General features: G+C 40.2%; 1 long non-coding RNA gene across 3 annotated transcripts; it reads right to left on the bottom strand.

Annotated features, from left to right (window-relative positions):
* Positions 1 to 21449: 21449 nt before the first annotated feature.
* Positions 21450 to 53799, bottom strand: Gm39498. Of its 3 annotated transcripts, none has more exons than XR_878074.2 (3): positions 53672 to 53799; positions 34604 to 34777; positions 21450 to 21858 (listed from the first exon to the last, which is right to left on the bottom strand). It is a non-coding gene; the product is annotated as a predicted gene, 39498 (long non-coding RNA). The 3 variants fall into 3 exon arrangements; XR_878075.1 differs by lacking the exon at positions 53672 to 53799 and adding an exon at positions 50986 to 51110; XR_878073.1 differs by lacking the exon at positions 53672 to 53799 and adding an exon at positions 34888 to 34924.
* Between the last annotated feature and the right edge of the window lie 18290 nt (positions 53800 to 72089).

Below are 72089 nucleotides of genomic sequence, written 5' to 3' on the forward strand. Positions count from 1 at the left end.
GGAGACAGGAGACTGTCCAGGAGCTCTTAGGCCAGCTAGCCTAGTGTATGCAGCAGATAAAAAACCAAGCATCCCTGTATCAAATATGGTAGAAGGCAAGGACCCACACACACCTAAGCTTGTCCTCTGCCCTCCACACATTTCCATATTCATACACATGGGTACACCCACGTGAGCACCCACAACGAAAGACATGCACGTTAAAATAGTACCTTTTACCTAGAAGACTGGCAAAAATCTAGAAATGTAGTGACATGCTTTATTTTTGGTGATGTGGGGAACCATTCTCATGTGTAAGTGGGAACACAAGTGAGCACTCAAACTCATTGGAAGATAATTTAGCAATAGCTGTCAAAATGACAAATTCACTGTGTTGTAGGAAGAGTTAGAAGTCAGGGAGGACCAGAGAAAAACAGTGTCTTCTGAATATGACAGAACCACTGTGCTCATGAACTCGTGGCAGCTATAGTTGCCTACACAAGATAAAACAAGGCAACCTTCTAACATGGAATGAAAGAGGGGTTTGTGAGTTCCTACCTCCTTACTGGGGAGTTATAGAGTTGATGGCTTCTAGAGAAGGGAATTATATTTTCTTTAAAAGTATGGCACCTGGTAGATCAACCATACTCCAGTGGATGGCCCCACCAATAAGATTATGAACAGAAGAAATTGCAGTTGATGCATTACTAATTTTTTCTTTTAAAAAAGGACAAAAAATTGGGAAGGCAGGGATATAGTTTATTCTGGGAGAAGTTAAGGGGAGGAACTGGGGGTGAATATGATCAAAATACATTATATAAAATTCTCAAAGAATTGGTAAACATATTAATTTTTAAAATTATAAATATTCCCTCATAAACAAGCAATTAAATATTAAACAATTTCTTCAATAGATACACTTGCTGCTATGCTTTGTATATGTGGTGTGTGTGCATGTGTGATTTAAGGCCTCATGTTACCAAATACAATTCCTCATGTGAGATAGTAAAATAGGAGAAACTTATTCTAAATGTTGTTTAGAGTGGAACCTTTAGGAATGGATTAGGCATAGATAAGGTCCTTTTGGTGGTGGCTTCATGACTGAGCCCCTGGTGGCTTTGATAAGGAGATGGAGAGAGACCATAAGGCATATACACAGACACAGACTTATACACATGGGGAGGGGAAGAGGGAAGAGGGAGAGGAAAGGAGAGGTAGAAGAGAGGGAGAAGGAGAGGGAAAGAGAACTCGTCTTTTTCTATGTAACACTGCCCTACCTCAGGACTCTTGTCAATAAAAAGACAAGCCATCACCAAATGCAGCATCATAACCTTGGGCCTCCAGAACCATGAATCTAAATAAACCTCTTTCTTGGTAGCTCACTCAGACTGTGGGACTGTGTTTCTGGCAACAGAAAACAGTCTAATCTCTTTCACATGAGGAAAATGACATAAATACAAGATTACTCAATGCAGCACTGCTTGGAACCACAAAAGATGGAGATCAATGTAAATGGTCATGCTGAGGGGACTAGTGACATATTTAGAAATCTTTTTGAAGTGCCATACAGATGTTAAACAAAATAAGGAGCATTCTCCGTGCTGATTGAAATACTCTATGATATAGTCAGTGAAAATATGACAGTTTTTATGTGCAGGACAATTTTTATATTTTGTCTTTGGTATAAAGGGGATAGGTCTGTACTTCCCATTTTCTTTTCTTATCTTCCCCCCTCTTTAGGATGCCTGATGGTCAGATCCAAGGCTTCCTACAAGTGCTCTGCCACTAAGCTACAGCTCCATACTTATCTTTCTAGCTGAGTTTTCTGTTCATGTCATAAACACCATGGGCCAAAAGAAACTTGGTGAAGAAAGAGTTTATTTCAGCTTCCAGGAAACACTCCATCACTGAGGGAAGTCAGGACAGAAACCTGGACACAGGAACTGATGCAGAGAAGGGCTGCTTACTAGATTTCTCCCCATGGCTTATTCAGCCCGCTTTCTTATGCACCTCAGGACCACTTACACAGGGTGCCACCTCTCACAGTGAACTGGGCCTTCCCACATCAATCATCAGCCAAAAAAAAAATGTCCAACAGACATGCTCAAAGGCCAATCTGAACTGGATAATTCTTTAATTGAGGTTCTATCTTCTCAGGTAATTCTAGGTTGTGTCAAATTGACAGGTGAAAATAAATGCAACACTATATGCACACCTTTTTGTTTTTTTTTTTTTCCTTGTTTTTGAGAATGAGTCAGTGTATTACCCTCTGACCTCAGCTTCCAGCCCACTGGGACCATATGTGCACTGCATCTGACCTCCCATTTTCTTGTTCATTTAAAACATTTACTGTAAACCTGGCAGGGGTGGCACATGCCTTTAATTCCAGCACTTGGGAAGCAGAGGCAGGCAGATTTCTGAGTTCGAGGTCAGCTTGGTCTACAGAGTGAGTTCCAGGACAGCCAGGGCTACCCAGAGAAACCCTGTCTCAAAAAAATCCAAAAAAAAAATTTATTGTATGTTAACTGTATTTATAAATCCCTTTTTAAAAGCAACAGGTTGCTGGGCAGTGGTAGTGCATTTCTTTAATCCCAGCACTCCTAAGGCACAATCAGGCAGATCTCGGAGTTTGAGGACAATGTGATCTAGAGAGTGAGCTTCAGGATAATCAGTGCTACAGCTCCCTGTCCTGAAAAAGAAAAGAAAAGGAAGGAAGGAAGGGAGGAAGGGAGGGAGGGAGGGAGGGAGGGAGGGAGGGAGGGAGGGAGGGAGAGAGAGAGAGAGAGAGAGAGAGAGAGAGAGAGAGAGAGAGGATCTATACTCTGTAACCAAGGCTACCCTGGAATTCTCTGGCTCACTCTTTTATGTCCACATACATGCTAAGAAAAATAGTAAGGCCAATGTCTTGGCAGATGGGGCACACAAAAATATTTTTTGTTTGTTTAACTCTAATATTATCTACTGAAAAAAGAACAAAATTAAAAATAAATGCTCTGTTCTAGTAACTGGTTCACAAAAACGTAATCAATATACTAAGTGAACAGAAAATTATAAGACAAGTCTGCACTAAAAGGAGTCTGTTGTTGTGTCTACTTACAATTATGAATACACAGGCAATTCTAGCATCATGATAATTTCTCTTTTAAATATGCTTACATGAGCAACAGGTATCAATAGACAGTCTCATTTTTTTTCAGGAATGAAGGAAGAAAGGAAGGAAAGAAGAAAAAAGACAGAGACAGAGATAAATAGGCTACTTGTATCTTCTAGAAAGCCAAGTGTCCATGCATTTCTATTGATAAGGTGTGGGTGACCTGTCTGATACACTGAAAATCCACCCCCTTGGTTCCTTTTCACATTCCCCATGATTCTGTATATTCCAACCTCTGTGTGCTTCATAGAGAGTGGCTCATACCCACATCATTCCTTGGGGCCCATGGACTGTTAGAGGTACTTTGCTGACTTGGACAGGGCAGCTTGCCCTGGAAGCAGCTCCAACCAGTCACTGACTAGTATGGGAGCCTAGCATCATAACAACTTGCTTTGTTCTTAGTAACTATGGAGGAATCGTTAGCTTCCACAGCTTTCCACAGCATCAGCTGAGCCTAGAACCTTATACTCTTGCTTTGCTTCCTCTTGTTCCATGCTCTTTCTGTACCGTTCCCACTCTCTTATCTTAGTGGCAGCTCCTAAGAGTACTTCCTTAATAAATCCCTCGTATGTGGATGTAGGTCACAGGATCCCAAACAAAGATGTAGTTTGTCAGGTGTAGAATGGCTGGAACATGAAATCAAAATTTTGTATTTTTCCTCTAGAGACAGGTTTGGGAAATTAGAACTATGTCATTGTAAGCTCTAATTTTACTTACTTTGCAATGAAAATCCTCCACATTAGACTTCATGTGAAATTATTTCATAATAATTTTAATACTCTGTGTCTATGAGCAAGAAGCAATTTGGTTAGCGATCTTAGCACAAGGATGTGTGTGTGTGTGTGTATGTATGTGTGTACATCCTTTACTTTCTTTTAAATCAGTGTATGTTTCTGTGGTTTTGCACATGAATACATTGCCCACACAGTCCAGAAAAAGATATCAAACAGTCTGGAGCTGGAGTTACAATGAGTTTTGAGCTACTCTACATGGATGCTAGGAACCTAATTCAGGTCTTCTGGAACAGCAACAGTGCTCTTAAACTGCTGATATCTCTCTTCATCCCTGGATATTCTATTTTTAGAGTATATTTTCTGGTTAGTTTTTGTCAAAGTGACACAAACCTAACATGTTTTGAGGGAAAATATCAATTGAGGAATTTTCTCCATCAGACTGGCCTGTAGGTAAGTCTGTGATATTTCCTTGATCGATGATTATTGTCAAGAGAGGGCCCAACCCACTCTGGGTGATGATGGCCCTAAGATATATAAATGAGAAAGCTGACTGATTTTAAGGAGAAACACACCAGTAAGCAGTGTTCTTTTATGCCTTGGGCTTCAGTTCCTGACTCTAGGTTTCTGCTTCAGTTATTCTACAACGTCCTCCAGTGAAGGACTGTGAACAGAGCATGTCAGCTAAATAAGCTCTTTCCTCCCCAAATGGCTTTTTTATTGTGATGCTTTATCTCTGCAATAGAAAGCAAACTCAGAGTATAAATATAACTTCTAATATTTGGGATATACCAATGCAGAGGTAAGAAAAAAATGAACCTCAATATCAGAGCAGGTTGTATAGTAACTAACTAGAACATAAGACCAGGTTGTTTCAACTATTTTTGCTTGCCTACATAAAAATGTTATAAAGCTCCAAGTTAGGCTAAAACCGATTATTTACATTTCTCTCCTGTAAGGACTCAATTCCTCAAATATAATTAATCTTTGATCTTATAAATAAATGACTGTATTTTTGAGAATTTTTTTCTACTTTCTACCTTTCTCATAGCATCTTACTATCTAAGTTCTTACTTTTGTCATGTAAGAAGCATCCAGAATGTAGGGAAAGTGGGAGAGAATATTAATGCCTTTTTGTTTTTCTTTTTGGTTTTGGTTTTTCGAGACAGGGTTTCTCTGTATAGCCCTGGATGTCCTGGAACTCACTTTGTAGACCAGGCTGGCCTCAGACTCAAAAATCTGCCTGCCTCTGCCCCCTGAGTGCTGGGATTAAAGGCGTGCACCACCATGCCCGGCCTTGGTTTTTTGTTTTTGTTTTTGTTTTTGGGATGCTTAATGCCTCTTTCAGGTTTCTAGTGTGAAATAAGAACTCAGAGCTTAGATCATACACTATGCATATTTGTATGCAGTAGCCTAGTGGGAAAATCTAGGCCACTGTTTATTGTTGTATTATCTTGGGAATTTAGAGAAATTTTTTCATTTCTAATTTTTTAAATTTTGTGTACATGTGTATGGGGGTAGGAGCTCATGCTATGGCACATATATAGAGATTAGAGGACAACTTGCAGGAGTTGTTCCTCTCCTTCTACATTATGGATCTACAGAATGAGATCTTCAGGCTTGGCAGAAGATGCCCATACCTACTGAGCCATCTAATCAAACCTATAGTATCTTTTTGAATGAAAAGAATATTATTTGGTAACATGTAAAAAGTAGGTGAAATTCAAAGTTCAATGCCTATAAATAAGGCTTTGTTGAAATACAGTTTCACTTAACTAAGTTGCTCAGTCTTTTCTAAGTACTACTTTCACATACAAGGGTCCCAACTGAATAGGTACAAAAGAACCTATATGGTTCTGAAATTTAATATGGCTTTCTGTCACTGTGACAAAGTGCCTGGCATAAAGAACTTAAGAGAAGAATAGAGGTTTCAGTCCATCATGGCAAGGACGCCATGCTGAGACAGAACAGTTCATTTCCTAGTAGCAGGAAATAGAAACAGAAAATGTTTATGCCTCTGGATTTCTCTTTCTCCCCTCCTGTTCCAACAGAACCCCAAGCCTATGAGGTGGTGCTGCCCATAACTCATACACACCTTCCTCTCTTAGCTAATCCTCCCTGAAAACACCTTCTCAGATACACCAAGTGCTGTGCCTTACTGTCTGCTAGGTGAATCTCAATTTCATGAGGTTGACAATCAAGATTCATCATTTGTGTGAGGTAAAATAACGGTCTAATCACTAGCACTGGTGATAGTTTGCCTTACACGGCAAAAGTGTCTTTACAGAGTTAAGTTTACAGACTTTGAGTTGGAGAAAGTACCCTAGATCATCAAGGGAGACCACATCTAACTATCTGAGCTCTTCTAAACAGAGAACCTTTTCTCATTGAGTCAAAGTGATCCACAGGAAAGATCTGAAGCACAAGAAAGGTACAATATGGAGAGAACAATTTTACAAGGCACAGGCTACATTATGGAGCTGAAAGAAATAGTGCTAAAAAAACAAAAAACAAAAAAAAAAAAAACAAAAAACCTCGGAGCCTCCTGCCACATTTAATTGAGTTCTACTAGCATCCTGGAAGATCTTGAAAGCATATTCTCCCCAAAACCTTAGATATAAAACCCTGCCAGTACTCTGGCTTTTATCTGTCTTCTATTGTCTGTCTGTTCATCTAAAAGAATGCTCTATTTATTAATACATTTATTTATAGGCACCACTTTACAAGCAAGATGTCTAAGTTATTCACTTAAACTATTTGTCATTTGGACACATAAATGTAACTCCTGTGGTCACAGTAGTCAGGCAGAGCAGGAAAATGTCTACTCATTTATGCCTTGCCAGTCAAGTAAGCCAATTACTAGGTAAGATCTAGTTAAAATAAAACCTCACTGTTTGTGATAGTGGAGTTTTTGAATGAATGAATGAAAGAAAGAAAGAAAGAAAGAAAGAAAGAAAGAAAGAAAGAAAGAAAGAGAGAAAGAAAGAGAGAGAGGGAGGGAGGGAGGAAGGAAGGAAGGAAGAAAGAAAGAAAGAAAGAAAGAAAGAAAGAAAGAAAGAAAGAGAGAAAGAGAGAGAGGGAGGGAGGAAGGAAGGAAGGAAGGAAGAAAGAAAGAAAGAAAGAAAGAAAGAAAGAAAGAAAGAAGTAAAAGTAAAAAAGAAAAGATGATAGTTTGAAATAAAAATATCTCATTTAGGTCCTACCCTGCTCTTAGAAGATTTAAGGTAGGATATAATGGCCTCTACACTGCAGGGTAAACATAAATCTCCAAACTCAAATCACCAAATTAAAAACAAATTCTATTTTCCATAACAAAAAATGGAAGCAAGGTTATATGAACATGTTAGAAGCAGTCAGTAGATGCCAACATAGAGAAAATTACTGTAATGATTGATTTTAATTTAGTCTGAGTCTATCATTGATAAGTGAAATTTTCTCTTTCTTAAATCTAAAATATCTTGGAGAAGTTGTCAAGAGATGAAAGAGCTAAGCTTAGCAGGGGGAAAAAGATGGAATGCTGTTCATAATGGGAATTCTGAACGGTATTAAAATTGACTAATTCATTATAAGAGCCTTTTGTGAGTTTATTACAAGTTCTTCATTATTGCAGGGCTTCTGAAAGAGCTTAAAGGGCTTTTCCATGTGAAATGAACAGTATGTCTTGCTTTGATGCTCCTCAACCACCTGACTTTTTAAAAATAGGATAGATTGTTTTCAGCAATGATTTTTAAATGTTATTCTGCACGATTCAGATAGTTCAGCAACTCATTTATTGCTATTTCATTTTGTTCTGTAAAGTCATTATCTCAAACAAAATATTTTTTGGTGAGTGAAAACATGCTTTATTAACTTCCATTATACTACAACTTTGCAACACAATTATAGCCCTCTGTTATATTAGTTCTTGTGGTAATGCTCTCATTCTCTGAGAGAATATTTGAGTGTCAAACTACATAAAAACTAAGAAAAGATCTTTTCTCTTCATTAAGTAACCACTACTGGATCAAGTGCCCAGGTATCTAACATGCTGAAGGAAATTTTCAAAACCAGTCTTAAGTGTAAATCTTGCATCTTCTTTTTTGATGTCTCTGTTTATAGTCCCTCAGCATGAAAAACTTTAGCCAGTCAGTGTTAAGGGGATAGATACAGCTACATGGTGGAGTAATTGTCTGGCATACATGAGGCCTTAGGTTCAATGCCTAGCACCACGCAAGAAAAAGAAAGGAAGAAAATATTAGAAGAAGGGAGGGAGGGAAAGTTGTGTAAAACGTAAGAGATACAACAAAGAAAAGACTTTCAATTGTATATGGAAAAAAGGACTCACTCAAGGATTGTCTAAGGCAAAGTCCCTTGTTAGCTCACTTCACCACAGGCTAATAATGGTCAGAAAGCACTTAGAACACTTAGAAGATGTTGTCTAGTAAGAGAGAAAATAATTTACGCTAGTAGAAAAGATTGCCTTAAACACTCTAGATATGGTATACTGTTGTGTTGGGAATATTAGTCCCTATAAGTAACTTACGCATCGAAGCTAGTTATTTTCTCTTAATATCCATGTATAAAAAAGTACTTGTCCAGATCTTGCTTTTCACAGGTTCTTCAAATTTATCTCACTATCCTCTGGATCCCACATTAGTTGATGACTTGCAAAAAAACTCTTTGCCATGTGTTCATGTCACATATACCATAAGACTCATGATCTTAGCCTTTTTCTTTATTATAGCTTAGGGCCCCTTTATTCATTGCATTCCCACTAGCAGATAAGCATTTTGGATAAGCTCTGTGAGAAAGTAAGCAGAGATGAAAGAAATACAATATGAAAACACAAAAGGAAAAATCGCCCAAGGTAAGGAAAACAATACCTTCAATCTGTGCAAAGAAAAACCTAATAATTGCTATAGAAACCAGTACAGAAAAAAGGACTATGACTGTGTTTCTTCTGTGGTTGCTATAAAGAGAGAAGACATTGAGTTGAATCAACTAAAGTGAATTCAGGGATGTGCTATTTGTGAACAAGTGGTATCAGATTACAGTTTTTTTTTCTCCTCTCATTGAACCCCATTTGTTGCAGGAAATATCTAGAGCTAGCCCCTGAACCAGGTGATCTCATTCGCTTGGTCTCTAGGCCGGTCAACTTGCCAGCCCTGCTAGGTCACATGGCTCCCACCAGGCCTTCTCTCGGATGCCCCCCCCCCCCAGTTCCTCTCTCATTTTCACACAATGCCCAGGCACCCCTGGTTAGCCATCTCTACACCTATTTACCTGGTAAAATCAAGACTCTTAATACTAATCTAATAGCTAATCTGATTTATGTATCGATATCACAATTTACAAGATCCTAATACAATAATTTCAGAGCGAAATGATAATGATAAAGCTTTAACACAATTATTCTAACCTTTTGATAACATCACGTCAGCCTCCATTCTCATTCTCCCTCTCCTCCTCAGACCTCTCTCTGTCTCCTCAACTTCTTGCTCTGCCTCCTTTCTCCTGTCCAATCAAAAGCCTCCCACAGCCCTAGTGTGATTGGACAGGGAAAATCCTGCAACACCCTGTGGATCCTGCTGACAAGATCAAGAGCACTTCATTTCCTTTGTGCTTGTTTAAAAAGGAAGGAAGGAAAGAGGGAGGGAGGGAGAGAGGGAGGGAGGGAGGGAGGGAGGGAGGGAGGGAGGGAGGGAGGGAGGGAGGGAGGGAGGGAGGGAGGGAGAGAAAAAGGTGTCATAACTTAATTTCATTATTGAAACTCTTAACTCTTTGCCTCATCTGGTTTTCCAAGGCCACTGAAGTCATACTCTAGGCTTAACCAAGCCACCTGGTTACTAACATCAGAGAGGTGAGGTAGGGAAAAAGGCATGTGCCTTCCTAATGAGACATGAGTAAGCATTTGTTTATCCCAGTAGGGTAACAAGGACAGATCAAAGAAATCATCATCAGAGGTTTGCTTCATGAAACAGTAGGGCTACTTACAGGAGCACGGGCAGCTTGTGGGTGGCTACATTACCAAAGAAGTGCTGTGTACTTGATCACACCCACCACCCTACGCAATCATTAACTGCTTATATATCCTCCAGGAGCTGCAGGACACAGTACAGGGGTCTACTGGGACATCATGCCTGGAGTCTGTGAGCCCTCCCTCTCCCACCAAGAGAGATCAGTGGACTCAATCTTGTGAGGGTCATGTTTGAATAATCACAGCTGTTTTGCTGTGATTTCAAGAAGAAAATAGCCTTGTCATGCAGGATAGATTCCCCTATCCCCTTCAAAGAAATCACAGTCTCAGAAAAGGTAAATGCCAAGTAGACACAGGCTAGTGCAGGATAAAAGGATTATGTGAAAGAATCTGTTAGGATCTACCTAAGAATTAGTTCCTACGGTTACAAGAAAAAGAAACAGGAGAAACTAGAAGATTTTACCCTGAAGAATAAAAATGATAGGGTACATTTTGGATTATCAGTTATTTTTCTAAAATATGAGTGAAGAACCTATGAATCGGGCACTCATTATATAACATAATACCACAGGCTAGGCAATTTATTTAAAGAATAACCAATTTATTGGCTTACAATTTTGTAGACTAGAAAGTGGCCAGAATCTGTCAAGAGCTTTCTTGTGTTATCCCATGGTGTGACAGCAAACAGAAATCAACTTGATAAACTCAGGAAAAACCATCTCCAAATAAAGTAGCATTTGGTAGTAGGATACAAAGGGTTTTCACATTGATTTTGGTGTGAGACACAATATATAAAACATACCTATTCTATAGGCTGAGCCGATTGTGTTTTGCTTGCTTCTCATTTTGTACTTCCCATCCCTGTTCTGTGCCCAGAGAGACAGTTCTTTATGGGTAACAGCAGTGGTTTCTCTTCCTCTAGATCCAGTTGGGGTGAAGCATTAGCAAAAGGTTAGGGGTAAACAGGGAGGTGATTTAGCATTTACTTATTATTTTTCTGACCTCCCTGTCACTTCAGACCTGAGGGCTCTCTTATGTCATCAGTCCCACATCTTTTTCGGGTCTCTCTAACCCTATTCACAACTGAGAAGGAATCTGCTTATAAATGCTCCTCACTTACCATCCCTGGCCTAACATTTACCTTCCAGTAGGACACTGACCAATACTTTGATATCCAGTGTATTTTATATCATTGGCAACTACTTGTTAAGAAAAAGTATCTAAAAAATAAATAAGGCAAAAAGAAGGAGGCATGCTCATTTAAAGTTATACTAAGAGCATTGTACTGAAAGACTCCAAAAGGAGCCCCTTGCTCAGGCCTCAGGACAATAGCGGACACCCAAGAACTCACGACAGACTGAGCTTGTTGCAAACCACATGAGGCTTTATTCGGGGAAAGCCAGAGCTCTGGGGATGACTCATATCTCACGCAGGGGTAGAGGAGTCGACCTCGAGGGGAAAGAGTTCCCAGTTTTTATAGGCCCTCAGGGGGGGAAAGGAGAAGGGGGAGATAGGGGATTTCCAGATCTAAACAATGTCTATTCTCAAGAAATGGGTATGGGAGGGGTACAAGGAAAGAGTCTAATGAAGGTACAGCAATTGGCACACACCTGGTCAGAACATTGGCAGATACACAGGTTTAAGGAGTGGCCAGAGCATTGTGCACCTCTATTTTTCTAAATCAGTGAAGCTAGTTCTGCTAACACTGACGTCTATCTTGCCAATTTCAGGGCTTCTGTGTCCTTTTACATTCTGTCAGGATCTTTCAGTACCATCAAATTATTGAATCCTCTGGGAGAATGTTTCTGTATTTGACTTGACTATTTGCTGCCTGATTAGAGCTCAGGCACTGTGAAGTTTTATATTAACTTGTAGATTATTTCTCTCTGATAGAAAAGATAACTTCAAAGGTTATGGTTTCATTGTTCTATGAGTCATTAGTCAGTATTTTATTTTACATAGACCTGATTATAACATTTTTATTAAGGCTTTAAAACACTCAGTTCATTAAGTGTTCTTCCAACCATCTCAGTGATGTCCTTACTAAAAATTGATAAATATTTGATATGTTATTGTTTTATAAGTTTTTAATCTCAATTTTTGAAAATTATGCTTTGCCATACTTAATACAATTTTATATTTAATATAAAGGAATTATAAATATCTATGCATTATTTTTTTATTTTCATCTGTCTTTGAGTCATTTTGGCTCCTATGACTTTTTACCCATGAGAACTTCTCACCAAACACATAGTAATCCCAATAAAACTCATCTACTGGGGGCTGGAGAGATGGCTCAGTGGTTAAGAGCACCGACTGCTCTTCCAAAGGTCCTGAGTTCAAATCCCAGCAACCACATGGTGGCTCGCAACCATCCGTAACAAAATATCTGATGTCCTCTTCTGGAGTGTCTGAAAACAGCTACAGTGTGCTTACATATAATAAATAAATAAATAAAAAAAAAAAAAAAAAAAAACTCATCGACTTACCTGTTTGGCTTTTGGCATCCATACTTTAATCTGTCATAACCTCCTTGTCTGGGGTGAGTACATATGTGTGTTGTGTTTTCCCCAGAAAAGTCTTCTCACATAACATTCACCCAGTAACCTGTATAGCACCTCTGGCACTATAAAAGCTAGCCAGTAGGAAAGAAGTTTCTAAGTCAGTTTGGGATTGAGTTCTATGTCTTGCAGCCAAAGTATGTAATGTCTTCTGCAATGGCAGCCAAAGTACATAGTATCTTCAGCAATGGGATCTTACCATGTAGTCATGGTGGGTCACCAAGAGCAGTGGCAGTAGCTTTACATTATATTCTTCTGCATTCTGTATCAACTAATTCCACTTAGCCAATACATTTTTAATTTGAGTTGTTTTATTTTTAAGCTCTAAAATTAATATTTTCTTTTTTATTTAAGTAGTTATCAGCTCTATATCAAAATTCTTATTTGAGGCTTTTTTTGGTGGAGATGGTTGGTTAGTTTTGGTTTTGCCTTTCTGTTGCCACTGGTGTTTGTTTGTTTGTTTGTTTTTGAGATAAGGTTTCTCTGTGTAGCCCTGGCTATCCTGGAACTCACTCTGTAGACCAGGCCAGCCCTGAACTCAGAAATCCTCCTGCCTCTGTCTCCCAAGTGCTGGGATTAAAGGTGTGCTCCATCACAGCCCAGTGCCACTGTTTTGATATAGGGTTTCATGTAGTCCTGGCTGGCCTCAAACTCACTACATATCCAAGGATGACCTTGAACTCCTCCCCTTCTCGCCTCTGGGTCATTTCCTGCCACATTTCTGGGATTATAACTGTGTATCATACTCAGCACTGTCAAAATTCTTAATTCAATTTTTAATCTCTGTAGATAAAAGAGATGATGATTGTGATATTTTAAAATCTGCATCTCATAATTCTGATGATTGTGATATTTTAAAATCTGCATCTCATAATTCTGATGTTTGTATCCAGTATGTGTCTGTTTCTATTTTTTATAATTTCTGCTGTTTTAATTTATGGTGTCTTTCATTTTCATGTGTCTCATTATTTCTCATTGAATGTTAAACATTGTGCTTCCAGGTTTGTCTGTAGAAATAATTTGATGCATATGTGTTGCCTTCTTCCAAATGTGAGTTTTGTTTGTTTAAGGATGGTGTCTGGGAACATAGAAATACTAGCACTCACTTACTTGACCAAGTTCTGTAATTGCCATGATCCCAGGATTATCTATTGTAGCTTGAGTGTCAATTTCCAACTGTAGGATGTAGTCCTTTAGGGAAATGTTCTAAAGTCTCCCTCATTTCTTGACAGGTTCCTTAGTTTGGCCTCTCAGTTTCCCCTCTGGAATTAGTTTAATTGGCCAGGGGAAAAATAGCTTCCTGGCAGTGTGTCCATATTTCTAGATCCTGGACAGACCTAATTAGTGTTATAGCACTCTTACAAAGATTTGTTTCTTTGTGAGACAGCTTCCACAATTCTAGAAGTTGGAATACAGAGGTTATCTTTCTATGTAAAGGACAGTGGGCCTTATCACTGAAGGAAATATTTGAAAAGCGACTTACATTGACCTGCAAAAACTCCATAGCAGATGGATCAAGCAAATAGGCAGCAAACCCATGAACACTTGACTACCAACTTTGTTTAAATATACTACCATAGCATATTTCATTATGAAAGACCCACAATGTGAGGACTCCCCCATGTTCTGACTCAGGAGAGGCGACACCCCAAATCACTTAGGAGAAACAGTCTTGATGCAAACCGCAAGAGAACTTTTATTCCAGGCGCGTTTTGGGGCCCACAGTGTAAACCACGCAGGGTTAGAGGACCATGGGTACAGAGTAGCTGGGTAAGTGGGTATTTAAAGGAAGAAACCACAACTCAAGAGGGTGGGGAGGGCATTGTTGGAAAACACCAAAAATACCAGTTAAGAGTCACAAGGAAGTGGAAAGACAAGACAGTTTCTATGAGCCTCTAACAATAGCACATTTGCATAGCGGGTTCCAGGAGTGGTCACGGTGGGTCAGGGTGACTTTCTTTGAATGAACACTCCCTGATCCCAGGAAGCGTGTGGGTAGAGGAATGTAGCTGTTTTATGATTAGCATGCCTTGAAACATTGAGCCACAAAGGTCATATTCTCAAGTCTGGGCCTAAAGGCCTAGAATTTTTTGTTTTTTATGTTATACTTTTTCAGTTATACAGTAATTACTGAAATATTTAAAAATAACAATATTTGTAGGCTACTGTTAATTATCTATGTTGTAACACATTCTACAGTCAACAGATTGACAGCACATTTTCAGACCCTTGTTTTTAAAAAACTAATGCTAAAAAAAATAAATAAATAAAAATACTTTCCTTTGTGAAACATAGTCTCAAACTGGTTTTAACAGATCCTTGAATTTTTAAATTTTAAGATTTCTTGATTTAAAAAAAAAACTAGAGAACATTTTCCATTACTTTGCTAAATGAGGTGCAGTCATATAGTCTTCAAACATGTTATGAAACTGAGAAGGCTTTTCTTCATAAAATTCTGTTAACATCTTGCTCTTTCTGTGCACAAGTATACTGGGTAATTCTAACACCACAACACATTTAAAATGTTGTACTCTGGGGCTTGGAGGACTCGTCAGTCTCTGAAGTGCTTAGCAGATAAACACAAAGATCTAAGCTTTTTTTCTCAGAATCAATGTGAAAAGCTGTTGGGAACTAAAAAGGGAGGCCCTGGGGAAGGGGGGGGGGGTGGAGAAAAGACACAAAAGCCCTGCTAGAGAGAGTTTTACCTATTCTCTGGTCTGTCAGGCATGGAAGAGCTGCCATACACTTTCCACTCATCCCTGGGTGGGCATTCGAGCCTCTGACCCACTCTTCAGGGGGTGGCCAAGGGGCAACCCTACCTGGGAACCCCAGAGCTACTTTGCTAAAGCCATTGGGGTTATGGGAGAGAGGGATGAAGGAAGAGGTTCCCAACACTGATGAGAGTGAGTACAGCGGATCTTGACTAGAGCACAGTAAGGCCTTCTAATGGCAGAATAGAAGCAGCTCATTAGGAGAAAGTCTGTCCCATTTTCCAAGCGCAGTGGGCCTTGATGAGCAGAGGCATTCTATGGTTTTAGAGCTTTATTATAGAGAGGCAGGGGGAAAGAGAGAAGGGAGAGAGAGAGAGTAGAAAAAAGGAGAAAGAGGGAGAGAGAAGAGGAGAGTAGGGGAGGAGAAGACAAAGAGAGAGGGGTTGAGAGTGAGGGGTAAGAGGGAGACAAGTAAGAGAGTAAGAAGAGAGCAAGCAGGGGCTGAACAGCCCTTTTATGGTCTTTACTGTTGCTAGGTAACTGGGGAGGAGTTTAGCTGGAAGGGCAGAAGCTTGGGCCATTGTCTATGTGACTTCTAGCCATGCTTCTATTGTGGGGGCTGTGGGGGGCGGGGCGGTAACTTAGGCAGGAGCCAAAGTTCCTGGAGCATGAGGAAACACCTACCATGTCATGAAGGTGATATCACCACCAGGGTTCAGACCTCAGCTCAACTGGAGACCAGCCTGTCTGTGCAGAGCCCAATGCCCCACAAAAAGCCAAGAGCAATGCCACATACTCATAATCCTATCACTCAGAAATGGAGACAGGAGGTCTTTAAGGTATGCTGGCTTGCCAATCTAGTTGAATTGGTGAGTTTCAGGGTCAGAGAGAGATCCTGTCTAAAATCAATCAATAAACAAAAAAAAACAAAAACAAATAAATGGAGAAAAGCTGAAGAGGACACATGACATTAACTCCAGACCTCCAACCATATGTGCACAATGTCACCACATGAACATGCACACACAGATATACATTCAAAAGAATTATAATGCGACTATCTCTAATATTGCTGGAACACAAACAAGAAATACTTAAGTGTGCTCCTAAGTCACAGCAAGGCCCATGTGAATCTCCAGCACTCTTCAGCTTGAAGAAAAAAGTATCCCAGAGGACATGGAAGGAATTGACACGATATTGACTCAGCAGTTGCAGCTATGCTTATCATCCTTAACTGGAAGAAACTGTGTTTATAAAAACAAATGACCAAAACAAACAAACAACTTATTTCTTAGATCTGACTTCTTTCTACTGGCTTACCATAGTGATTGGAGGGAGGAGTGGCCAAGCCATTCTTTTCAGGAACAATACCTAATCTAGTGACCATGATCCGTCTGTCCCTCTTTTTTACTAGCTATTGCCTCTGAATCTGATACACCTTGGGCAAGCCAGGTGAGTATGAGTCTTGACAGGTGACTGATTTGCTGAGCTTTGCTTGTCAAGCTAAATCTACTTCCTCATTGTTTGTTTGTGTTTTTAGCACTACTGGTGTGGTATTTCCTCATTTTTTTTTTCCTCTGCTAGACATTTCTTCTCCTAGCTTACATTTGCCTGGCTGTCTTAAGATATGCAGCAAGCCTAAGATAGGCAGATGCTTTCAAAAAAATATTGTTGAGGGATCTACTTTTGATTTTTTTGGTTCTCTCTATATTTTTCTCTTTTCTATTGTATTCTTTTTAGCAGTATAGTGCCAATTATACTTCACCATGTATTTTAATGCTCTGTTGTTAGGATGATACATACTTGTAATTGTTACATATTCTCCATGGATTTATTTACATTGAAAAACAGCTCATTTGTTACTTGTATGAATGTTTTCTTCTTGTAAGGCTCCAGAGGTCAAGAAGTACCTACATGAAACAATGTCTTGTGGACACGACAGGATCTCTGCGTGTATGAAGTCACAGCAGCTCTGGTTTACTGCACAAAATAAAGTCAGCCATTATTCTAGCATGGATGGAAGAAGCTCCCTACTCCTAGCTGAGGAGCTACTAACACTTTGTGACTGCAACAGGAGGGAGAGTCAGTTTTCTTTAAGGGAAAGACCCCTGATTGATTGATCATGCCATTTTGCATGGTCCCATACCCATGCATATTTTGGGAGCACAAAGTAGATTCAATGTGATATTTAAAAAAATAGGATATAAACTTGGGTGGGATAGATTGAAGAGAAATTGGGGAAAGGATGGGGAGTAACTATGACCAAAATACATTGTATGCATATATGAAATCCAAGATAATTTATTTTAAAATATTGAATTTTTGAAGAATGGAGCTAGAGAAATGCATTAGCAGTTAAGAGTGCTAACAGTGCTTGTAAAGGCCCAGGTTCCATTTCTAGCACTCACCCACCATCACACAGCTCACAAACACCTATATCTATGCTTCTGGGGATTCCAACACCTCTTCTGGCCTCCAAGTGCATCTACATGTACATTATACACATAAATTCATACAAGTGCACAAGCAGGCATTTTGAAGCAGAACATTTGCCTTTAAGTCAATTATATCCCCTAAAAGTACACACAATATAACCATTATATCACTTTTGCTTGGTATTTATATGATATATGTTGTCCTTACTTTGTTCCCCAACTCATGTATATATTTGAAACTAATGTATTATTTCTGTAGCCATGAATCATGGATTGTTTATTCTGCTGGTCTATTTTTTTGGATTAGTATGTATCTCAGTCATTATTCTATTTCTACAAAAAGATACCATGACAACTCTTATAAAAGAAAGTAGTTGGGGCTGGCTTGTAGTTTCAGAGGTTTAGTCCACTATCCTCATGGTGGGGAGCATGGCAGCATGTAGGTAGACATGGTGCTGGAGAAGGAGCTGAGAATTCTACATCTAGATTGGCAGGCAGCAGAAAGAGAGACACTGGGGGTGACTTAAATGTTTGAAACCCCAAGCCCCACCCCCAGTAATGCACTTCCTCCAACAGGGCCACAGCTATTCCAACAAGCCCACACCTCCTAATAGTGTCACTCCCTGGTGACTAAGCATTCAAATATATGAACCCATGGGGGCCATTCCTACCACCACATTATGTTTCTAGAAAATTGCCAGATGTGACCCAACAATGACTTCTCTTGAGATGATACTTTGTGGGACTTTGTAATACTTTTGTATCCCCAGTGGGTGTTGTGTTGTTAGTTTTCAAAACACTCTTAGTATGTGATTGTTGTGTTTTAAGATTTCCATGGATCTAGGGAGATTAAGGTGTTATGTGGCAAGTTAAAGTGCTGTATGTCTCTGTTCTTATTGATATGCAGATGCTTATCTTAAATGATATTGCTTAGATTTTTGCAAGCCTTTGGTTGCTTTTCAGAATTCTGAAAATTTTATTTTTAATAAATTCCTTTGGAAGGAACAGACTTTTTGTGGTTCCTTACCTCACCATCCCTCCTAAGTGATAGTTCAAATCTGCTTTCATGTTGAACTGTCTATAAGTGTAACCTGCCAAATGTTTGATTTTTATGGTTATAAAATATATTTGAACTCATATATGTATTTCTGTACCAAAGAAATAAGATGAAAATAATTTTAACATGTATATTTAGGAGATCCAGAAGTGGAGGGGAGATAAGTTTATATACATTTTATATTCATTTATGTACATTTATGTAATTCAGAAATATGAGTTATAGTTTTCAGCAATAGAGAAAAGCAACCCAGATTTACTTCTATACTTTACAAAACTTAACAATAGACCCAAACTCCAAAGTTCATGAACATTTTCCTAGAGATAGATCTAATTTACTATATTAGATTTCTATTATTGACATAACAAATTACCACAAATCCACTGGCTTAAATAACTCCATGTATTCTCTTACAGTTCTACACATCCAAAATCTAAGTAGTCTCCAGAGTATTTTCTGCTCTGGGCCTCATGAAGTTGTATACCAAGCTGCATTACTCTGGAGATTCTGGGAGAGATCTCTCTTTCAGCTGAAATTATGGCTCAGCTGTAGAGTGCTTGCAAAGTCTGTGTGAGGGCTTGGCTGTATTCCATTCCAGCTGTACAAATAATGAAGTAGTAGTAGTATTAATTCTTTTTCAAGCAGATGGAGAATTATCATAGTAAAGTACTGAATCAGATCCTACGGTCAGGCATGGTTCCATGAATTGCAATCCTAGCACTGGGAAGGCAGAAACAGGTGTATCCGTGGGGCTGGCTAATCAGGTAGGCTAGCCTAATTTGTAGGCCCCAGGTACCAATGAAAGAGCCTGTCTAACAAACCAAAAGTAGAAAATTACTGAAGGAGAAATTACACCTCAAGCTGTCTACTGACTTCCACACATATGTATAGTCAAACACACATACAAACAGGGTAAACCCCCCACCCTCCCACACACAAACACTACCACCCTGTACACACACACTTGCACACACACACACACACACACACACACAGACAGAGTGAGTGAGTGAGTGAGTTAGAGACCCACTGAGTTTAATCAGGATTACTTATATAAACATGGATGCAAGATTTTTAACCATTTCATTTTTATTAAGAATAAACATTTTATTGCATTTCCATCACTTATTTTGTGTGCTTGCGTGTGTGTGTGTTGTATGCATGCAGAGGTCAAATGAGTCAATTTTTCCATTCTACCATGTGAATCCTAGGGATCAAAGTTAGGTCATCAGGCCAGACAATATGTGCCTATGCACTGTGCCATCTCACCAGCCTGGGTATAGTGTTATCTTACACGTGTTCGCGACCGGCCAGGAAAGACGCAACAAACCGGAATCTTCTGCGGCAAAAGCTTTATTGCTTACATCTTCCGGAGCCAGAGAGCAAGAAAGCAAGAGAGCAAGAGAGCAAGAGAGAGAAAAAGAACAAGAACAAGAAAGCAAGAGAGAGCAAGAAAGCAAGAAAAAGAACAAGAACAAGAAAGCAAGAGTGCAAGAGTGCAAGAGCCAGAGCAAGAGCAAGAGCAAGAGAGAGAAAAAGAACAAGAACAAGAAAGCAAGAGCGCAAGAGAAAGAATGGCAAAACCCCGTCCCTTTTAAGGAGAATTATCCTCCGCCTAGGACGTATTACTCCCTGATTGGCTGCAGCCCATCGGCTCAGTTGTCATCACGAGAAAGGCAGAACACATGGCGGGAAAACTGCCCCTGCACGTGTGCAGATTATGTTTACCACTTAGAACACAGCTGTCAGCGCCATCTTGTAATGGCAAATGTGAGGGCGGCTTCCTACAACGATGGGCAACTTTCTAGTGATCAGACTCTAAAGAAAAAGATTCCCTCTCTCCCAAACTTTATTAACTGCCAATAGTTCCTTGGGGGAAGGATGGAGCCTTATGAGCCCCTCTTTCATACAAACAGCTAATAGGTCCTTAGAAAGAGGTAGGGTCTCATAAGTTCCTCCCTATTCATGATAAACTGTTGCTAAACTCCATCCTGTGCATGCTTTTTGCTAGTAGTCACAGCTGCTTTCAGTTCATGAGTGTAATGGCTACATCATGTCCAGAAGACATGTCACAGCTCTTCTCCTTATTCTCTGGCTTTATTTCAGTCCCTTTTCTAAGACATTCCCTGAGCCTTGGACCAGACAATGTAGATGACTCATTTAAAGATGAGTATTTAACTGTCACTTACTCTGAACCTTTTAACTATATGTGAGTCACTGTTATAACAGCTGTCCACCGCAACCTGAAACTACTCAAACCAAAGCTAAAAGTAGCACTAATCTATGAATATAAACATAAATATTTAGAAGGCAGTTTCACATCACATTCTTCTAGCAAAACCTGTAAGTCTCCCTTCAAGGCCTATGGGTTTTTGACAAGGTTTATAAGACTTATTACTGTGGAGTGGACCCAAATCCAATCAGTAAGTGTTGCAAGCCGTCCAGAGGCTCACATGGATGGGCTACACCTGAGTGGCAGGCTGGTGCTGGAAGAAAGGGAAATTAGGTGAATGAGAGAGAAATGTTGCCAAGACAATATTCTGATCAAGGCTCAAATGTTTAATGGCGACTGCACTTATAAAAAGGGGGGAGGCCCATTCCCGCCAATTCATCCTTGGAGCCTGGAACAAGCTGCAGGTGATGATGTGCAGGATAGGGCATAGTCTCTGGAATAGCTCCGGGGCCTCTCAGCAGGTAGCAGTATCTTGAAGAGGAACAGCAACAGTGGCTGAACAATAGAGTGATCTAGGGAGGAAGGCTCCACCCTAGGTAATCTCCTTAGTGGCACCAAGGTCAAGTTCTGGCTCAGCCAGCTTCAGGCTGAGGGAAGGTTACAATTTCCTCCCTGTTATTAATATTAAAAAAAACTGGAATGAGGCACAAAATTTATTTATGCTCCATAGTCCTGCCTGAGAATTATGGTGGCTGGCAGCCGCAGCTGTCTTAGGAGATCTTAGATCTTTCCGAACCATCCAATTCCATCTTGGAGGCTACATGCAGCTAGTTTGTGTTATATTTCACACAAACATGGCTCTGTGGTGTGTTATCAACAGCCATGGCCTTTTGGCATGTACCTCTGTCTTAGATTGTTATGGTTCCGAGATCTGGGTGCCCATCATTGACTGTCCTGCCCTCATTAGCACACCTTATTCCCAATTCAGACCAAAGCCACAATATGTACTTAGAATGCTTCTTGATGAAGATTAATAACTGCCACCTGCACTGTTGGAGGCGAGACTGTACACCTGCTGCAGTCAGGCTGGATGGTGTGGCTGACCTGCATGAGAAACAAGGATGGGACAGTGAAAAACAACAGTATAAATGCTTCTTTGGAGAAGTCCAGGTACTCCATTCAGTTGCAAATTAGCAACGATCAAGCTTAGACTTAGAACTCCCGGTGTGGGGGAGGTGGCATTGAGAATTGCAGAAAGGCTGCAGCTTCCCTGGGAGCAGAGGCTGTGCTCCAATTTAACTTTTCAGCTAAAGAGGATTTTTAACCATAATCAAGGTTAGAGTCATACTTATTAGAAGATTCAGGATCTGTGTCCAGTTGATGAACTAATCTCTCAGGCAGCCATTGCGCTCCATCTTCTTTTTGTGAAAAAACACAGAGCCCCTTCCCCAGATTAGGACAGGGTCTGGACCCTTCCATTCATTAGTTAATGGGTCCCACCACTTTACGATGGCACAAGAACTAGAAGTAACTAGATGCCAGTGGTGATCTGATCCGCTGCAGATTGACCTTTAACATCAGTTTGCAAAAAAAAAAAAAATTTAGAACAAATAAAGCAAAAGCAAGATGTGCCTTGGGTGACCTTGGGGGATATAACTGCCCTTGTTTTGTTTTTAAAAGCCAATTTTTAAAAGTGTGATGAGCATGTTCAACTATTCCTTGTCCCATAGGGTTATAAGGAATTCCAGTTTTATGTTTGATGCCAAATTCTTTACAAAATGAAGTAAATTTTTTGCTAGAATAGGATGGCCTGTTATCTGTCTTAATAAGTTGAGGCAATCCCATGGCATTAAAGGCTTGTAGGCAATGATCAATTACATTTTTGGAGGCTTCTCCAGTATGCAGAGAAGCAAAAAGAAATCCTGAACAAGTATCAATACAAACATGTATATATTTTAATTTTCCAAATTCTGCATAATGAGTTCCACCCATTTGCTAAATATGATTAGGCATAAGACCTTAAGATTAACTCCTAAATATGGCACTAGAGATAATGTAATAAATTTAGGACATTGTTTTACAATCATTCTTGCCTGCTCCTTAGTGATCTTATGTCGGAGCCTTAAGGTATGGCTAGAGAGATGAAATTTTTCATGATCACATTTGGCCAAAGCAACAGGATCTGAAATTAAGCTTCTCCTATTAGAGCTCTGTCGATGCAATCAGTGCCTTCAGCTAAAGGTCCAGGAAGACCAGAATGAGATCATATGTGGCCAATATAGAACGGGTGTTTTCGGCCAAGAATGATATTTTGCAATTGTGAAAACAGGGATCCTGCTGGTGTATTAAAGTTAAACGGGCCACAGGTCTCCAATAAGGGTAGCAATTGTGCAACATATAAACTATCAGTAAAAATATTAAAAGCCTCATGCACAGACTGAAAGACATTCAGTACTGCTGTTAATTCTGCTAATTCAGCTGAGAGGCCAGGAGTCTTTATGATTACCTGTTGATTATTTATAAGAAATCCAGCTCCCCTTTAGAGGAGCCATCAGTAAACACCAGAAATGCATTGTATAAGGGTTGTAAAGAGGTCATATTAGGAAATATCACCTCAGGCACATTCAAAAATTTTATCAACTTATCTGGAGGGTAGTGGCTGTCTATAGTTCCGTTAAGCCCTATTTAAACAAGCAACCAATCTGTACTGTGCTGTTTCAGCCAAGTGTCTTGACTTACACTGTAAGGCTGAACAATAATATCTGGCTCTTTGCCAAAATAAGTTAGTGCCTGCTTCCTCCAAAGGATAATCATCTGAGCTACTGCTTTTTAATATGGCAAGATATTATGTTTAGGAGAAATTCTTGAATGTATCTACATTAGAGGAGACTTTTGCCATAACAATCCTGTAGGTACATGAATCATATTAAAAATTAACAGATGTAAAGGCAAAGAGTAAACTATATAAGTGACAAATTGCTCTTCAATAGCTTTTTCTACTTGTTGTAAGGCCAGCAATCCTTCTGATGTTAAGAATCTAGGGGATGTTGGATCAGAACTCCCTTTAAAAATATCAAATAAAGGTTTCAACTCCCCTGTAGTAAGCTTTAAATAGGGGCGAAGCCAATTAATATCAGCTAACAATTTTTGAAAATCATTCAAAGTCCTTAAGTTGTCTCTGCGAATAACTATCTTCTGGGGAAAAACAGCTTGATTAGTAAGTCTAAATCCCAAATAATTATAAGGATCCTGAGCTTGTATCTTTTCAGGAGCTATCTGTAATCCTTTCTCACCTAAAGCTTTTTGTAAATCTCTATAACACAAAAGGAAATCCTGGCGGTCTTTTCCTGTCATCAAAACATCATTTGTGAAATGAATGATGTAAATCATAGGCCATTGTTTCACAGGCTGAATGGCTTGTGCCACAAACTTTTGGCATAAGGTAGGACTATTAGCCATGCCCTGTGGAAGAATGGTCCATTGATATCTCTTCATAGGTTCCTTAAAATTTATAGAAGGAACACTAAGAGCAAATCTTTCACAATCCTTTGGATGCAAAGGAATAGTAAAGAAACAATCCTTCAGATCTACCACAATTTTATAATATCCTTTAGGAATGGCTACTGGGGACGGAAGCCCAGGTTGTAAAGGTCCCATAGATACCATGGTCTCATTAACTTTTCTTAAATCTTGTAACAATCTCCATTTACCAGATTTTTTTCTTGATAATGAAAATTGGTGTATTCCAAGGGGACTGAGATTCTACTAAATGTCCTGCCTCTAGTGGCTCCTGCACTAGCGAAGAAGCAGCTTCTATTTTTTCTTTAGGTAAAGACCACTGATCCACCCATACCAGAATATCATTAAGCCATTGAATTTTATTGGCGTGGGATGCAGGCAAGATAGTGGCCATTACCGAAAATACTCCAAACCTCTTGTGTTAGAATGAGGTTTAGGATCTTCAAAAGTCTTAATTCCTTGTCCCTTCTTTTTTAGTCCATTAACAGGCAAAAGTCCCTCTCTGAGCATCTGCTTAGTCACCATCTCATTAGGACTGTACCTTATAACGCCCATCTGTGATAAGAGATCTCTTCCCCATAGAGTTACAGGCAAATTTGACATAACATATGGCTGAATTTGTCCTGATTTGCCTTTCCCATCTCTCCAGGTTAGCAATTTGGAGCTTCGTTTTGGGTTACCAGCATAACCAATTCCTTGAAAGTGAGTAAGCATATCAGTCAAAGGCCAAGTTGAGGGCCAATCCTGTCCTCTAATAATTGTTACATCAGCTCCAGTATCTATCAATCCTTCAAAGCTTTTCCCATCAAATGCCAATTTAAGGTTAGGTCTCTGATTAGTAATAGATTGAACCCAATTCACACCAGAGGAGTCAAAACCACCTTGTCCTCTCATTCTTAACAAATCTGGATGGTGGTGGATGTAGAGGAATTAAAACAAGTTGAGCAATTCTTTGATTAGCGGGTACAGTTATAACACCATGAGGGGAAGCAGCTATGATTTTAATTTCTCCCTCATTGTCATTATTTATAACACCTGGATACATCTGAAGGCCTTTTACAATAGAACTGCTTGGTCCTAAAAGAAATCCACAAGTTTCTACCGGTAGGTCCTCCAGTAGGCAGAGTTTGGACTCCCATTTCTGGGGTTAATACTGTATGGGTGGTGGAACAGAGGTCCAATTCTGCACCTTCTGATTTTGCCCTGACAAGTTCAAAAACTGATCTCTTTGGCTGGGCAGCAGGTTTATAGCCCCATAACCTGTTTTCTGTGAGTAAGTTGGGGCCTGGGGCTGGCTCCTCCTCTCGTTTCCCGGCAATGGACGGCCCAGTGTGCCTGGCTTGGATTTGCACACCTTAGCCCAATGGTTGCCCTTTCTGCACCGAGGACAAATTCCTGGGGCACAGCCTGCTTACCCACTCAGCACCTTTGTTCTTAGGACACTTTTAAAATGACCCAAACTTCCACACTTAAAACATGCATTATTCCCTCATTTCCGAGAGAACATTGCTTGTATGGCGGTTCCTTGAAAAGTGGTGCCGAAAGCCAAACCCTGATTATACGCTGGCCCATTTTCTGCACAAAGACGGACATATCCCGCTAAATCTGTTTGTCCTTTGTGCGGCTGGATAGCGGCGTGACACATTGCATTAGCGTTCTCATAAACCAATTGCATAACAAAAGTGTAGTCTCCCCTCCCCCAGCCTGAAACCTGCTTGCTCGGGGTGGAGCTTCCTGCTCATTCGTTCTGCCACGCCCACTGCTGGAACCTGAGGAGCCACACACGTGCACCTTTCTACTGGACCCGAGATTATTCGGCGGGAATCGGGTCCCCTCCCCCTTCCTTCATAACTAGTGTCGCAACAATAAAATTTGAGCTTTGATCAGTATGAATTTGTCTTAGCTCCGTTTCTTCTTTTGCCCCGTCTAGATTCCTCTCTTACAGCTCGAGCGGCCTTCTCAGTCGAACCGTTCACATTGCGAGCTGCTGGCGGCCGCAACATTTTGGCGCCAGAACTGGGACCTGAAGAATGGCAGAGAGATGCTAAGAGGAACGCTGCATTGGAGCTCCACAGGAAAGGATCTTCGTATCGGACATCGGAGCAACGGACAGGTACACATGCTAGCGCTAGCTTAAAATTTCAGTTTTGTAAAGTGTTGCTGAGGATGCGGTAGGATACGAATTAAGCTTGAATCAGTGCTAACCCAACGCTGGTTCTGCTTGGGTCAGCAGCGTGTTAATCGGAACTAGAAACGGAAACAGGCAGGTTAGCCGCAGCTTTTTAGGAAGCTGCTTAGGTGGAAGAAGAAAGGGTTTAAAGTCATGGATCAGGCGGTTGCCCATAGTTTTCAGGAGTTGTTTCAGGCCAGAGGAGTAAGGCTTGAAGTACAATTAGTAAAAAAATTTTTAAGTAAGATAGATAGCTGTTGCCCATGGTTCAAGGAAGAAGAAACACTAGATTGTGGAACCTGGGAGAAAGTTGGTGAGGCCTTAAAAATCACTCAGGCAGATAATTTTACCCTAGGCCTCTGGGCGCTCGTAAATGATGCAATAAAAGATGCCACTTCCCCAGGGCTAAGTTGCCCCCAGGCGGAGCTTGTGGTATCTCAGGAGGAGTGCCTGTCAGAGAGGGCCTCCTCAGAAAAAGATCTTCTTAACTCAAAAATTGATAAATGTGGAAACTCGGATGAAAAACTGATTTTTAACAAAAATCACTCAGATAGAGGAGCTGCCCATTACCTTAATGAGAATTGGTCCTCTTGTGAATCTCCCGCTCCACCTGTAGTCCCCACTTCGGGAGGTGCCACTCATAGGGACACACGACTAAGCGAGTTAGAGTTTGAGATTAAGCTTCAGAGGCTGACTAATGAGCTTCGGGAACTAAAAAAGATGTCAGAAGCGGAGAAGAGTAACTCTTCTGTAGTTCACCAGGTGCCGCTAGAAAAGGTTGTGAGTCAGGCTCGTGGGAAAGGACAGAATATGTCTAATACGCTAGCCTTTCCTGTGGTCGAGGTAGTTGATCAGCAAGATACTAGGGGCAGACATTACCAGACCTTAGATTTCAAGTTGATAAAAGAGTTAAAGGCGGCTGTTGTGCAATATGGCCCTTCAGCCCCATTCACTCAAGCATTACTGGACACAGTTGTGGAGTCACACTTAACCCCTTTAGATTGGAGGACTCTTTCTAAGGCTACCCTGTCAGGAGGAGATTTTTTGCTTTGGGATTCTGAATGGCGAGACGCCAGTAAGAAAACTGCTGCTTCTAACGCTCAGGCTGGTAATTCAGACTGGGATAGCAACATGCTTTTAGGAGAGGGCCCTTATGAGGGACAGACAAACCAGATTGATTTTCCCGTTGCAGTGTACGCGCAAATTGCGACGGCCGCACGCCGTGCTTGGGGAAGGTTGCCTGTCAAAGGAGAGATTGGTGGAAGTTTAGCTAGCATTCGGCAGAGTTCTGATGAACCATATCAGGATTTTGTGGACAGGCTATTGATTTCAGCTAGTAGAATCCTTGGAAATCCGGACACGGGAAGTCCTTTCGTTATGCAATTGGCTTATGAGAATGCTAATGCAATTTGCCGAGCTGCGATTCAACCGCATAAGGGAACGACAGATTTGGCGGGATATGTCCGCCTTTGCACAGACATCGGGCCTTCCTGCGAGACCTTGCAGGGAACCCACGCGCAGGCAATGTTCTCAAGGAAACGAGGGAAAAATGTATGCTTTAAGTGTGGAAGTTTAGATCATTTTAGAATTGATTGTCCTCAGAACAAGGGTGCCGAGGTTAGACAAACAGGCCGTGCCCCAGGAATATGTCCCCGGTGTGGGAAGGGCCGCCACTGGGCAAAAGATTGTAAGCATAAAACGAGGGTTTTGAGCCGCCCGGTGCCGGGAAACGAGGAAAGGGGTCAGCCCCAGGCCCCAAGTTACTCAAAGAAGACAGCTTATGGGGCTATAAATCTGCTGCCCAGCCAACAAGATCAGTTCTTGAGCTTGTCAGGTCAAACCCAGGAAATGCAAGACTGGACCTCTGTTCCACTGTCCATGCAGCATTAATCCCAGAAGTGGGAGTCCAAACTCTGCCTACCGGAGTCTTTGGACCACTACCTGTAGGAACCTGTGGTTTTCTCTTAGGACGAAGCAGTTCTATTGTAGAAGGCCTGCAGATTTATCCAGGTGTTATAAGTAATGATTATGAGGGAGAAATTAAAATCATAGCCGCTTGCCCTCGTGGTGCTATAACTATACCCGCTAATCAGAAAATTGCTCAACTTACTTTGATCCCTTTGCGCTGGTCACTATCTAAATTCTTTGAAAATGAAGAAGGACAGAATAACTTTGACTCCCTTGGCGTAAATTGGGTGAAATCTATCACTAATCAGAGACCTAACCTTAAATTGATTCTTGATGGAAAAAGCTTTGAAGGATTAATAGATACCGGGGCCAATGTAACGATAATTAGAGGGCAGGACTGGCCCTCAAACTGGCCCCTGTCTGTTTCCTTGACTCACCTTCAAGGAATTGGTTATGCCAGTAACCCAAAACGTAGTTCCAAATTGCTAACCTGGAGAGATGAGGATGGAAAATCAGGAAATATTCAGCCGTATGTTATGCCAAATTTGCCTGTAACCCTGTGGGGAAGAGATCTGTTGTCACAGATGGGCGTTATCCTGTGCAGTTCTAAGGAGATGGTGACTGAACAGACGTTCAGGCAGGGACCCCTGCCTGATCGTGGACTAATAAAGAAGGGACAGAAAATTAAGACTTTTGAGGATCTTAAACCCCACTCTAACGTGAGAGGTTTAAAGTATTTTCAGTAGCGGCCACTGTCTTGCCTGCATCCCACGCCGAAAAAATTCAATGGCGTAATGATATTCCGGTATGGGTAGATCAGTGGTCTTTACCTAAAGAGAAAATAGAGGCCGCTTCTTTGCTAGTGCAGGAGCAGTTAGAAGCAGGACATTTGGTGGAGTCTCACTCTCCCTGGAATACACCCATTTTCATTATCAGGAAGAAATCGGGAAAATGGAGACTGTTGCAAGATTTAAGAAAGGTTAATGAAACCATGGTACTTATGGGAACTTTACAACCGGGGCTTCCCTCCCCAGTAGCCATTCCTAAGGGATATTATAAGATTGTTATAGATTTGAAAGATTGTTTCTTTACCATCCCTTTGCATCCAAAGGATTGTGAGAGATTTGCTTTTAGTGTTCCTTCTGTAAATTTCAAGGAACCCATGAAAAGATATCAATGGACAGTTCTCCCGCAGGGCATGGCTAATAGTCCCACCTTATGTCAAAGGTTTGTGGCAAAGGCAATTCAGCCTGTTAGACAACAATGGCCAAATATTTACATCATTCATTTCACAGATGATGTCTTGATGGCGGGAAAGGACCCCCAAGATTTGCTTTTGTGTTATGGAGACTTACAAAAGGCCCTGGCTGATAAGGGATTACAAATTGCTTCTGAAAAGATACAAACTCAGGATCCTTATAATTATTTGGGTTTTAGACTCACTGATCAAGCTGTTTTTCCCCAGAAAATTGTTATTCGTAGAGATAACTTAAGGACCTTAAATGATTTTCAAAAATTGTTAGGTGATATAAATTGGCTTCGCCCCTATCTAAAGCTTACTACAGGGGAGTTGAAACCTTTATTTGATATTCTTAAAGGGAGTTCTGATCCCACTTCCCCTAGATCCCTAACCTCAGAAGGATTACTGGCCTTACAGCTAGTGGAAAAGGCTATTGAAGAACAGTTTGTCAATTACATAGATTACTCCCTGCCGCTGCACCTGTTAATTTTTAATACGACTCATGTGCCTACGGGATTGCTATGGCAAAAATTTCCTATAATGTGGATACATTCGCGGATTTCTCCCAAACGTAATATCTTGCCATATCACGAAGCAGTGGCTCAGATGATTATCACTGGAAGAAGGCAGGCATTGACTTATTTTGGAAAGGAGCCAGATATCATTGTCCAGCCTTACAGCGTGAGTCAGGACACTTGGCTGAAACAGCATAGTACAGATTGGTTGCTTCCACAATTAGGGTTTGAAGGAACTCTAGATAGCCACTACCCCCAAGATAGGTTGATAAAATTCTTAAATGTGCATGATATGATATTTCCTAAGATGACTTCCTTACAGCCTTTAAATAATGCTCTATTGATTTTTACTGATGGCTCCTCTAAAGGGCGAGCTGGATATCTTATTAGTAATCAACAGGTTATCATAGAGACTCCTGGTCTCTCGGCTCAGCTCGCCGAATTAACAGCAGTACTGAAGGTTTTTCAGTCTGTACATGAGGCTTTTAATATTTTTACTGACAGTTTATATGTTGCTCAGTCAGTACCCTTATTGGAAACCTGTGGTACGTTTAACTTCAATACGCCGTCAGGATCTTTATTTTCAGAATTACAAAACATCATTCTCGCCCGGAAAAATCCGTTTTATATTGGCCACATACGGTCTCACTCTGGTCTTCCTGGACCTCTGGCAGAGGGTAATGATCGCATTGACAGAGCTCTAATAGGAGAAGCCTTAGTTTCAGATCGGGTTGCTTTGGCCCAACGTGATCACGAAAGGTTTCATCTTTCTAGCCATACCCTAAGGCTCCGACATAAGATCACAAAGGGGCAAGCGAGAATGATCGTAAAACAATGTCCTAAATGTATTACTTTATCTCCAGTGCCGCATCTAGGAGTTAATCCTAGAGGCCTTATGCCTAATCATATTTGGCAAATGGATATAACCCATTATGCAGAATTTGGAAAACTAAAATATATACATGTTTGCATTGATACTTGTTCAGGATTTCTTTTTGCTTCTCTGCATACAGGAGAAGCTTCAAAAAACGTAATTGATCATTGCCTACAAGCATTTAATGCCATGGGATTGCCTAAACTTATTAAGACAGACAATGGGCCATCTTATTCCAGTAAAAACTTTATTTCATTCTGTAAAGAATTCGGTATTAAACATAAAACTGGAATTCCTTACAACCCCATGGGACAAGGAATAGTTGAACGTGCTCATCACACCTTAAAGAATTGGCTTTTTAAGACAAAAGAGGGGCAGCTATATCCCCCAAGGTCACCAAAGGCCCACCTTGCCTTCACCTTATTTGTCCTAAATTTCTTGCACACCGATATCAAGGGCCAGTCTGCAGTGGATCGCCACTGGCATCCAGTTACTTCTAATTCTTATGCATTGGTAAAATGGAAGGACCCCCTGACTAATGAATGGAAGGGTCCAGATCCAGTTCTAATTTGGGGTAGGGGCTCAGTTTGTGTTTTTTCACGAGATGAAGATGGAGCGCGGTGGCTGCCAGAGAGATTAATTCGTCAGATGAACACAGATTCTGACTCTTCTGGTAAGTATCATTCTAAAGACTAAAATTCCTTTTGTGCTTAAAATTCAGCTGAGAGCAACAGCTCTCAAAGCTGTTCTCCAGCTACTCTCTGAGCCAGCTCCCGAAAGGAGGCCGGAGACTAGCCTCAGCTTTACAATTTGCATTTGAATAAAGTACCTAGACTTCCCTGAAAGAAGTTCTGCTTTCCTACTTTCTCACTGTCTTTCAAGATTTTGTCTTTCAAGCAGGTAAATCAACACTCTCGAAGCGGACCAGCGGATGTGCATCCCCGCCCCCCTAGAGCACACAGGTGGCAGCTGTTATCCCCAGACTCAGGACATTTCCAGCATGTGGCTTTCAGTCTGAGTTAAAAATTTAGGTTTACCTAGAGGGCTAGAAGAGTAGATTTTTCTATATTAATAAAGATTGGTTTTTATTTTGATAGACAGGCTTAGCCCCTTAGCTGACCTCTGGCTTTTCACCCTTGCTGTTACTGCAAGGTGTCCTTAGCTCAATAGGCTGTGGAAAAAACAGGGATGAGGAGAAACGACTTCCAGCTCCTATTTTACCCATAAATCGTGGTGTTATTAACGACATAATTCTTGCTTAGGCTTTGCTAATTCTGAGGTTGATAATTCTCCTTTAGGAGCTGCACAGCACTCAGAACTGTGCATACTGGTTTGTGATTGTACAAATTCAGTATGGGCACCGCTTGGTGCAGAAGTACTGCAAGGGAAGGTCCGGCTTGACCGTTTCTGAGTTTCCTGTGAGATAAACCCGGTTTAAAAGAGGTTGGTATCATATTTTGGTTAAAAATAAAAAATATTTTCCGGCTCTACCTCGCCTCCCCAAAAGGTACCGAGAGCCACATGTGTGGGTTTTACCCACGGGAGGAATCGGGTCCATGTCCACCCAAGCCAAGGTTAAAAGCCCACTCATCTACGGATGAGAAAATCATTTGATCACCTCAGTTAAGCGTTGCCTTATTTAACTTAATTAATAGGGGGGAGAGAGATTGGAGACGTACTATTGAAAGGTCAAGCCCTTCACTGCCTCCCACCCAAATAAAAAAGCCAATTGGCCTTGTACTACAAGAGCCGGTCACTCCTTCTCCCTGTTTCCCACCTATCATCCAAAAATGCGGAGATCAACTAGAAAGTTACCTACCAAGTACTAATTAGCATCTTAAAGTCAGAGCCTGCAGCCCCGGGCCTTTCAGTTAGTTGTTTACTAGAAAGGACAGTCTTAAGCCAGATACAGTTTACCATAAGAAAGGTTAAAGAATCCTAGTGAAGCAAGTTTTTTCTTTAGCCCTAGATTCCAGGCAGAACTATTTGAGCATAGATAATTTTTCCCCCTCAGGCCAGCCTTTTCTTTTTTTTTTATTTTGTTAATAATAGGGAGGAGATGTAGTCTCCCCTCCCCCAGCCTGAAACCTGCTTGCTCGGGGTGGAGCTTCCTGCTCATTCGTTCTGCCACGCCCACTGCTGGAACCTGAGGAGCCACACACGTGCACCTTTCTACTGGACCCGAGATTATTCGGCGGGAATCGGGTCCCCTCCCCCTTCCTTCATAACTAGTGTCGCAACAATAAAATTTGAGCTTTGATCAGTATGAATTTGTCTTAGCTCCGTTTCTTCTTTTGCCCCGTCTAGATTCCTCTCTTACAGCTCGAGCGGCCTTCTCAGTCGAACCGTTCACGTTGCGAGCTGCTGGCGGCCGCAACACAAAAGGACTTCCCGTGTCAGATTTTCCAAGGATTCTACTAGCTCTTAATAGCCTATCCACAAAGTTCTGGTAAGGCTTATCAGGATTCTGCCGAATGCTGGCTAAACTCCCACCAACATCCTCTCTAACCGGTAACTGTCCCCAAGCACTTTGGGCAGCTGCCTCGATCTGTGTATACACTCCAACGGGGAAAACAATCTGATTAGCCTAGCCCTCATACGGACCTTCTCCCAGAAGCATGTTACTATCCCAGTCTGGATTACAGTTCTGAGCATTTAAAGCGGCAGCTTTCTTACTGGTGTCTAGCCATTCAGAATCCCTCAGTAAGAAATCTCCCCCCGACAGGGTAGCCTTATATAGTCTTCCAATCTAGGGAGGTTAAGTGTGATTCCATGACCGTATTCAGTAATGCTTGTGTGAAAGGGGCTGAAGGACCATATTGCACAACAGCTGTTTTTAATTCCTTTATCAACTTGAAATCCAAAGTCTGGTAATGTCTGACTCTAGTATCTTGCTGGTCAATTACTTCGACGACAGGAAAGGCTAGCACATCAGATGTATTCTGTTCTTTCCCACAAGCTTGACTCACAGCTCTTCCCAGTGGCACTTAGTACATTTCAGAAGAGTTACTCCTTCCTGTATCTGACATCCTTTTTAGCTCCCAAAGCTCATTAGTCAATTTCTGCAGCCTAACTTCAAACTCTAATTTGCTTAGTTGCATGTCCCTATGAGTAGCATCTCCCACGGTGGAGGCTATAGGTGGAGTGGGGGGACTTTCAAGGAGGCCAATCCTCCTCAGAATATTTGGCAGCTTCTCTTTCTGAGTGATCTTCTTTGTCTAAAATTAGCTCATCATCAGAGTCTCTATATCTATCAAATTTAGAGTTGAAAGGACCCTTTTCTGAGAAGACCCTCTCTGAAAGGCACTCTTCCTGAGATTCATCAAGCTCTGCCTGGGTACTATCTAACCCCTGGGAGATCACCTTTTCAATAGTATCTTTTAAGAGTGCCCAGAGGCAAAGGGTGAAATTATCTGCCTGAGTGATTTTCAAGGCTTTTCCAATTTTCTCCCAGGTTCTGATTAAAAGCTGCGGACAACCACCTGATCAGTTCCTAGTTCCCATAATTCCACTGCAGACCCGACTGGATCCAGTGCCCCGTTAGCACCGAATCCAAACTTAGGCTGTATCTTTCCACACCCTTTAAAAAAAATGAAGTTTTAAATTAGTGCTAGAATGTGTACCTGTTGCTTAGGTGTCCAATATGATCCTTTTTTTTTCTTCCCGTGGAGCTCCACACAAAACAGTGTTCCTTCAGCGTCTTACTGAACTTCTTCAGGTCCCAGTCCAGGCGCCAAATTGTTGTGAGCCGTCCAGCAGCTCACATGGACGGGCTACACCTGAGTGGCAGACTGGTGCTGAAAGAAAGGAAAATTAGGTGAACGAGAGAGAAATGGAGCCAAGACAATATTCTGATCAAGGTTCAAATGGTGACTGCGCTTATAAAGCGGGGGAGGCCCATTCCCACCAATTCATCCTTGGAGCCTGGAACCAGCTGCAGGTGATGATGTGCAGGATAGGGCATAGTCTCTGGAATAGCTCCGGGGCCTCTCAGCAGGTAGCAGTAGTCTCTGGAATAGCTCTGGGGCCTCTCAGCAGGTAGCAGTATCTTGAAGGGGAACAGCAACAGTGGCTGAACAATAGAGTGATCTAGGGAGGAAGGCTCCACCCTAGGTAATCTCCTCAGTGGTACCAAGGTCAAGTTCTGGCTCAGCCAGCTTCAGGCTGAGGGAAGGTTACAAGTAAGCAATTGTTTATTCCCATAAAAGTAATGTCACTATTACCCAGTGGGCACATCTTGCATGGAAGGTCAGTATTGTAGCTTTCAAGATTCACATTGGGTAAGGACTATTTACTTTTTCTCACCAGAAGCCTGCTTATCACCTCCTAGCAAAAAGAAGCTTCCAGCTCAATTCCAGCTTGATTTATTTATGCCCTGAAGCTAAAGTATGTCATGTTGTCAATGACACAGTCTTACCATCTAGTTCCAAAGATCAACCAAGATCATTGGCAATAGCTAATATTGTTCTGGTTTTTTTTTTTTTTTTTTTTTTTTTTTTCCGGAGACCTTCTACTCATAGGAAAGTATCTTATACCTGACACTGGGAGTTTTATTTAATAGCTCTGGGTACTTTCATTTAAGCTTGTATTTACTATATTGTTAATAAGTTACAAAATAGTAGGTTTCCATGTCAATTTTTGTGTCTTGGTTTAAGTTACCCTTTCTGGTTTAAGTTACCCTTTCTCTGTCATCATCTCCTTCTTCCTAACACTGATTAAACCTTTCCATTTCTAGTATCCTCTCTTTGCTTTCAGATCACATGCTTTCTACAACACACACCCTTTCCACCCAACTAAGGTTTCTTTCCACTACTATGGAGATTTTCTAGCTTCCTGGCTTCCACAGGCATGCCAAATGTAATGCATAAACTTAAAAATTAAAGGCTAGGATTTGTGTATGAAAGATCTTACATATGGATGTTTGCCTTTATGGAATAAAGGTTAATTTCTCTTTCTATAGGCTACTTATATTCCCCTTTTAATAACTCACTTTCTCTCATCTTATAATCAAGCATCAATTCAGCAAATCATTCTTGTTCTTAGGTCTCTTTGACTTCCTCTTTTGCCACCAATCATAAATTTCCATTTAAAAAAGACTCTCTTGGTTGGGTTAGGATTATTGCAATAATTTCCCCATCTTAAGCTTATCTGAGTAGTATAAAATAATTTAGGGGAGCGATATCACAGTCAGAGGATCTAAGATGAGGATATAAACACTTCAGAGACCCATTTTACGAATTCCATCTACCACCAGTACCAAATAAAGGTTGGTTTGTTTGCTGAATGACTGGACTAACTGCACATATGAGTACAAAATCTACTCCTATGTGGAAAATTCTTTTCTTCTTGCTTTTACATTTGAAATTTGCAAATATGTAAAAATAAAAAGACTATAATATTCGTATAGACTACCAACTAGATTCGAGGATTGTTCAACTTTTGCTGCATTCATTTCATCTGTCTGTCTGTGTGTGCTGAAACATTTGAAAATGAAAACTATTGTAATAAATGCTGAGCAGTTTGATATGCATCTCTCAATGAGAAATTTTCTTATGTAATCATGTTATTATTGTATCTGAGAAGCCTAATTATAATTTCCTTATAAAAAAACCTACTGTATTATCCATATTTAAAACCCTTCCATTACACAACACTTTTTAATGTTTTTTGAAAAAATTATTTAGCAAATTGTATCTTATATCTTGGGTATCCTAAGTTTCTGGGCTAATATCCACTTATCAGTGAGTACATATTGTGTGAGTTCCTTTGTGATTGGGTTACCTCACTCAGGATGATGCTCTCCAGGTCCACCCATTTGCTTAGGAATTTCATAAATTCATTCTTTTTAATAGCTGAGTAGTACTCCATTGTGTAAATGTACCACAATTTCTGTATCCATTCCTCTGTTGAGGGGCATCTGGGTTCTTTCCAGCTTCTGGCTATTATAAATAAGGCTGCTATGAACATAGTGGAGCATGTGTCCTTCTTAAAGGTTGGGACATCTTCTGGATATATGCCCAGGAGAGGTATTGCTGGATCCTCCGGTAGTATTTTCTGAGGAACCGCCAGACTGATTTCCAGAGGGGTTGTACAAGCTTGCAATCCCACCAACAATGGAGGAGTGTATTAGAAAGGGCAATCGGCAGATTCATCTGGAATAACAAAAAACCGAGGATAGCAAAAACTCTTCTCAAGGATAAAAGAACCTCTGGTGGAATCATCATGCTTGACCTAAAGCTGTACTACAGAGCAATTGTGATAAAAACTGCATGGTACTGGTATAGTGACAGACAAGTAGACCAATGGAACAGAATTGAAGACCCAGAGATGAACCCACACGCCTATGGTCACTTGATCTTTGACAAGGGAGCTAAAACCATCCAGTGGAAAAAAGACAGCATTTTCAACCAATGGCGCTGGCACAACTGGTGGTTATCATGTAGAAGAATGCGAATTGATCCATTTCTATCTCCTTGTACTAAGGTCAAATCTAAGTGGATTAAGGAACTCCACATAAAACCGGAGACACTGAAACTTATAGAGGAGAAAATAGGGAAAAGCCTCGAAGATATGGGTACAGGGGAAAAATTCCTGAATAGAACAGCAATGGCTTGTGCTGTAAGATCGAGAATCAATAAATAGGACCTCATAAAATTGCAGAGCTTCTGCAAGGCAAAAGACACCGTCAATAAGACAAAAAGACCACCAACAGATTGGGAAAGGATATCCAATATATATAAAGAACTTAAGAAGGTGGACTCCATAAAATCAAATAACCCCATTAAAAAATGGGGCTCAGAACTGAACAAAGAATTCTCACCTGAGGAATACTGAATGGCAGAGAAGCACCTGAAAAAATGTTCAACATCCTTAATCATCAGGGAAGTGCAAATCAAAACAACCCTGAGATTCCACCTCACACCAGTCAGAATGGCTAAGATAAAAAATTCAGATGACAGCAGATGCTGGCGAGGATGTGGAGAAAGAAAAAATTATTTAAATTATATGAAAGGTATTTAGTTATTATAGTCTCGTGTATCTCTCTCTCTCTCTCTCTCTCTGTCTCTCTGTGTGTGTGTGTGTGTGTGTGTGTCTTTCATGCTAAAACTTTTTCTATTTTGTGTCTTACAAAACAGGTATGGTAGTTTGAAAGAAAATGTTCCCCAGCACCCATAGGGAGTAGCACTATTAGGAGGAATGGCCCTATTGAAGAAGATATGGCCTTGTTGGAGGAAGTGGTGGACACTGTGGATGGTCTTTGAGGTCTAAAATGCTCAAGCCATGCCTACTGTGCTTTTTAGTTGTGAGTGCTAAGAGTGCAAATCTGCTTTTCACTTGGTACCTTTCTTCCTGCGCACCAGTACAAACAGGGTGTGTGCTAGAAATAGGCTGCAGCTCTGGCATGACAGCATTCTAAGTGTGTTTGTGCATGTTTGTCTGCTGTCCTATCACAATAGCATGCTGGGTATGCTTCTGTATGCTTGTCTGCAGTCCTTCATGGAAGCCAGTGAGCTTGGTTTTCTATTAGAGGGTAGGGACTGTGCTGCTTGTTTTCATACAATCCCTCCTGCTAAGTTTGATGCTTCCTTGATCCAGCTCAACCTGAGGGGAGGGGCAGGACACAGTTTTTCTTGTTATCTGTTATGTTTGGTGGACTGATACCAACCAGAAAGCATGTGTGTCACATCTCTAGAAAGAAGAAAACAGTTCAGTTCTTAATGGAAATTTTGACTTTAAATTTTATAGTAAAAGATAAGAATCCACACTGACTTTCCATGTGACCATTCTGACTTTAAAGGGCATAAGCTAAGCTCTGTCTTCTTCTGTAGCTGTGTGTCACTTAGTACTTTTGTAAAATGAGTAAAATTTGAGGTGTTTGACAAGAAAAAACAACAAGAGTTGCTGTGTGTTGGCATTTAGTCTAGGTTCTGCCCCACAGTTACCTGGCATCAGTCAGGTGTGCCCTACACACTATAAAGGGCTGCTTGCCCCCTCCTTTCTCTCTCTCTTGCTCTATTGCCTTCTTGCATTTGCTCTGTCCTCTTGCTCCTGCTCCCCCTCCCCCTCCTGCCTCTCTCTCTACATGCTCATGGCCTGCCTCTTTTCCTCCTCCTCCTCCTCCTCCTCCTCCTCCTCCTCCTCCTCCTCCTTCTTCCTCTCTCTCTCTCTCTCTCTCTCTCTCTCTCTCTCTCTCTCTCTCTCTCTGTCTCTCTCTCTGTCTCTACTACCCTCTCAACCTCCCTTTCCATGTCCTGAATAAACTCTACTCTATACTATACCGTCCTGTGGCTGGTCCCTCAGGGAGAAGGGATGTCTCAGCATGGGCCCACAGAGGCACCCTCTTCCTCCACACCTAACTCTATCCCCAACCCTAATAGAATGATTTTCTACTTATATGATACAACCACATAACAAAATTCTTCTCTTCAATTGGAGTATAGGAAAGCAATTTTCTCATAATTATAAATGTTCAGGGAAATTTTTGATGCAGAAGTCACCCTCAGAGGTAGTTTTTTCCTTTATCTTTTTTTCTTTTTATTGTGATTATAAATTCATAATTTTTTACTTTTTTGTGTTTTATAATCATTTACACTGATCAATATTCTCATTACTTGAAGTTTAAATCAGTAAATTTGCTTGTTTGTTTAATAAACAAACCAAACATCATTTAATGTTTAAATCAGTAAGAAGGTTAACAAAAACTCATTGTTTTACGTCTTGTCTGTCATTGCTTTTATGCAATGATACTAGAGGTAAATGATTGCAATAATACACTATGGCCTAAAAAGCCTAAATTATTACTATCTAGGCATTAGCAGATTTTTTTTGTCATCTTCTGGATTAGATATCTAGAAATTATCTGTTTGAAGCAGGGGTGGTGTTCATTATGTTGGTGGAGGATATATGTGTGTGGCTGTAGAAATCATGGGTCAAACGTGAGTGTCATTCCTCAGAAACCATCTACCTGTTTGTTTTTTTCCAGACAGTGTCTGTCTGTCTATCTGTCACCAGGACATGCTGATTTGGCTAGGCTGGCTGGCCAGTGAGCTGCATCTGTCTCTTCATCCCAAGCATTGGGATCATAAGTATGCACCAGCATAGCAGCTTGGATTCTGGGGCTCAGAATCAGGTCCTTTCACTTACAAGTCCTGTACTTTACTGAATGAGCCATCTCCATTACCCCTGGAATTCTATTTTTAGTAGTTTTTCATGTTTATACTGTTTCAGAGGGGAAACTAGGAAAAGGGATAACATTTGAAATGTAAATAAAGAAAATATCTAATGAAAAAAATATGCATTCTGTTTGAATTAGCTGGATAGTTAAACTGGTCAGTATTAACATTATTGGAAAGTCAAGATATTCTAAGTATAAAACACATTATTTAAAAATATCAGCTTTGCACTTGATATTTCAAATCCTGATAGTTTCAAAAACATTCTTGCTTATTTTTTTCATTTATATAACTTGCAAGTTGCTTTCAGTCATGTGCTTTTTTATAACATTTTTAATAACTTTTTTTTTTAACTTTTTCTCTTTGAATCTGAGCCCCGAAGGTCTTTGAGGCAAAAAAATGTGCCAACAATTACAGAAGTGTGCTTGGAGAGAGAGCCAGCCTCAGCTTCTCATTTATCTCCATTATCCTGATTTTCTTAATAGGGAGTCTTATTTTGTAACAGTTTGCACATAGCTATACAGTTTGCTTTACTTTATAATACATAAAAACCTTTTCAAAACAATAGCATCATAGTCTTTTTATGATAAAGTTATTAAACAAAATTTATGATTTTCACAATGTTTTATATCTTTATAGAACATTCCACTATACATGTATATTAGACTATATCACCCAAGCCACTCAAAATAAACTCATTTTTCTGTGTATAGTATTATGGATTTGGTAGATAGTTAGGTTCACTTGCTTTACTTTAATTTTAGAGTTTACTTTATATTCTTCTTTATATTTGCATTGTGATGGTTGTATATTCTTGCACATATTTGGAGGTGTGGCCTTGTTGGAATAGGTGTGACCTGGTAGGAGTAGGTGTGTCACCGTGGGTGTGGGCTTAATACTCTCATACTAGGTGCCTAGAAGTCAGTCTTCCACTAGCAGCCTTTGGATGAAGACATAGAACTCTCAGCTCTGCTTGTGCCATACCTGCCTGGATACTGCCATGCTCCCACCTTGATGATAATGGACTGAACCTCTGAACCTGTAAGCCAGCCCCAATTAAATGTTGTTTTTTATAAGACTTGCCTTGGTCATGGTGTCTGTTCACAGCAGTAAAACCCTAACTAATACACGTATAATATAAAAATGTACCAAACATAATCCTAAAAGAGGATTTTTAGCATGTATATGAGAAATAAATATCACAAAATTTTAATAAGAACATAAAATCAGACAATATAACTTGAGCTTGAGAAAACTTAGCTCATTTTATGAAGCGAATACAATATTGATATAAATAATAAATAAGGAGAGTACAGGACAAGAAATGTATAGGCAAATCATAGCAATAAATACAAGTATACAAATCCTAAATAGATAAAGTTTAGCAAAGCAAATCCATCAATATGTGCACAAAGATATTGATAGATGGATAGACAGATATATCTAAAATCAGTGAGAAGCAAAGCTCAGACATTGGACTCTGAAGCCAGAAATCTTGTCTGTAACTCAGCTAGATCTAGGAAATCATTTGTCTTCTCTATTTCTTGTTTTCCTCATCTAGAAAATTAAGACAATAATAGTACTTGCTTCATTGGCATCTTGTGATATACCAATCAGCTTTAAAATGCTTCAAAATGTCAGATGCCAGGATATTTGTTGTCTATGTTATCGAAAGACATCCTATCCATCAGTAGTCTTGGCTCATGGTTCCTAAACAGGATTATCCAAATTTGAAGGTAAGGACACACTTCATCAAATGGCTAAAACTTCACAAGACTTTGAACATCATGTTGGAAGAGTTAGCACTGTGCTAACCAGTGGAAATAGTTTCATAAGACTATCTTCATTGCAGCCCCCAGCTGTACAGCTATTTGCACTTTAGAGTTGCTGACTAAAACTTCTAGGGTCGCCACAGGCTCTCACATTCAAAACTATCCTAGAAGTTCTCCTAGAGCCTTAAACTAAGGGAAACATCCATTGAAGATTATAATCTTTCTATGCAACCTACGCTGGTCTCAAATTCATCGACCTTAGCTTCCTGAGTACTGAGATTATGGGTGTATGTTACCATTCCCAGTTCTATTTCAAGTGCCTTAAAATCTCTAAACACCAATTGGCTTATCTCTATAGTAGGAATAATATTAGTACCTACCACCTGTGAGTTAGGAGGACTAAATAAATTAGTTCACATCAATAATTTAAAATAGTGTATGGCTATCTTAGTTACTATTCTACTGATGTGAGCAGACAGATACCACAACAAAGGCAGCTTAGAAATGAAAGTGTAATGGGGGGGTTGTTTACAGTTTCAGAGGATTAATCCAAGAACACATGGTGAGCAGAGTGTGGTGGCCAGAAGGCAGAAAGGCAGAGTGCTGGAGCAGTAACTTAGAGCTCATATTATGACTCACAGGTAGAAGGCAGAGAAAGAAACTGGCTCTCACATGGGCTTTTGAAACCTCAAAGCCCACCCCCAGTGACATACGTCTTCCAGTAAGGGCACACCTCCTCATCTTTTCTAAATAGTTCATCAATTGGGAACCAAACATTCAAATATATGAGATTACAGGGGCCATTCTTATTTAAATAACATAAGCAATCTATAATTGTTAGAGCTCATCTCTACATTTGTAAACTTGTTACCATATAACCTTATCCTTATCTTCTCATCAAAAGGATATAACAATAATAGATAGAAGGAAGATTTTAGAGTTTAACTTTTTTAGTGGGTCATGTACTTGCCTCACATAAGCATGAAGACTAGAGTTTAGATACTTAGCATCCATGTAAATGGAAGGTGGTCTTGGTGGCCTACCTATGCATGGGAAGCAGAAACAGGGAATACCCTTAGCAACTGGATAGCTGAACTAGCATTAGAATAGAGTGAGAAATCCTGCTTCAATATATAAATTAAGGAATGATCAAGGAAGACACTGGTGTCAACCTTTGGGACCTACACATACATGTTTTCTTACACACATAAATGTGTATGCATAAATGTCATACATAAACAATTAAAATAACTAATTAAACAAGTACATAAATAGGAGAGAGTTAAGATGCCTCACTAATTCAGAAATAATGGCTGAAACCATGCATAGACCACTGCTCTCCAAGCTCTTGAGTTGAAATGAGTCATGAACAGAGTACTTTCAACGCCTTAGGGTAGGAATGAGGAGTCAGGATGAGAATTTGGCTTGAATTACTCAGACAAGGAAAATCTGATAAGGTGGACTGCTCCATGCATCAAGGTCTTTTCCTTGTTCTATTTTTCTAGTGTGTCCATGCAGTATGCACTATCTAGCTCCAAGCCACTTACTATCTATTTTAGATATTAGATTGACTGTCGTGGTGTTGCAATGTTTTCTTGTACGGAAAGATCTTTTTTTCCCCTTTAATAATGGCTCCAAAGCATGAGAGGAGGGTCTAGAATATAAAACATCAGAAAACAGGACTAGAGATAGCCTAATAGGTAACAGCTCTTGTTTTTACAAAGGACCCATGTTCAGTTCCTAGTACCCATGTTCAGTTCCTAGTACCCACACAATGGCATACAACCATCTGTAACTCTAGTTTAAAGGAACCTGATGTCCTCTTCTGATCTCTGACAGCACCAGATATTCATGTAGTACACATACATATGTTTATGCAAAATACCCATACACATAATTTTTTAATCTCAAAAAATGAACAAAAGACATGAGAAGATAGTTCTGGTGTTATGTGTCAATGCTGCATAGAAAATAGAAAAATACTATATATATATATATATATATATATATATATATATATATATATATATGGTCTAGTACTGTCAAATTTGTAGGCATCCTGTAATTTGTTGTCTTAAAGTGTAGACCCACAGATTGAGTGTGTAGTGGTATGAATATGCTCTGGAGTCACTATTAGGGAGTGACACTATCACTGTGGGGATGGGCAATGAGAACTACTTCTGAGCCATCTGGGAACAGTCTTCTCCTGTTTGCCCTTAGAACAAGATGGAACTTGTTCCATCAGCTCCTCCAGCCCTATGTCTGCCTGTCTGCTGCTATGTTCCCACCTTGATGATAATAGACAGAACCTCTGAACCTGTAAGTCAGCCCCAATTAAATGTTGTCCTTTTAAGAGTTGCCTTTGTCATGATGTCTGTTCACAGCAGTAAATCCCTAACTAAGACAAGTGTTTGGGGGAACTGCAGAGTTGTCCAATTAGTTACTCTCTGGGACTACTCAGGTCTGTAGAGCCCAATGGCAAGTACACCATCAGGTTTTATGAGTCATAATTTCCAATGTCATATCTAGGTCTTTGGATTTACACTTTATTCTAGCTTCATCTCTGTTGCTGTGATAAAACTCCCTGACCAGAAGAAAGTTAGGGGAGGGGAGGGTTTATTTCAGCTCACAGGTTATAGCTCATCATTAAAAGAAAATAAGAGAAGGAACTTGAAGCAGAAACCATTGAAGAATACTATTGGTTGACCTGCTAGCAGACTTATACTTAGCTAGCTTCCTTCTCTCTCCCAGGACCAACTATTTAAGGATGAACCATCCAGAGTGGACTGGGCCCCCCCTATATCAATTAAAAAGACAGTTTCTTACAGGCATGTCCATGGGCCAGTCTTAACTTGGAAATACCTCAGTTGAGATTCCTTTCTCAGATGATTCTAGGGTATGTTTAAGAAGATGGCATTTACTTAATAGAGAAAGTATGTCACTGGGGGAGGACTTTAAGAGCTTAAGGCATTGCCTCCTTGCAGTTTGCTCTCTCTATTTCATGCTCATAGTTCAATATATGATCCATTACCTTCTTACTCTTGCCCTTTGTTGCTATACTTTAACATCATGGACTCTTATTCCTCTAGAACTGTAAGCCACAATAAACTCTTTCTTCTTTAAGATGCCTTTGGTCATGATGTTTTAATACAGCAACATAAAAATAACTAATATAACTGAGAAGACTTGGACAGCTTGGGCAGAGAAGAGCTACTTGGGCAAGTCTTTTTAGCTCTATTGTAGCCTCTCCCCTACGGCAGCCTTCAGGAAATCAGACTTCTTCCATGAAATTTGCAAGATCCCAAAGCTGGCATGCCACAAGAGAAAAAACCTGGAAGAAGCTGCATTGCCCTTTTACAACCCAATGTTATTATTTAATTAATGTAGCTTCCAAATTCTGCTTGATAGAAGCAAGTTATCAAAAGTCAGAAAATAGACTCTATTTCAGTGTATGTAGTGTCCAAGAATTTCTGTGGATGTTTTAAATTTGTTTTATTTATTATGTGTGTGTGTGAGTACATGTGGGTATGTGCATGTGAATGCCAGTTCTTAGAGTTCATAGGTGTCAGATCTCCAGACAGAGCTAAAATAATAGACAGTTAGTTGTAAGCTGCCCAAAGTGGGTCCTCTGGAAGAGTAGTAAGTACTCAACTGAGCTACATTTCTGGTCCCTCTGCAAATGTTTTAAAACACCAAAAACTGGTAACTATTTGCCTGAAGAGTGAACAACAGATACTTCTAGATTGCGGCCATTCTAGGCCTAACCAGCTACTAACCCTTCCTGACATCTCCCCAGATATATTGTGTTTCATTAGTGTACTAGTTTGCTTCTCTTGTTGGTATGATAAAACACTAACCAAAAGCAACATGAGGGAAGAAAATATTTATTTGGCTTTCAGGTTACAGCCTATTATTGAAGGAAGCCAAGGCAAGAACTCAAAGCAGAAAGTGAGGCAGAGACCATGCAGAAACTTCTTATTGATTGGCTTGCTCTTCATGACTTAATCAGCTTCTCTTCTCTTCTCTTCTCTTCTCTTCTCTTCTCTTCTCTTCTCTTCTCTTCTCTTCTCTTCTCTTCTCTTCTCTTCTCTTCTCTTCTCTCCTCTCCTCTCCTCTCCTCTCCTCTCCTCTCCTCTCCTCTCCTCTCCTCTCCTCTCCTTTCCTTTCCTTTTCTTTTTTAAAAAAGATTTATTTATTTTTTTACTTTATTTATGTGAGTACAATGTAGCTGTCTTCAGACACATCAGAAGAGGGAATCAAATCTTATTACAGGTTGTTGTGAGCCACCATCTGGTTGCTGAGAAATGAACTCAGGACCTCTGGAAGAGCAGTCAGTGCTCTTAACCCCTGAGCCATCTCTCCATCCCCCAAGCTTGTTTTCTTATATGATCCAGGACCATTGCCCAGTAGTGCTTCTGTTCACAGTTGGGTTAGCCCTCCCATATCAATTGGTAATGAAGAAAATGTTAGCTCACAGTTCAACCTGACTGAGTCAGTTCCTCAGTTGAGGTTTCCTCTTCCCAGGTGACTCTAGTCTGTGTCAAGTTAACAAAAACCAATCAGCACAATTAGTATGCTAACTGGGTACTTATTTATAGATACCATAAAATAGAGGAAGAAAAGAGGCAAAAGGCCCATCAATGCCATTGTCTCATAGCAAGTTTGGCTTTCATTAGAGCAAGATCTCTAGAGTCAAGGCTTAGGCAGAAGCTGCCATGGAAACAACTCAGCCTGAGCAAAGAAGGGACAAGGACTCAAGTTCTCCAGAAGTGTTTTTAACTGACCAAGTAGTCCTCTCATGTTATTTTTAGATTTTGACATAGAGGATATTAAAGATAAGAGCAAACATGATCAATGCTTTAAAATTGTCATCTGGATATCCTCTCCTTTTTCTATTATAATAGAACTTTTGATTACTTCTCTACTTAATACTACCAGGTGTTACTACCAATTTTAACTTTAAGAGGAAATTAAAGTTGTACATTAGTTATCTTTCTTTCTAAGACACAGTGACTAATAGAAGGAACTTAGGAGAAGAAGGATTTATTTTGGCTCACAGTTTACAGTGACAGGGCCCAGTTTAGAGAGAAAGGCATACATAGCAGCTAAAGCATCTGAATACATTGTTGGTGGGTGGAGGTGGGGTGGGGGGTTGTCCAGATTTGCAATGCAACTTGCTTTCAGCAGTTCATGAAACAGAGAACCCAGGCCAGAACCACAGTAGATATAACCTTCAAGGTCCATCATCAGTGACCCATTTCCTGCAGCTAGTAAACTGGCTTAAAGAGTTTACAACATTCCCAAACACATGGCTCCTTGAAGGTCTATGTTAAGGAGTATGCTGGCTACTTTTATATCAACTTGACATAAGCTTTAGTTATCTGAAAACAGGGAAGCTCAGTTGAGAATAATGCCTGCATAAGATCCCCCTATAGGAAATTTTGTTTTTGTTTTCTTTTTTTTTTATTTCAATTTTATTTTGTATTCACTTTACATCCTGATTACAGCTCTCCTCCCCTCTTCTCAGTCACATTTAACTGCCAGCGTCCACAGAGAAGTGGGTACCTGGAAAGAGAGCTGGGAATGGATGGGAAGGATGGATAAGAGAGGAATGAGACCAAGACAAAGTTTCTGATCAAGGCCCAATGTTTAATTCTTAAGTCTGAATTTAAAGGGGGGAACCCATCCCCCCAATTTGTCAGGATCTCCTCTGGAAAACAAGCTCAGCTGCTCAGTAGGTAGTGGCTTCTTGCAGGAAGTCTGTGGCAGGACAACAGACTTCACCTAGGTGGGGAGACTCCACCTTAGGTGGGCTAGGCATCTGTGGCAAAACAAGGTCTGATTTAGCCCACTCAAGACTGGAGGAAGGGCACATAGTTCCTCCCTTTTTATTTATTAAAAATTAGCTGGACTGGGGCATAAGATTTACTTATGCTCCATGGTCCCACCTAGGAATAATGGTGGCTGGTGGCTGCATCTGGCTTAGGTCTGTGTCTATTCTCTCTCTTAGCCATCCCGGAGGACACACACAACTTGCTTGTGTTTATTTGCACAAGCATGACCTTTTAGTGTTTCTTATGAACAAACATGGCTTTTTGGCACATGCTCCTATTTTAGGTTGATAAGAGTCATAGGACATCAGTGTCCCATCTTTGACTGCCAGCCCTCATAGCACACTTTTTTTTCCTATTCAGACCAAAGCCACAATATGCACTCAATGCATTTCTTCATAGCAATGAATAACTGCCATGGTGAATGACTGAGCTTGCCAAAGACGATCCTATGTGAAAGAGACCAATGTGCTTAAAATACAAATTTAAGAGCAAACAGGATTAAGGTTGTCTCATGGGGAATGTCCCAAGCACTCAATTCAGTTGTACATTATCAATGATCAGAAACAAGGTCTGGCCTCCCAGTGTGGAGGAGGTGACTTTGAGAATCAACAGGAAAAACTGTTACTTCTCAGGTAATAGTGGAGGCTATGCTCCAAATTAACTCATCTGGCTGATATAGGTTTTTAGCCTTCTTCATAATTGCACTCATACTTACTAGAAGATTCAGGATCTGTGTCCACTTGATGAACCAATCTTTCAGGCAGCAATTGGGCTCCATCTTCTTTTTGTGAAAAAACACAAACAGAACCTCTCCCCCATATTAAAACGGGATCTGGACCATTCCATGTATTAGTTAGGGGATCTCTCCATTTAAACATGCCATATGAGCTGGAAGTAACTGGATGCTGAGGGTGACACACTTCAGACTGACCTTTAGCATCAGTTTGCAAAAAATTTAAAACAAATAAGACAAAAGTAAGATGTGCTTTTGGTGACTTTGGGAGGGGTGTAATTGCCCCTTTTTTGTTTTTAAAAGCCAGTTATTCAGAGTGCGATGCACACTTTCAACAATTCCTTGTCCCATTGGATTCTAAGGAATTCCAGTTTTATGCTCAATACCAAGTTCCTTACAAAATGATATAAAGTTGTTGTCAGTATAGGTTGGTCCATTATCTGTCTTAATGACTTTAAGTAATCCCATATCATTAAAGGCTTGTAAACAACGATCAATTACATTTCTAGAGGCCTCTCCCATATGTAGAGAAGCAAAAAGGAATGCTGAACAAGTGTCAATACAAATATGTATATATTTAAATTTTCCAAATTCTGCATAATGAGTTACATCGGTTTGCCAAAAATGATTGGGCATAAGGCCTTGTGGATTAACCCCTAAATGTGGTCATGGAGGTAATATAAGGCAGTTAGGCATTGTTTTACACTCATACTTGCCTTCTCCTTAGTGATCTTATGTTGGAGCCTTAAGGTATGGCTTGAAAGGTGAAATTTATTATTATCATGTCTAGCTAATGCAACAGTATCTGAAACTAAGGACTCACTTATTAGAGTTCTGTCAATGTAGTAATTGTCTGCAGCGAAATGTCCAGGAAGGCCAGAATGGACTCATATATGACCAATATAAAAGGGATTTTTTTTTCAAGCAAGAATGATGTTTTTCAATTGTGAAAACAGAGATCCTGCTGGCATATTAAAATTAAATGTACCACAAGTTTCCAACAGAGGAATAGACTGGGCCACATATAGACTATCAGTAAAAAGAATAAAAGTATCACCTACAGATTGAAAAACGTTAAGTACCACTGTCAGTTCTGCTAACTGAGCTGAGAGTCCAGGAGTCTCTATGGCTACCAGTGTATTATTCATAAAATATCCAGCTCTTCCTTTAGAGGAGTCATCAGTAAAATCAATTAGCATTATACAAAGGCAGTAAAGATGTCATATTAGAAAATATCACCTTATGTACATTTAAAATTTTTTATCAACCTATCTTGAGGATAATGATTATCTATAGTTCCTTTAAATCCTATTTGAGCAAGCATCCAATCCATAGTATGCTGCTTCAGCCAAGTATCTGGACCTATATTAAAAAGCTGAATAATGATGTCTGGTTCTTTAGTTTCAAAATAAGCCAGCACCTGCTTCCTTCCAAGTATAATCATCTGGGCTACTGACTCATATTATGGTGGGATATTATGTTTAGGAGATCTCCTTGAATGCATTCACATAAGAGAAGCCCTTTGCCACAAAAATCCTGGAGTCATATAAGTCATATTAAAGATCAACAGATGTAAAGGCAAAAAATAATCTATATAGTAACAAATTGTTTTTCAATAGCTCTTTCTACTTGTTGTAAGGCCAGCAATCCTTCTGAGGTTAAAGATCTAGGGGAGATAGGATAAGCACTTCCTTTAAGAATATCAAATAAAGGTTTCAATTCTCCTGTAATAAGCAAGTTTTAAATAGGGGCAAGCCCAATTCATATCACCTAATAGTTTTTGAAAATCATTTAAAGTTTTTAAACTATTCCTGTGAATAATTATCTTCTGGGAAAAATGGCTTGATCTGTAAGTCTTAAGCCCAAATAATTATAAGGATCCTGAGTTTGTACCTTTTCTGGAGCTATTTGCAGTCCTTTATCAGCTAAAGTCTGTTATAATTCTCTATAACATAAAAGCAAGTCCTGAGGATCTTTTCCTGCTATTAAGACATCATCTGTGTAATGGATGATTTATATCATTGGCAATTACTGTCTTATAGGCTGAATGGTTTGTGTTACAAACTTTTGACATAATGTAGGACTATTAGACATGTGCAGAGGAAGTGTCCATTGATATCTTTTTATGGATGTCAGAGGATGGAAAGATCTCCCAGGCTCATAGATTGGCAGGATTAATATAGTAAAAATGGCTATCTTGCCAAAAGCAATCTACAGATTCAATGTAATCCCCATCAAAATTTCAATCAACTCTTCACAGAGTTAGAAAGGGCAATTTGCAAAGTCATCGGAATAACAAAATACCTAGGATAGCAAAAACCATTTTCAACAATAAAAGAACCTCTGGTAGAATCACCATCCCTGACCTCAAGCTGTACTACAGAGCAATTGTGATAAAAACTGCATGGTACTGGAAAGATAGGTAGAGTGGTACAGTGAAAGATAGATAGATCAATGGAATAGAATTGAAGACCCAGAAATGAACCCACATACCTATGGTCACTTGATCTTTGACAAAGGAGCTAAAACGAAGATGCCAGCTATGCCAGTATGAAGCGCCTCCGTTTGGGGCCCTGTGTTCCATCCAATAGATGACTGTGAGCATCCACTTCTCACATTTGCCAGGCACTGGCCTAGCCTCACAAGAGACAGCTATATCAGGCTCCTGTCAGCAAAATCTTGCTGGCATATGCAATAGTTTCTGTGTTAGGAAAGGGGATAACATTTGAAATGTAAATAAAGAAAATATCTAATAATAAAAAAAAGAAGTTTAGAGCTTTGTTTTGGTTGTTGGCATAACCAATTCCTTGGAGGTGAGTGAGCATATCAGATAAAGGCCACGTTGAAGGCCAGTTTTGTCCTCTAATAATTGTTACATTAGCCCCAGTATCTATTAATCTTTCAAAGCTTTTTTCTTCAATTACTAATTTAAGTTTAGGTCTCTTACTAGTAATAGATTGAACTCAGTACACATCAGAGGAACCAAAGCCACAATGTCCTCTCTCACTCTTAACAAATCTGGAAGGTAACAGATGCAAGGGAACTAAGATAACTTGTTAAATTCTTTGGTTAGCAGATACATTTTAAATACCATGAGGGGATTCAGCCATAATTTTAATTTCCCTGTCGTAATCACTATCTACAACACCTGGATAAATCTGCAGTTGTTTTACAATAGTACTGCTTCGTCCTAGAAGAAATCCCCAAGTTTCTGCAGGTAAAGGTCCAAAAACTCCTGTAGGCAGGGTTTGAACTCCCATTTCTGGGGTTAATACCGCATGGGTGGTAGAACAGAGGGCTAATTCTGTACTTCCTGGGGTTGTCCTGATAAGTTCAAAAGTGGATTTCCCTGGCCTGGCAGCAGCTTCATGGCCCCATAAGCTGCTCGCTGTGGGCATCTGGGGGGCCTGAGGCTGCCCCCTCTGCTCCTATCCTGGCACAGGACAGCCTTGAATATCTGTCTTAGATTTACATTCCATGGCCCAGTGGTTACCCTTCCTGCATCGAGGACAAACTTCTGAGGTGTAGCCTGATTGCCCACTCATGGTGCCTCAGTTTCTAGGACAATCATTTTTACAATGACCCAACCCTCCACATTTAAAGCATACTTTATTCCCTCAATTCTGTGAAAGCATTGCTTGTGCAGTGGTTCCTTGGAAAGCAGCGACCATGGCCAAGCCCTGATTATATGAAGGCCCAATCTTTGCACAAAGTCGAATATACCCAGTTAAGTCTGTCTGTGCTTTGTATGGTCAAATAGCGGCTGGACACATTGCATTAGCATTCTCATTAGCTAATTGTGTAACAAAAGGATTTCCTGCTTGAGAATCTCCAAAAATTCTACTAGCTGCTTTTAGTAGTCTAGTCACAAAGTCCTGAAAAATTTCATCAGGAGCCTAATACTAGCTAAATTTCCAGTGAGATCTCCTTTAGTCGGTAACTGATTCTAAGCATAGCAGGCAGCTATTGCAACCTGAGCATACACTCCAGCAGGAAACCCAATCTGATTAGCATTGCCTTCATATTGACCTTCTCCTAAAAGCATGTTAGCATCCCAATCTAGGTTACCTGTCTGAGCATTTGCAGCAGTACTCTACTAGCTTCAAGCCATTCAGAACTCCAAAGTAAAAAATATCCTCCTGACAAAGTAGCATTATAGAGTCTTCCAATTTTGGGGGGTTAAATTTGACTCTATCACAGTATCCTATAAAGCTTGTGTAAAAGGAGCTGTAGGGCTGTACTGTGCCACAGCTGTTTTTAACCCTTTTATCACCTTGAACTAAAAATTCTGATATTGTCTGACTCTATTGTTCTGCTGGTCAATTATCTCAACTATAGGGAAAACTAGAACTTCAGATGTGTCCTGCTCTTACCCATGAGCCTGACTCACAGTTCTTTCTAGCCGCAATTGGTATATTTCGGAATCGCTGCTCTTCCCTGTACTTGACACCTTTTTTAGCTCCGGAAGCTCATTAGTTAATTTCTTCAACTTAAATTCAAACTCTAATTTATTTAGTTGCATGTCTATCTGGGCAGTATCCCCTGCAGTAGAGGCCATAGGCAGAGCAGAAGGTGCGCAAGGAGGCCAATCCTTGTCATAATATTTTGGCAGCTCCTTTTTCTGAATGACCTTTCTCCTCTGATGTTAGCTCATCATTAGTATCTCTATACCTTTCTAATTTAGGTTTGAGAGAGACATTTTCTGAGAAAGCCCTCTCTGGCAGGCATTGTTCCTGAAATTCTTCAAGCTCTCCCTGGGCCCTGTCTGATTCCTGCAAGGTCTCTTCTTCAATAGCATCTTTTATAAGCGCCCAGAAGCAGAAGATAATATTGTTTGCCTGAGTGGTTCTCAGAGCTTTTCCAATTTTCTTCCAGGTTCTCTTATCTAAAGTTCTTTCTTCTTGAAACCATGGGCAGCAACAATTTATCTGATCTGAAAAGTTTTATAACAATTTTTCTTCAAACCCTACCCTTCTCACCTGACACAGCTCTTAAAGGCTGCAGAAAAAATGCCTGATTAGAATTTTCCAGTCCCATTTTCCACTGTCAACCCCTAAGTGGGATCAGTGTTGAGTCCACACTGCCCCAACTTAGCCCATATCCCTTTGCACCTACAACAACAGTTTCAAAAAGATGAAATTTAGAGCTAGCACTAGCATCAATGCTGTATATTGCTTACCATGCAGGATACCATCTTCTTCCATTTTCTGTGGAGCTCCACCAAGACAGTGTCTTCAGATGATCTCTCCATGTCCAGTCCCCACTTTTGGGCGCCACCAGCAGGCACCAGAAGCCACGGAGAAGTGGGTACCTGGAAGGAGAGATGGGGATGGATGGGAAGGATGGATGAGAGAGGAATGAGATCAAGACAAAGTTTCTGATCAGGCCCAATGTTTAATTCTTAAGTCTGAATTTAAAGGGAGAAAACCCACCCCGCTACTTTGCCAGGATCTCCTCAGAACAAGCTCAGCTGCTCAGTAGGTAGTGGCTTCTTGCAGGAAGCTGCAGCTGTGGCAGGAAAATAGACTTCACCTAGGTGGGGAGACTCCACCCTAGGTGGGCTAGACTACTGTGGCAAAACAAGGTCTGATTTAGCCTGCACAAGGCTGGGGAAAGGGCAGAGTCCCATACTTACAAATCCCTCCTAGCACTGCCCCTAGCCACCTTGGGTACCACCTCACCCCGGGGCACCTAGTCCCAGAAGGACTAGGCACATCGTTTTCCACTGAGGCCCTACCAGGCAGTCCAAATATGAGGGGAGGGGATCAAGTGGCAGAGAACAGAGACTAAAACAGCCCACATCCCACTTGTTAAGGGAACCACATGAATACCAAACTACAGGTTTGCTACAGACACGTAGGGTGTCTAGGTCTAGCTCTTGCATGCTCCCTGGTTGGTGACCCAGACTGAGAAAGAGAAAGAGTAGAACATTTTGCTAATTAGTGATAACGAGGGATTGGCCAACAACCATCCTGGAAATCAGTCTGGCAGTTCCTCAGAGAATTGGACACAGCATTACCTAAGGACCCAGCTATACCAGTCTTGGGCATATACCCAAAAGAATCTCCAACTAATAACAAGGACACATGCTCCACTATGTTCATAGCAGCCTTATTTATAATAGCCAGAAGCTAGAAAGAACCCATATGTCCTTCAACAGAGGAATGGATACAGAAAATGTGGTACATTTACACAATGGAGTACTACTCACCTATTAAAAACAATAACTTTATAAAATTCTTAGGCAAATTGATGGAACTAGAAAATATCATCCTGAGTGAGGCAACCCAATCGCAAAAGAACACACATGATATGCACTCACTGATAAGTGGATATTAGCCAAATACTCAGAATACCCAAGATACATTTCACAGACCACATGAAGCTCAAGAATAAGGAAGACCACAATGTAGGTGCTTCAGTCCTTCTTAGAAAGGAGAAAAAATACTTATGGGAGCAAATACAGAGACAAAGTGTGGAGCAGAGACTGAAGAAAAGGCCATCCAGAGACTGCCCCACCTGGAAATCCTTCCCACATACAGAAACTAAACCCAGGCACTATTGTGGATGCCAAGAAGTGCATGCTGACAGGATCCTAATATAGATATTCCCTGAGAGGTTCTGCCAGAACCTGACAAATACAGAGGCAGATGCTCGCAGCCACCATTAGACTGTGCACGGGGTTCTCAATAGGGTCCCCGATGGAGGAGTTAAAAAAAAGGACTGAAGTAGCTGAAGGGGTTTGCAACCCCATAGGAAGAACAATAATATCAACCAACCAGACCTCCCTCCTCCCCAGAGCTCCCAGGGACTAAACCACCAACCAAGGAGTACACATGGCAGGACCCATGGCTCCAGCTGTATATGTAGTAGAGGATGGCCTTGTCGAGGATCGATGAGAGGAGAGTCCCTTGGTCCTGTGAAGGCTCAATGCCCCAGTGTAGGGAAATTTGAGGGTACAGAGGCAGGAGTGGGTGTGCTGGTAGGGGAATCTCCCTCCTAGAAGCAAGGGGAAGGGGGGATGGAATGGGGGGATTTCGGGGTGGGGGAGGAACTGGGGAAGGGGATAACATTTGAAATGTAAATAAAGAGAGAATCCAATAAAAACAGATGGAAAAAATAAAATAAACATAAACTCTGTTCTCCATTAAATCGTGGGTGGTATCAACCCTGGGGTGATGGTCCTTGGTTCTATATAAAAGCAAACAGAGAAACAATCCAGTAAGCAGCACCTCTCCATAGTCTCTACATAAGCTCCTGCCTCCAGTTTCCTGCAAAGTTAAGTCCTTGTTCTGACTTCCTTTTCATCATGGTGTTTCCTCACAGAAATAGAAACCCTAAACAAAGGGTGAATCTAGGAATTCATATTATAGAGATTCTTTACCCGTAAAAAAATGTGAAGGCAAGAATATCACACTGCTAAATATAAAGGATGTCTCTCCTCTTTAAAAAAAGACTTAGAACAAATGAAAGCATGTAATCTGTTTATGAAGAAATATTTCCATATCACCACTTACCCCTTTTGATGAGCATGTGCCTCAAATATCTTAGTGGGTTTGCATTAATATTTTCATCATTACCATCAATGGAGAATAGAGTTTAATATTTCATAATAGTTTTATGACCACCTCCTTTGGAAATTGCCTAAATACTATGGGACTCATTGTTTTAATAAGTTAGATTTATGGAAGACATTTTTAGTAGCAAATGAAGAGGAGCTTCATCACACTTTTCTTCTAAATGGCTTTTCATGTTGCCAAGTCAATTATTCTGGTTCTGAAACAGTGAACCAAGGAAATTATTTCAGAGTCAGGAATCTTTGACGTATAAGATGTGAAGTGAATGGATAAATTATCATCAAAATTAAAGAGAGACAAACTTTCTGGTGGTGGGAGGAAGTGTACTTAAAGGTCAATGAAGTAAGAATAATTCTGTTTCATCAGCACGGAATTGATTATCCATGTAAGAAAGCAAATCAAGGGATTCATGCAAAGGATAGTGCCAACAGTCTAGCATGAAAATGGGAGGGGCTTATGAGTTGCTGGTTGCCAGGGGAGGGAAAATCAGTTTTCTTTAGGGGTGTGGCTTCTGATACTTTGCCCATGTTTCAGTCGATAGCCCCACATTCATGCATATATAAGCAGCAAAAGTTGGTCTTGGTTGGTCTTATTAAAAAATATAAGATATGAGGTTGGGATAAAGGCTGGATTTAGGAGGAGTTGGGGGATTGCATAAGGAACCAGTATGATCAAAAATATGATCTCAAAGAATTTAAAATATTACATTGCTTAACAAAAAAAATAAAAAAGACAATGTCACTTCATAAGGAAAAGATGGGTAGAGCAATGTTTTCAAAATAATGGGACTCTGCTTACATGGTGATTACATTCTCATTTGGCTACCATGCAAATAGAAAAATCTTACTTGCTAACGGGGTGGATACATTTAATCTAGGTCAAGCACTTCTAAAAGAAAAGAAAAGAACAAAGCAGGCATCATTTTTCATCATCCAAGTGAGATGGGTCCTATGCACATAGAAAAGAAAAATCCAGAAGCTCCTGTGGATTTCAATATCTGTTCCACTTCATTCTACTTGGATTCATTTGTGTTGGTCAAGTGAAAATAATAGATACATTATAGTGCTGAATAAATCTCACATGGAAAACTCTGAAAACTTACTGGAATCTCATGGCTTCTTTCCCTTTCTGATGGTTTGAAGACCCTTGAGTACCTTGTTTAGCGCCCTGCACTTCCTTTTTCTCATCAACCAGCACATCTTATAGCTTTTGTCCTATCACTTACCAAACCAGATACTCTTCCTTCCTACCACAGACAGTAGCCTTCTTAGCTTTGTTTGTGATTAATTTTCATCAGAAATTTCAGTGAAAGACTGTCTCTTCCCAGGGTAACTTTGGTCAGAAGCACAAGATAGAACACAGATCTCTCACCTCTGGGAATCTACCAAAGCCCTACAGCAATAATTCTCAACCTGAGCATCACAATCCCTTTGGGGATGGAACAACTCTTTCTCAGGGGTTACATATCATATATCCTGAATATTAGATATTTGATTATAATTGATAACAGTAGCAAAATTGCCATTAGGAAATAGCAATGAATACCATTTATGGTTGGGGTCATCACAAGATGAGGAAATATATTAAAGGATCACAACATTAGGAAGGTTGAGAGCCATTGCCTTATAGGCAGAGGTATACTATCTCAGCTAATCTCATTTATTTACAAACTCCTTTTCTTTAGGAATCTATATCAAATCCTTTGGGCAGCTTCATCATGAGACAAAGTGAGAAAGCAGTGATAAGTGTAACAGGATATTTGCTTATTGTATTATGTAATTGTTAGCAAAATATAAAAACTTAAATAGATACTGTGTTTGTCAGATGCAGTTAGTTCGGTGTGTCCTGAAGAAATGCAGTTTGGGTGTGCCTCTAAAAGCCTCATTAGATAAAAATGCTAGAGAATGGAAAGTTCCTGCAGTTGCTTGGAACAAGTCTTTTGGTTTTTGCTGTACGACCTGAGGTAAAGCCAGATGGATGACCTTGAGCTACTCCACCATAAAGGTGAAATGGTACAGCTCTTACTGCGTTGGCTAGGAGCACCCCAGTCTTCCATTATGGTGATATGGTTCAACCTGCCAAAGGTATAGGGGGAGGATCTTTTATAAGCAATTGGACCTTTGGCAGGACTCTTTTAGTAGGCTTGGAAGAACTTTTATGGAAGGAGCTCCGAGTAAGGGTAAAAGGAATTTTTATCTTTGGGCTTGCAGGAACAACAGAGAAGCAGCTGGCAGGACACAGGTAAAGCTGGGAGGACACAAGTAAAGTGGTAATCTAGTAAAGAGAGATAAGGAGCCCTCTTGGGTTTAGAGGAACTCAAGAGAAATGTAGACTAGTTCTATAGAATGACACACAGAGAAAGAAATTCCTAAAGCATCCTAGTTGTAGAATCAGGCTTGTAAATAGGTATTTTTGCATAAAGTTCAGAAAACAAAGTTACCTCTCTGAGCTAGCCAGGTTAAATTCAGTTTCTGCCTCCCATGTCTTTATTGTTTTAACTATTAGATAATTTAAATGGGTGCATATTACAGGTAAATGATGACAGACAATGGCCTCTACTGTAATCTCTCATTTCTCATAATGCTCTAAATTTCTCTCTTCAATTTGAATTCCTCATTCAGCCATTACTGCCCAGGAAATTAAAGGATGCTAGTCAGTCATAAGTTATTAAGACCTTTACCCTAGTCAGGGGTGAGGGGAGGCATTGGAGAGTCAGCCAATAGCTGACCATTAGCACAAAGTTCACATTGATTAGTGACTCCATATTTAGATTGATTCCATCTTGATCTGATCTGTTGGGCTGGGTGATAGAACTCAGCCAAAACAATGGCCTTCTATAAATGTCATTTAACACATACAAGAAATGCTGTATTTATCAGATTTCTCCAGAGAAGCATAGCCATAATCTATAATATTTATAATAAAAATTGACTAACAGACCAAGAACTCTATGTTATTTATACCTGAAAACCATCAAATTCAATATATCCCAAAGGCCTGAAAATCATGAGAAGCTGATGGCATATATATATATATATATATATATATATATATATATATAATTTTATTACTTTATTATAATAGGTTGGTTTTGGAGGAACAATGTCCTTGCCAGACATGGTAGTCCATCCAATCAAAAAGCCCAGTGGCATAAATAAGGTACCTATTTTGAAGATATTTGTCAGTGAGGTCTAATAGACCTCCCCACACATTACAAGCTATTGCCAGTGTTCCTTGTTACCCTCAAGAACCTGATAGTAAGATGTTATTGCTGAAGGCACCATGAACTTGAGTCATGGAACATGGAGAAATCAAGTTGGTACTGACTTAGAAGCTTCATCCTGAGAGACTAGCTTTCATATCATAATGCTGGACAGTTTTCTGCATACTACTGGAGGAAAAAAGGGATGAGTAGCCTTACCTAGCTGCGAACTACAATAACAGTTGGCCTGGTAATGCATGTTCAGTGGTTTAAAAGTGGATTAAAGGTTCCAAGAGTAACCAACACCTTCTGGTTTCCATCTCCACCTGTAGCAGATCCTCTGCCACAGGGCTTCATAACAAAATAGCGGCAGGAGGAAGCAAGCCTCCCAGGAGTGCAGAAAAGCAGTGCAGGTAGGACCACCAGTGCTGTTCAGAGGAACCTGCCCAGAACAATCAGGACACAGGAACCTATGACAGGAGTCTACCAGTCTCCATCTGTACCCAGAGCTAATCCTGTGCCACAGAGCTACATAAGCAAATACTGCAAGGAGAGAGTTGGTCTCCCAGGAGTGCCTATACACCTGTGAGCACAGGTAAGACCACCCCTTCTCTTGAAAATCCTGGCCCAAGAGGGACACTCACAGAGCCATCAGGACATAAGAACCAAGGGTCAGCCAGGGATAGGATCCTACTGGTTTCTGTCTGCACCCCAGAGCTGACACGGTACCACATCTCTCCATAACCAAATTCCTCCTGGGGAGAACTGGTCTCCCAGGAGAACTGACACACAGGCTTGCAGGAGAGACAAGCCAAAGTCAGAGAGAGCAAGACCAGCTAATACCAGAAGTAACCAGATGGTGAAAGGCAATCACAAGAACATAATCAACAGAAAAAAGACTACTTGGCAGTATCAGAAATCAGCTCTCCCAACACAGTGAACCTGGGTTACCCCAATATACCAGAAAAGTAAGAATCTGATTTAAAATCACATCTCATGACGATGATAGAGGAATTTTAAAATGACATAAATAACTCCCTTAAAGAAATACAAGAGAGCACAGGTAATCAGGTAGAAGATGTTAAGAGGAAACACAAAAATCCCTTAAAGAATTATAGGAAAACACAACAAAACAGGTGAAGGAATTGAACAAAACCATCCAGGATCTAAAAATGGAAATAGAAACAATAAAGAAATCACAAAGGGAGACAACCCTGGAGATAGAAAACTTAGGAAAGATACCAGGAGTCATAGATGCAAGCATCACTAACAGAATTCAAGAGATAGAAGAGAGAAACTCAGGTGCAGAAGATTCCATAGAAAACATTAACACAACAGTCAAAGAAAAATGCAAAATGCAAAGAGCTCTTAACCCAAAACATCCAGGAAATCCAGGACACAATAAGAAGACCAAACCTAAGAATATTAGGTAAGAAGAGAGTGAAAATTAACAAATTAAAGGGCCAGTAAATATCTTCAACAAAATTATAGAAGGAAACTTCCCTAACCTAAAGAAAGAGATGCCCACGAACAAACAAGAAACCTACAGAACTCCAAATAGATTGGACCAGAAAAGAAATTCCTCCAGTCACATAATAATCAAAACACCAAACACACTAAACAAAGGAAGAATATTAAAAGCAATAAAGGAAAAAGGTCAAGTAACATATAAAGGCAGACCTATCAGAATTACACCAGACTTCTCACCAGAGAGTATGAAAGCTAAAAGATCCTGGGCAGATGTCATACAGACTCTAAGAGAACACCCAGCAAAACTCTCAATTACCATAGATGGAGAAACCAAGATATTCCATGACAAAAAACAAATTTACACAATATTTTTCCACAAATCCATCCCTACAAAGGATAATAGATGGAAAAATGCCAACTCAAGAAGGGAAACTACACCCTAGAAAAAGCAAGAAAGTAATGTTCTCTCAACAAATCCAATAGAAGATAACCACATAAACATAAAAATAACATCAATAATAACAGGGAGCAACAATCACTATTCGTTAATGTCACCTAACATCAATGGACTCAATTCTCCAAGAAAAAGACATAGTCTAACAGACTGCATATATAAACAGGACCCAGCATTTTTCTGCATACAGGAAATGCATCTCAGTGTCAAAGACAAACACTACTTCAGAGTAAAGGGCTGGAAAAAAATTTCCAAGCAAATGGTCCCAAGAAACAAGTGGGAGTAGCCATTCTAAAATCAGATAAATTAGACTTTCAACTAAAAGTCATCAAAAAAGATAAGGAAGGAAACTTCATACACATCAAAGGAAAAATCTACCAAGAAGAACTCTCAGTTCTCAATATCTATGCTCCAAATACAAGGGCACCCAGAATTCTCAACTGAGGAATACCAAATGGCTGAAGAACACCTAAAGAAATGCTCAACATCTTTAGTCATTAGGGAAATACAAATCAAAACAACCCTGAAATTCCACCTCAAACCAGTCAGAATGGTTAAGATCAAAAACTCTGGTGACAGCAGATGCTGGTGACGATGTGGAGAAAGAGGAACACTCCTCCATTGCTGGTGGCATTGCAAGTTGGTAGAACCACTCTGGAAATCAGTTTGGCAGTTCCTCAGAAAATTGGACATATACTACCTGAGGTCCCACTAATACCACTTACGGGTATATACCCAGATGCTCCAACATGTAATAAGGACACATGCTCCACTACATTCATCACAGCCTTATTCATAATAGCCAGTAGCTGGAAAGAACACAAATGTCTTTCAGCATAGGAATGGATACAGAAAATGTGGTACATTTACACAATGGAGTACTACTCAGCTTATGAAAACAATGAATTTGTAAAATTTTTGGGCAAATTGATGGAACTAGAAAATAATATCCTGAGTGAGGTAACCCAATCACAAAAGAACTCACAGCCCCTGCTGATCACATATTGACAATTGATAGCTTCTGGGTGAGGGAGAGTCAATTTTCTTTAAGGATGTGGCCCCTAGTAAATCAACAACATCTACTGGATAGCCCTATACCCAATGTAGCCACCCACAGCTATACAAACAAGGTTCCTGAAAGGGATGCTGGGCGGTATGGGGGGAAATGTGAGAGAAATAACGAGCCAAGACAAAGTTTTCTGATCAATGCCAATGTCTACTTAAGAGTCTGAGCTTATAAAGGGGGGGGGGGTGTGGTGTGGTGTATCCCATCCCCACCACACCAGGATCTCAGTTCATCAGGATAGTGTCCGAAGAACAGGTTCAGCTTCTCAGCAGGTAGTGGTGTCTTGGAAGAAACCATAGACCTTGGCAGAACAATAGACCTAATCTAGGTAGGAAGAGTCCACCCAAGGTAGGCTAGCTGACAGTGGGAGAACCAGTCTGAGCCAGTCTGCTCAAGGCTGGGGGAGGCTACAATTCCTCCCTTGTTATTTATTAAAAATTAGCTGAACTGGGGCATAAAATTTACTTATGCTCCATGATCCTGCCTGGGAATTATGGTGGCTGGCAGCTGTGCTTAGTTTAGTACTGCATCTAATGGACTTATTCTTTTTTTTTGTAGTTGTTGTTGTTGTTTTTTCGAGACATGGTTTCTCTGTGTAGCCCTGGCTGTCCTCGAACTCACTCTGTAGACCAGGCTGGCCACAAACTCAGAAATTCACCTGCCTCTGCTTTATCTGTCCTGAAGAACATGTGCAGCTTGTTTGTGTTTATTTGCACAAACCAGCTCTACGGTGTTATGAACAAACCACGGCCTCTTGGCACATGCCTCTGTCTTAGACTGAAATAAGCCATAGACCCAGTTGTCTATCCTTGACCCTCATTGTACACCTTTTCCCCAATCAAACCAAAGCCACAATATGCACTCAATGCATCTCTTTATATGGGTGAATAATTGCCATCTGTGCTTGCTGAGGCGAGCCTGCCTGGAGGTAACCAACCTGCTTGAAATACAAAGCCAAAATCGAAAGCAACAGGATTAAGGTTATCTGTGGGGGAAGTCCTAGTACTCTATTCAGTTGCAAATTAGCAAAAGCCCAAACTCAGGCCCTCTAGTGTGGGGGAGGTGACTTTGAGAATCAACAGAAAAGCTGTTACTTCTCATGTAAATACGTTATGCTCAAAGTTAACTCTGCTGGCTAATAAAGATTTTTAGCTATCTTAATGATAGGAATCTCTAATATTTGATTACTAGACCAGTCCATAATTGAGTCAGAATAACTGGTCACATAAAGGAAAGAGAAGAATCATTATAACTCCTCCTTATGATTAATTTTTTTAAATCAGTTTCCACAGTCTTTTATGTTCTCTATCCACAAGGTTAAAAACTTGAAGCATGGCAGCTTAGCTTGTCTAATCTGGGACAAATGCAAGCAAGGGTGGGTCAAGAACATATACCCAATACAGCTTTCTTCTCATCATAGTCAGGGCACTCAGCAAGCTCACAAGTCAGCAGTATCCTTTTGTGTCACTTTGTCACACCAATCACTCTGACAGCTAGCAAGTTCCTACAGCATTCTGTGGGGAAAAAAAAACAAAACAAAAACAAAAACAAAACAAAACAAAAAAAAAAAAAACCACCAACATGCCTGTGGGTCAATGGGCTAGGTACAGACAGCCTAGTCTCCAGTCAAGTTGAGGTTGTGAACCCTGGTGAAACACAGTGGTGATAAGTCACCTACATGGGACAGTAGGCATTCCCTCATGCCTTCTAGATCCCTGGCTCCTGTCAAAGTTACAGTCCCCACAGCCCCCACAAGAGAAGCATGTGACTAGTAGTCAAGTAGACAATGTCCCACCCAAGCTTCTGATTTTCAGGCTTGACTCCTCCCAGTTACCTAGCAACAGCAAGATATCACAGCCCTCTATAAGAAGGGCTGCTTGGTCCCTCATCACTCTCTTTCTCTTCTCACTCTCTCTCTCTCTAACCTCTTACTCTAGCCTTTCTTCTCTCTCTCCTTTCCCCCTTTCTCTCCTCTTGGCCATGGCCGGTCTTTCTCTCTTTCTACCTTTTCTCTTCCCCCCTGCCTTTCTACAATAAAGCTCTAAAACCATAGCATGTCTCTGTTCATCAAGGCCTGCTGTGCTTGGACGATAGGATAGGCTTTCTCCTAAGGAGCAGTGCCTAATCTCCCATCAGAAGACCTTCCTGTGCTCCAGCCATGGAATGGACTAAGGACTCTTGCCTGTGTGGGAACCTCTCTCCCTCTGCCCTCTCTCCTGTAACTCCAGGGCCAAGAGTGTCACCTCAGGGTCCATAGTATTGGGGGCTGCCCCTTGTCCACCCCCCACTGTGTGGAGTCAGTGGCTTCACACAGCCAGATGCCCACTGGGGGCCGAGTGGACAGTGTCTGGCAGTCCTCCCTCTTCCACCTGCCCAGAGCACAGGAACTCTAGCTGGACATGAGCTCTCTCCCTCCACCTTCTTCCCCCACAACCCACAGCCCACACATGCTTTCTTTCCCATATTAAATACCTGTTCAGGATCATCCCATATGCCACTAAGTGGATTCTTTTCATCTCACCTAGGCATGAGTATGCCTAGTTATAGGAAACTATAAGGCACTCAGCAAGGAGTTCTTAGGCATCCAAATTTTAAAATTTAAAAAATAAAAAGCATGATTTAAATAATGTGCACGGGGATATAATTCCCTCTTTTTTGTTTTTTAAGAAGATATAGTTGTTAAAGTTCCACAATACCTTGTCCTTGAGAAATATAAAAAGCCCCAGTAACATGAGTAACATTAAATTGTTGACAGAACGTCTCAAATACTTGACTGTAACAGTTCCAATATCTGTTTTAATCAGATTTAGAATATCAAGCATAAAAAATTAACATAGGCAATGACTAATTACCCTTTTAGTTGTGTCTCCTGTTAAAGCAGTTGCAACTAGAAAGCCTGAAAAAGTATCAATAGTCACATGTGCATATTTTATTTTTCTAAAATCATAAATATGAATATCCATTTGCAATAATTGATTAAGTATAAGTCCTCAAGAATTAACACCTTTATGTGGAACAGGTAGAAACTGAGGACACTGAGAACAAGTCTTTATAGTTTGACATGCACATTCTCTAAAAATACCAAATTATTATCTCAAGCCATTACTATTTTGATGTGTAAAGAATGAGTTTATATGATCAATTAATCTTGTGTAAGGCCTATAATTTGCCTGGAATATAAATCTGGGGTGGCATTGCCTTAAGAGGTCTTGTCCAGGCAATCTAGAATGAGTTCTTAAATGTCTAAAGACAGTCCTTTAAAGGAACAGTATTTTTTTCTTAACTTGAGTTGTATATGCATAAACAATTGTAAATATGAGAACTCATAGTATCTTAAAAAATGAACAATTTCAAGCGATTGTAAGCCCTGTGTGAGACTGTGATTGGTAGCATATTTTTGTTGAATGGAGCTTGCTACGGTGACCCAGTAGAGAAATCTACAAGGGACAGAAAGGTGAGCCATGTTCCCAGAATTAGGTGCCTGTCCATAATTCTGTGACTCAGTCGTGCAGACAATGTCCCAAGCTTCTGGTATTCTAACTAGACTACACCCCCACAGTTACCTGACTATAGCCAGGTTTGCTCCTCTCCAGTTACCTGGCAACAGCAAGATAGTCCCGCCCACTATAGGAGCTTGTCCCCTCCTTGCTCTCTTTAAGCCCTCACCTTTCTTACTCTCTATCTCTCCTTCTCTCTCTCCTTTCCCCCCTCTCTCCACATGGCCATGGCCGCTATCTCTTTTTACATTCTTTCTTTCCCCTTGCCTTTCTACAATAAAGCTCTAAAACCATAGATTGTCTCTGATCATCATAGCCTGCTGTGCTTGAATGATGGGATAGGTTTTTTCCTAATGAGCCACATCTAACCTCCTGCCAGAAGGCCATCCTGTGCTCCAGCCTGTCCAAGGACTCTTGCCCATGTGGGGCCATCCAGTGCCCCCTCCCCCCCTGCCCTCTCCTCCCTTCATCCCCAGAGCCAAGTGCTGCCCCGGGGCCTCTATTCTGTTCTCTGCTCCGCGGCCACAGTATCCAGTATGGGATGCCGGAGGCTGGGAACCTGATACCTAGGGCTGCCCCTTGTCCACCACCCACCTTGTGGGGTCAGTGGCTTAACACAGCCAGACACCCACCTGGGGCCACATGGAAAGCATGCGGCAGACCTCCTGCATCTGCCTGCCCAGAGCACTGGGACTCTGGCAGGATGTGGGTTCTCTCCCACTCCCTTCTTTCCTCTACACCCATGACCCCACATCCCTGATCTATATCTATCTATCTATCTATCTATCTATCTATCTATCTATCTATCTATCTATCTACCTACTGACTATTAATATACAAATTAAAGCTTGATTTTTCAACATTTCAAAACAATGGCTAGAGCACACAATTTAATTATCTGTGGTGAAGCAGGAGGAAACTCAAAAGAATAAACATGTGATCGAATCACATATACTTTTCTCCCATAGAAGTACTGTTTATAAATACAGTAGATATATTCTTTATGGGATGCTTGCATGCACGCATGTATGAATTTATAGAAAATACAAAAGTATGCATAGAAGCAATTTTAACAACTTATCCTTTGGATAATGATTATCAATTTTACCTAAAAAGTTTGCTATGCTATAGGCCAAATATTAATATTCTGCAATAACCAATTTAATTGCTGTCTGGAACAAGGAATAGACACCTCGTCAGGTTTTTAAGACACATTTTGTTTGGTTTTTCTAAAATACCTTCACGAATTTATCTTACAATTCTTTATTAGCACCACAGCAGCATCATAATAGGATGTTGAAACTTTACTTGGAGATAAAGAAAGATGATTCTAGATTAACGTTCTCTTTGCCAAAGAATTGCTGTGGGCACATTGAGTAACAATAACTAAAATTAGCAGCTAATATTTGATTACCATTGATTACAATTGATAACAATTGATTTTAAAAGGTTCCTCTACTTTCTGTTTTTCACCAGTTAATTTGCATCTCCCTTGATAACATCCAACAAAGGTTTATGTCCTCCTGTATTGATCTTAAGGTAAGGTCTTAGCCAATTAACGTCTCCTGGAAGCTTTAGAAAATAATTTGAAGTAAGCAAATCATCTTTTCTTTCTTAAATTTTCTGTACCACAATTTTTCTAGGATAACTAAGACCCTAAATATTAAAAAGATATCGCCCCTGAATCTTTCCTGGAGCAACAGCTACTCCCCAGAACTTTAAAGCTCGATGTGTAAGGGCAAAGATTTGAAGTAAACTTACCTTCAGAGGCATTACCTAAAAAAGTACTTTCCATTTAAGAAACAATATACACTAAAAGATTCAAAGTCTTAGCTTCTTGTATTGACTCAGAGACAGAAACATTTTTTTCTTACATAATGTAAAGCTACATACCTAGAGGCAAAACTTTCCAATGGTCATAATCTCTCTGGAAGCAAACCCTTTACAATTATCAGGATGCAAAGGAAAGAACAACCTTCCAAATGCATAATAATTCTATATGGACTAGACAAGCCAGATTGTAATGCCTCTATAAGTTCTACAGCCTCATTGACCTTTCATAAATCTTAAATTTAAACTTTATTTTGAACAACACCTGGATATCTCTGTAATAATGTTGTTTTAGCTTAAAAAAATAATTCCCAGGAGGCAAAGAGAGTCGACAAAGAGAGTCCCAAAAATCTCCCTAGGCAGTGTTTGCAAAACAAAAGAAATGGCACACAAGCCTTGATGAGGCTTCTTTGAGCTTTGCATTAACTCAAGTGTAAATATTTCTTAAATTGAGCACACTGTCTGTGTTGTGACCCAAAGATTATCCCTCCTGCAGTGAGGACAAATTCCAGGGGAACATTTGGACTATATGTCTATGCCTCTAACTTTTTGGACAGTCTTTTTTTTTTTTTTTTAAAGATGACTTATACTTAAAACATTTTTTTGTATCACCTTAGTATTGTGAAAGAATTGCTTGTACTGTAGTCCCCTTCAAGGCAGCAACCATAGCCAAACTGATTGTATAAGAGTCCAATTTCTGCACAAAGATGAATATATCCAGATAATTTGCTTTGTATGGCTAGATAGCTGCAATGAGCTGCATTAACGCTCTCATAAGATGATTACTCTTGTAAGCATCCTAATTACAATATATGGGTGAGTTAAAAATCTTAAGCTTGCAATCGAACTGCAAATTACAGTCAATGGAATACTGGCAATTTTAACCATAATTTTTAGTTTCTTTTGCAATATTAGAATATATCTAAAACTTTTGGAAAGCAAAACCCAATTTTAAACAATTTATTCACTTTAAAATCAATACCAGAAACATAACTTTCATGTAACCCTGTTTGGCTGCCAATTTGTACATATGAATGCATGACAGTGCAAATTTTAATGCTTCATTAAAGTGACATTGTTTTAACTCTTATCTCTTATAAATTTAGTTTCTAGAATAAAAATCACATAAAATATTATCCCAATTTAGAAATATCCTTAGAGGCCTAGTTTCCTGGGCTGGTTCATGCAACATGCTGTTGTTTAAATTGTCTCCAACCCTGAGTTATCAGTTTTAAGGTAACTTTTTTTGTTACCAATGTTACACCTTTTTAATCATACCCAATAATTTATAAACCAATGTCTTGGTCAATAGTCTATGACCAAGACATTCAGAGCATATTTATACCTTTAAGACAAGTCAGAAACCAAATGAAGCAGCTACATGAATCTTATAAATTTAGACCAATCAAAAATTTTTACTTTTTCTAGCTATAATTTCAAGATAAAAAGCACTTTCTCATTTATTGAACCCAGTAATCACAATTGCAGAGAATTTTCTAGGAAAAAACAACTATCAGCTTATTTGCCTTAGAACTACAAAGCTTCAGACTCCTTTTTTTAAAAAACAGTTTTTCAGCAGGATCTATCCTGCTGTGCTTGACTCCTGGCTAAGGTAAGGGGCAACTTTAATCAGCATCTGCTGTGTAAACTGAGACTGAATCAAGAGATGGATAGTCAGTAGATAAAGTTTTAACCATTGTTTTCTTTTCAACATGAAACATAGAACAACAGTCATTCAGACAACAAAACAAAAACAGACACAAATTGTCATGTGGAGAGATTGGTGCACCAAACACAGACAATACAGAGAGGGTAGAGAACTTGATGCAACCAGAACTAAGGATGTCTCCTGTAGGGGCCAGAGAGAAAGCAGGACATCTGATTTCTCTCTGTCCTTGGGAAAGCCCCGAAATCCATTTTCCACCTTTCTTGATCTATCTCTCTTATGTCATTTGTATATCTAGCATCCCCCTCCTTTTTCACTCTTTTTATTTTACTTTATTATATTATTTTAAGCCCTACTCCTTTCACCTGATGCAGTTCTTGACTGCAGCCAAATGCCTGTTTAGAATTTTCCACTCCCATTTTCCACTGTCAACCCTAACTGATATTAGTACTGGGCCAACGCTGACTCAGCCTAGCCTCTATTCTTTTTGCACCCTTGCAATCAACAGCCTCCAAAAAGATGACATTTGTAGCGCTAACATTAATGCTGTATGTTGCTTACTGTGCAGGGATATATCTTCTTACATTTCCTATGGAGCTCCACCAAGGCAGTGTTTCTCTCAGTTGGTCCTTCCGTATTCAAGTCCCACGTTAGAGGTGCCACCTGTAGCCACCCACAGCTACACAAAACGGGTTCCTGAAAGGGAGGCTGGGGCTATATGGGGGAAAATTCGAGAGAAATAACCATCCAAGACAAAGTTTTCTGATCAAGGCCAATGTTTACTTAAGAGTCTGAGCTTATGGGGGGGATGCCATCTCTCACCATGCCAGGATCAGTTTCATCAGGGTAGTGTCAGGAGAACAGGTTCAGCCTCTCAGCAGGTAGTGGTGTCTTAGAGGAGACCACAGATGTGGCAGAACAATAGACCTAATCTAGGTCAGAAGACTCCACCCTAGGTGGGCTATCTGACAGTGGCAGAGCAGATCTGAACCAGTCTGCTCAAGGCTGGGTGAGGCTACACCCAAGAATTGTTGAGCAGCACGAATTGGACTTAATATGTTATTTTTAAAAATAAAAGGACATAAAGTTGGATGATTAAGGATGTTTGAATGGATATGGGAGGCGTCAGAAGGAGTGGAAGGTGAATATAATCAAAATACATTGCATGCAATTTTCAAAGAATTAATAGATCTTAAAAGCCAAAACCTGAGAACTGAGTCTAGAGAAGTAGACATTGGTGTAAGGCTTTGAATCTACAGCCTGACAACCAGGAAAAATGTGCAAGAGCAAGGGAAAATGAATGGGTTCAGTTCAAGAAAATAGAAAATGAATTTGCCTTTCTCTACTTTTTTATTCTATTTGGGATCTCAATAAATTGGATACTTCTCACCAACATGGAAAAGACAAATCTTTGTTCAGTCTACTGATTCAGATGCTAATGTCTTCCAGAAACACCTTATATACATACCACAAAATGTCTTACCAGCTATGTGGACCTTACTTTACCCAACTAAATCGATGTGTGAAATTGGCTCTCACAGATTCCTTGCAGTTTAATTCCCTCATAAAACTGCAGGCTAGAAAGTTTGACATACATTAGGATTTTTGAAGGAAGATGAAATAATGTAACTTGTGAGTTGTCTAGGAGCCCGAGGCCCCGACCTGGGGCTGAGAACAAAGCAGAACAGGCCCAGGTATGCCAGGGCAGGGCTGTTGTTAAGGCATTCCTAAGAACATCTTGACTGTAAAGATGGAAAGGTATGCAAGGACAAGCAGGGCTATCTTGTCTGAGTCAACACCATCTGGCCGGAACCTCCCCTCTGTCTATTACCCCTTGGTGCCAGGTAAAGTCATACATCAACTGGTTATTTTGTGAACAAAGATAAGCCCCAAGCCCACAGGAACAAAGTTCTGATGCCCTTTTTGCTGGCATGTAATCTTTCTGTTAATGTTTGAATGAGCCAATCCCGTCGAAATTCCTTGCACTCCTAACCCTTTGCTTCTAAAAAAAACCCCTAGCTTCCGAGCCTCAAGGTCAACTCCCCTGCCTCCTGTGTGAGGTACGTGTCGGCCCAGAGCTCTGCCAATAAAGCCTTGTGCATCTTGCATCAAGAAGGATTCTTGTGTTCGCAGGTGCATCCTGTCCCTGGACTAGAGTGGCGGTCCCCATATCTGGGGTCCTACATTTTCTCTTTGATGATAGGCAAGCACAGCTTTCCAAGTGTGACAGACAATGCTACAGTTATACACAAATCCAGTTAAACTTTTTGAGATCTCAGATATCACACAATTTTTGTCAACCCAGTACAAAACTCATAATTCTTACCCAGAACATAGTTATAAACTATAACCTTCAATGGCTACATGGGTGCCAGTGACCACAAATATTTTACATGGAAGAGCCAAAGTGCTCCTATACTACTGCTGTTATACATCCTGGCTGCTTCCAGTTTTTCACAAAGCTCATGCTGCTGCTGTAGCAAAATAATAGTAGTAGGTTTACCCCTGCGACCTGTGAGCTCTCTAATCATGATCCGAGGCTAGACTTTGTATAAGAAAATTTGATAGTTATATGTTTGTTTCACTCCATACCTACTTTTGTAAAAAATTAGTTTTGTGTCATGGTCATTTAACTAAGATGTTGATTATCTTTTGAAAATGACTTTTATTTTGGTCAGTTTTAGTTTTGGTCAAGAGGATTATTCATTAAATCAAGCAAATCAAAATAAGGCAGATGCTGCAATACTAGAATTACAACATAAAGATAAGCTAAGATTATAGAAACAGAGCTTAGAACAGAACATACAGGAAATTATAGAACAGCATGAACAAGAA

This window comes from Mus musculus, chromosome X, assembly GCF_000001635.26.
Source record: "Mus musculus strain C57BL/6J chromosome X, GRCm38.p6 C57BL/6J".
NCBI lineage: Eukaryota > Metazoa > Chordata > Mammalia > Rodentia > Muridae > Mus > Mus musculus.